Source organism: Chenopodium quinoa, unplaced genomic scaffold (assembly GCF_001683475.1).
Source record: "Chenopodium quinoa cultivar QQ74 unplaced genomic scaffold, ASM168347v1, whole genome shotgun sequence".
In the NCBI taxonomy this organism is placed as follows: Eukaryota; Viridiplantae; Streptophyta; class Magnoliopsida; order Caryophyllales; family Amaranthaceae; genus Chenopodium; species Chenopodium quinoa.
This window is the reverse complement of record NW_018742879.1, coordinates 437,386-507,702: the sequence shown is the minus strand read 5'-3', so window position 1 is coordinate 507,702 and position 70,317 is coordinate 437,386. Positions and strand designations below refer to the sequence as shown.

General features: G+C 38.3%; 5 protein-coding genes, 1 long non-coding RNA gene and 1 pseudogene across 11 annotated transcripts; 2 read left to right on the top strand and 5 right to left on the bottom strand.

Annotated features, from left to right (window-relative positions):
- The first annotated feature begins 1,165 nt into the window (after positions 1 to 1,165).
- Positions 1,166 to 8,954, top strand: LOC110726346 (annotated as a pseudogene).
- A 219-nt stretch (positions 8,955 to 9,173) lies between these two features.
- Positions 9,174 to 16,635, bottom strand: LOC110726347 (DNAJ protein JJJ1 homolog). Its single transcript, XM_021905814.1, has 3 exons — positions 13,634 to 16,635; positions 9,842 to 9,900; positions 9,174 to 9,732 (listed from the first exon to the last, which is right to left on the bottom strand). Exons 1-3 carry the CDS (start codon positions 15,365 to 15,367, stop codon positions 9,675 to 9,677), a joined length of 1,851 nt encoding a protein of 616 aa, XP_021761506.1. The 5' UTR covers positions 15,368 to 16,635; the 3' UTR covers positions 9,174 to 9,674.
- A 2,056-nt stretch (positions 16,636 to 18,691) lies between these two features.
- On the bottom strand, positions 18,692 to 25,484 carry LOC110726344 (mitochondrial substrate carrier family protein E-like). 5 transcript variants are annotated; one of them, XM_021905813.1, is made up of 10 exons: positions 24,906 to 25,054; positions 23,867 to 23,928; positions 23,633 to 23,748; positions 23,290 to 23,347; positions 22,990 to 23,139; positions 20,683 to 20,893; positions 20,320 to 20,365; positions 19,941 to 20,061; positions 19,758 to 19,830; positions 18,692 to 19,121 (listed from the first exon to the last, which is right to left on the bottom strand). In XM_021905813.1, exons 3-10 carry the CDS (start codon positions 23,696 to 23,698, stop codon positions 18,893 to 18,895), a joined length of 954 nt encoding a protein of 317 aa, XP_021761505.1. In that variant the 5' UTR covers positions 23,699 to 23,748; positions 23,867 to 23,928; positions 24,906 to 25,054; the 3' UTR covers positions 18,692 to 18,892. The 5 variants fall into 5 exon arrangements, 4 of the variants coding, with proteins under 4 accessions (XP_021761505.1, XP_021761502.1, XP_021761503.1 ...); XM_021905810.1 differs by lacking the exon at positions 23,867 to 23,928 and having other exon boundaries at positions 24,906 to 25,473; XM_021905811.1 differs by lacking the exons at positions 18,692 to 19,121; positions 19,758 to 19,830; positions 23,867 to 23,928 and adding an exon at positions 20,463 to 20,564 and having other exon boundaries at positions 20,654 to 20,893; positions 24,906 to 25,484.
- Positions 25,485 to 27,659: 2,175 nt separating this feature from the next.
- Positions 27,660 to 36,084, bottom strand: LOC110726259 (putative lipoyltransferase-like protein, chloroplastic). The gene is made up of 6 exons (XM_021905714.1): positions 35,936 to 36,084; positions 35,564 to 35,822; positions 35,028 to 35,178; positions 34,274 to 34,562; positions 27,858 to 27,990; positions 27,660 to 27,758 (listed from the first exon to the last, which is right to left on the bottom strand). Exons 1-6 carry the CDS (start codon positions 36,082 to 36,084, stop codon positions 27,660 to 27,662), a joined length of 1,080 nt encoding a protein of 359 aa, XP_021761406.1.
- On the top strand, positions 28,130 to 33,141 carry LOC110726343 (ATP synthase subunit gamma, mitochondrial-like). The gene is made up of 9 exons (XM_021905809.1): positions 28,130 to 28,359; positions 29,514 to 29,557; positions 29,674 to 29,826; positions 30,721 to 30,834; positions 30,949 to 31,076; positions 31,826 to 31,948; positions 32,026 to 32,145; positions 32,377 to 32,498; positions 32,699 to 33,141. Exons 1-9 carry the CDS (start codon positions 28,262 to 28,264, stop codon positions 32,766 to 32,768), a joined length of 972 nt encoding a protein of 323 aa, XP_021761501.1. The 5' UTR covers positions 28,130 to 28,261; the 3' UTR covers positions 32,769 to 33,141.
- An 8,775-nt stretch (positions 36,085 to 44,859) lies between the features above and the next one.
- LOC110726342 (respiratory burst oxidase homolog protein A-like) lies at positions 44,860 to 54,570 on the bottom strand. Of its 2 annotated transcripts, XM_021905808.1 has the most exons (15): positions 54,469 to 54,570; positions 54,065 to 54,205; positions 53,424 to 53,580; positions 53,261 to 53,309; positions 53,011 to 53,124; positions 50,277 to 50,720; positions 49,321 to 49,707; positions 48,783 to 48,878; positions 48,196 to 48,311; positions 47,934 to 48,036; positions 47,628 to 47,810; positions 47,320 to 47,451; positions 47,090 to 47,218; positions 45,858 to 45,936; positions 44,860 to 45,144 (listed from the first exon to the last, which is right to left on the bottom strand). In XM_021905808.1, exons 2-15 carry the CDS (start codon positions 54,180 to 54,182, stop codon positions 45,035 to 45,037), a joined length of 2,217 nt encoding a protein of 738 aa, XP_021761500.1. In that variant the 5' UTR covers positions 54,183 to 54,205; positions 54,469 to 54,570; the 3' UTR covers positions 44,860 to 45,034. The 2 variants fall into 2 exon arrangements, with proteins under 2 accessions (XP_021761500.1, XP_021761499.1); XM_021905807.1 differs by lacking the exon at positions 54,469 to 54,570 and having other exon boundaries at positions 54,065 to 54,302.
- A 10,590-nt stretch (positions 54,571 to 65,160) lies between these two features.
- LOC110726220 lies at positions 65,161 to 65,684 on the bottom strand. The gene is made up of 2 exons (XR_002512347.1): positions 65,626 to 65,684; positions 65,161 to 65,543 (listed from the first exon to the last, which is right to left on the bottom strand). It is a non-coding gene; the product is annotated as an uncharacterized LOC110726220 (long non-coding RNA).
- Between the last annotated feature and the right edge of the window lie 4,633 nt (positions 65,685 to 70,317).

The following is a 70,317-nucleotide window of genomic DNA, read 5'->3' as shown; positions in this document are numbered from 1 at the left end:
ATTTTTATGCCTATTTAGTTGATTTTTTAGGCCCAGCTCGAAAAAGGCCTGACCTTTTTGGGCGAGGTTAGACACAAAAAAATCCGGCCCGACCATTTTGGGCGGGTTTAGGCACAAAAATTTCAACCCAAAACTTGGCCCGGCCCGAGAAGTTGGCATATTTTTTTAGCTTCGGCCCGGCCCGACGTTTGATCAGGTCTAGTGGGAACCTCCTGCTGTTGGATGTTTTAAGGTGAATGTGGACGCTGGTCAGGTGGGTGTGCTGGGAGCTGTTGTCAAAGACAACTCGGGGAATGTGCGTGGTTGTGCTGCTATGCAAATGCCATGGGAGCCTAAGATATCTAAAGCTAAGGCTATCTGTTGGGGTCTGAAGTTTGCACATGAGATGGGATTGAGCATGCGAGATAAGAGTAATGGTTCTAGTTCTTTTCATCTTGTTATTGATGATATTGCTAATTTGTGTTCTAGTTTTGCTTTTGTTTCTTGGTCTTTTGTTAAGCGTGATGAGAATAGGGTGGCACACGACTTGGCTCATCTTCAACTTTGGGAGGTTGGTCAGTGTATGTGGATTAATGTAATCCCGTCTCGTGTTGTTAATCTTGTTGCGACTGATTTAATATAATCTCTAGTTTTGGGTTTTTTTTTTAAAAAAAAAAAGAAATCACTCTATATAAAAGCCCCTATTAAATTAATAAAAACTAAATTGTTACCATTGCTTCCTACTAAAAAAAAAGTAATAATTAAAAAAATTCCCTGAAGAAATAAAGCCTTCATTAAATGGCTTGAATGGTGCCTTGAAGCTACAGGTGCAAATTAATAGTCAAGCTTTAGTGAAGGCTATGAATGGTGTGAGCAACTATAGGGTGAGAGTGTTCACATTGTCAACAGATGCAAGGAAATGTTAGGAGATGCTAAGTAGGAAGTGGAAGTACATTATATGTATAGAGAAGCAAATAATGCCGCGGATTAACTAGCAAATCAAGGTGTAAGTCAGAACAACAAGATCGAGTTGATTCAAGTCCCCCACTACTGTTGAGTCGTAATTTGTATGATGATATTGTTGGCGTGACTATGCCACGTTTGGTTCCGCCTTATTATTTTATTTCTTGTTTTCACCCCTCTTTTGCCTTTTTTTTTTAAAACAAAAAATCCCTCAAAAGGGAAAAAAATAAAAATAATAAAATTGAGGTGTGATTTAAATTTGAAATAAATCCTTTAAAAAAAAAAAGTAAAGTACATAGATTCAGATTCTTTCTCCCTTTAGTTCGAACTGGAGTGGACTAGTCTTTTAACATTTGACTTCTGGAGCAACTAAAATTCGAGAGAAAAAATGGCGGAAGGAGCAGGACATTCCCAGAGAAATGACAGAGTGCGACGACGCGTAGGGTTAGTTTACGATGAACGAATGTGCAAGCATAATACTCCTGATGGTGATGATCATCCTGAATGTCCTGATCGAATTAGGGTTATCTGGAACAAACTTCGTAATTCCGGTCTCATTCATAGGTTTCTCTTTTTTCCCCTTTATTTCTATTTTAATTTGAATTATTTGCTTGCTATTTTGGCTGAATTTTGTTTTTTTATGTGGTTATTATGTCAAGTTTTTGTTTTGTGTGAAAGTTGTGCAATTGAAGTAGTTTTATTATTTTTATTGGGTTTGAATGTTTGATGATGGGTTTGTTTATGAAATTTTTGTGATGAACATAGTGTTATGAATTGTGTAATGTGCGTGGTGGTCAGAATTTTACTAGTAGATGAACAAGCGAATTAATGTATTGTTAAATGACAGAAGTTTTGATTGTAGAGTTTGAATTTGGTGGATTAGGGACTATGGTATTCTTAGTAAATGTATAATCTTTTGTGAGGAACTTCATGATTAGGTCTTTTTATTTAGAATTGCTAGTAAAATGAGCGCGAATTTGTGTAATAACAAAGAAGTTTTGATTGTAGAGTTCAAATTGGCGCTGCGGTGGAGGGACTAATGGACTATGTTATTCTTTGTAAATTTAGTATCTTTTGTGAGGGTTTTCGTGATTTGGTCATACAATTTTGTTCTGTAAGTGGTAGCATTTGTTTTGATTTAGTAACGAGAGCTCCCACGAATTGGCCTCGTTGATGTATTGTAGGACGAGGTCTGTCTGCTGTCTAGCATGTGTCACCATTGAAGTTTAGGTTGTTATTCTCTTTTATAATTCATTGGTAAGGTGTTGTGTACTTTATATGGAGTTTGCTGGACTGAAGGAGAATGGACTATCCAGTAGGCTGTCGACGTGTGCAGTTTTAGAGAATGGTTTACCAAATTCTTTGAAGACGTGCAAAAGAATAAAAGGATTGCTTGATGTTGTGCACCTCTTGCATCTAACTTTTATGAACAACTGTTGTGTTGGAACTTGGATTTAAGTAAATGATCAAATCCACAACTTTCTATGGACAAAAACAGTGGGAAAGTGCTATGTTGTACACTGTTAGATTTTTCTGCAACCATAACAATGTATATCTCCTTTGAAAATCTCAGTTAACGGTAACTTCAAGAATAATATAAGAAAGTTCAAATGTTAACTCACCCTAAACTTTATGTTACCTTTAATCTAGGGATAGTACAGAGAAAGTGTTTGCTGATATAGTCTTGTGCAAATCCGCAGCCTCTTTGTGGTCCTGTTGTGGTTGCTTGAAAAATGAAAGCAGTGTTTATGTAAAGCTTTACAAGTTCAGTATTATTTTTTCATGAGTACCTTATATAGTTTTGAGTACCATTTTACTGCAACTCTATTATTGAATGTGTACTCTAAAATTTTATATTTTGCTTTCTCTTTTTTCAGGTGTGTTGTTTTGGATGCTAAGGAAGCAGAAGATAAATACATACAATCTGTTCACTCCAAAACCCATGTTGACCTGATTCGCAATATAAGCTCCAAGCAGTTTGATTCTCGCAGAGATAGGATCGCTTCGAAATATAATTCTATTTATCTTAACAAAGGCTCATCAGAAGCAGCTTATTTAGCTGCAGGGTCTGTTATAGAGGTAATAAGTTCATCACAATGCTGAGCTGCTCCAATTAATGGCTGTCCTTGATTGTTATGGTACACTGTCCACTGTTAAAATTTGGTAACTAATGCTTATAATTGAATTATGCAGGATCTGGATACTGTGGCCAGATTGGCATAATTTAAATCTATAAATGTTGAAAGGGTGTTAAAAATTAGTCAGCCAACTATTTAGGCTAGTAAATAGAAATAATAATGATACTACATTAAATCTCGTAAGTTATTTATGGTTACTATTTGCTCACAAATTAAGGTTAATGGAGAGAGAGTGTTGATGCAGTGAGTAGGTGTAAGAAAAAAGTTGAAAAAGTAAGAGACCGAGAGTCAGTGGAAAGGAGTAAATATTGTAGGGGTAAGGGGGGAAGGTAAATCTGCAAGCAGCCTTGCTCATACCATTGTAGGGAGTCTGTTATGCTGAAATCTTTAATGAAAAGTCATTGACTATTTTTACTCCATTACAAATAACAATTAAATTTAATTCAGTCTGTGATCTGTCTAGTGTTGGTGTTTTGTTGAATGCCTTGTTACAACTCTTACAAGAGTCCTATTTGGCTCCCTATTAGCATACTTCCTCTGTTTTTTTTACAAGTGCGACAGGTAGGAGAAGTTTTTTTTTTTTTTTTTTTTTTGAGTAGGAAAGATAAAGGGAGATAAAGAAGTGGACCTAGGTGATGAGGAGAGAGATAAAGAGGGATCATTTCCATAAGTAGTGATGTTGCACTTATTAAAAAACGGAGGAAGTATATATTTCTAATATCATGAGTCAAAGTCATTTCATTGAAGAGGAACTTCTTGTCATTACTTTTCTCTCTAAAAATCTTTAGAATAATTATAAACTTTGGATGTCAAATATTTGTATCGGACAAAAATGCTAGTTCATGGTTTCTCTTGCAATTGCGAAGGCTTTTTTTTTTTCTTTTTTTTTCTTTTTGCTGGGGACCAGGTGTTGTTCCTTCTTGTTGTTTGTTTTAATGTTGTTATGAACTAAAACCAAGTATTTGATGCTATTCCAAATAGGCGGCAGAGAAAGTAGCCAAAGGGGAGCTCGATTCTGCTTTTGCGATTGTGAGGCCTCCTGGTCATCACGCCGAGGAAAATGAGCCCATGGGTTTTTGTATGTTCAATAATGTGGCTGTTGCAGCTAGTTATCTGCTGAATGAAAGAGTGAGATTTCTCTGCTCACGCCCCCTTCCCTCAGTTTATTGAAGGACCTGAATTTTTTTTTTAAAAAAAAAAGAAAGAAAAAGAATTGTTTGTGTTGATTATTGATTGACTTTAATATTTTTTTGACTATTTTGTTTCCAGGCAGAATTGGGAATTCACAGAATCTTGATTGTTGATTGTTGATTGGGATGTTCATCATGGCAATGCCACTCAGAAAATGTTTTGGAAGGATTCTCGTGTTCTTTTCTTCTCAGTACACAGGTAAAAATTAGAAAAATTTACTATATCTATTCTTCGAATGGTTATGTAATATTGTCCCAGCGTTGCATTTTCTCCGTATGAATTCAAACAATTAGGATACATATATCCTTAATCTTTTTATTTTTATTTATTGGCTCGTTATATTTCTAGGCATGACTTTGGATGTTTTTATCCTGGAACCGATGATGGCGATCTTAGTATGATTGGAGAAGGACCAGGGGAGGGATACAACATTAATGTGCCCTGGGAACAAGGTCGATGTGGTGATCCAGACTATTTTGCTGCTTGGGACCACATTTTGATCCCTGTTGCTAAAGAATTCAATCCAGACATGATTATAGTTTCTGCCGGGTTTGATGCAGGTTGATTAAGATGAAATTGGTAGATGGCTTTCATTAATTTCTGTGTGCACTGTGTAGTACCAAAACAGTCCCTAGTTATTAGACCATTGCTGAACAATCAAGCTGCTCAGCTGTTGTCTAGGCCATTTCTGATGCTAACTTTGTAGAGATTTTGACAAATTCATCTATTTTATCTAATAAGGACATCCAGTAATTCTTTTCATTAAAAACTTGTACTCTTTTGTTGTCATAATATGATCTTGGTATGCTTAGACTATAAGCAAATCCATGGAACAGCTTGAGTAGTTGAGTTCCTTTCCATATTTGATGGTTTTGAAATTCGAAAAAATGCAAAAAAGTTGTTTGGTACTTTCCGATCTTTTCTTCTATTCTTAAAATGTTGCATTGTCTTTAGCTGGTAGATGTGATATTGTGATCATTTTTCTAGATTTATATAATTAAGTTTCTCTAGGTATTAAAACACTTTTTTTGCAACAGCTGTTCGTGATCCTCTTGGCGGTTGCTGTATTTCTCCTTATGGCTACTCTGTTTTGCTGAGAAAGGTTGGTATCTAAATAATTTTAGGCATATATGCTTGTAAACATGAATTACATTGTGGACCTTATGGTACGAATCATTGCCCTTTATGGCATAGTGCCGGTAAGCTTTGTTGTTTACATGTTAATGGTTTGGTATTTGTTAAGTTGAATGTTTTATACAATCTTGGTAAAAAAAAATTCTGCTAAGTTAAGTCCCCAAAATGCTTGTTGGTTAACTGTTACGATCAACCATGATAACAAGGATGACAAAGCACATAGCTGTAGTCTACAATCTATCTTTGAATTAGGTCCTGTTGCTTACCAAAACTTGGTCTTTTCTTATACTCTGTTTTGTAGTTAATGGATTTTGCCCAAGGTAAAATTTTACTTTCTTTGGAAGGCGGGTATCATCTTGAATCTTTGGCAAATTCCGCTCTTGCATGTGTGCAAGTATTGTTAGAAGAAAAGCCAATTGATGGATCTTCTGAGGCTTATCCATTTGAATCAACATGGCGCGTCATAGAAAATGTGAGTATATGTGGTTTTTATTATTTTTTTATACTGCACCTTGACTTCGAGGGCATATTTTCGAGCCTGTATTACTATGAAAAGTGCATGTATTATCATAGGTTCGGCAAAAATTGAGTGTGTATTGGCCAAGCCTCGCCAATGAATTACCAAAAAAGCTAACAAGCCAGAAAGCGCCTGCATCTCAGGTAATACTTTAACTTCATGAATCTTGGCCTTAATGAATTTGCTTGTCATATGCCATTGATCTGTGACCAAAGCATATAAAATTCTCCCTCGTTTTCTTTTGTTTGTCCTATTTGGAATCTTGAGAGATTACAATCGAATGAAATATAATACTTTACTCGATTTTTCTATACTTCTAGTCATATGAGATCTTGTTAGATACATCTTGATTTTTAGTTTCCAAATATGTAATGTTCAGACTTTTTTTATATGTTGCTTGAGATATTATAATCACAATATTGCATTGAAAATTGTGCAAAAAGCAAATCGGATGAGGCATTGTAATAGAAGGGATGATGTTGTGATGATAAAACGAGGGAAATGGATGAGCCATTTATTATTAACCTCAATTATGAGTGTGTGTGTTGTGGGCCGGGGGGGGGGGTGATTTTTGGGGTGATAATTCCCCTTTCTTCCCTCGCACAATCACTACCTTAACCAATCTACCACTGTTATCTACCTTTAACCGCAATCTAAGCATTCTCTTAGAGGTTAACCTGACTTCTCATCTGCCTATTTTTTCAAATGATACATAATTGAGATATATGCTACCTCCATTTTATTTTTTTTATCACAATCAATATTCCATTAATGTGTCACTGAATTCTTCTGCAAACAGCTGGTGGTTGAAGTGAGCTCTGAGTCTGAATCTGAAGATATTGAGGAAGCTATCAAGGATATTATACAACCGCTTTCAGCACTGAAAGTTGATGAAGGTCCGGATAGAAGGAATTTTATATCTCCCAAGCAAATATTAGAAGTCTCCAGCCACTACCCTTTTCTGCCCCTCCCCATCTAATTTCATTTGCTGTCTTATTGGAGTGCAGATCAGAAGGATGCTTCAGTCTCTTGGAGAGCTGAGCAGAAGCTAATTGATATTTGGTATGCATCTTTTGGTTCAAATATGTGGAAACCAAGACTTCTCTGTTATATCCAAGGTGGACAGGTAAACTATGTTGTCTATATGCAAGTAATTGCTAAAAATAATATTTCAGAATTGGTTTGATGGACTAATTTAGTGGCTGCTGCTGACTTATGTTTGCATGAACCTCATGCTCTATATATCCTTTCCTGTTAAAAAAAAAGTAATTATGCTGTTTATTTCTGTATGCCAGAGTATAACCTCTAGATGTCCCATATAAAATAGAACATATACGTAGCCTACTGCATGTAATTTCATGCTCAAACGGCAACTTTCAGTGTCTGGAGAGTGGTGGTTTGTGTTGTCCTCAAGGAGGTTTTGGGTAAAGTTATCTTATAGTTGTACTCTGAAGGTTCTGTGATATGTTCCTAGAGTCGATAGCGAGTTATGTGAAATATGTCAGCCCTCATTTGGCTTTTCAATTCGCTGATGTAATCAGGTGGAAGGTATGCAAAAGTTATGTTCAGGTTCCATGGACAGTAGCCCACCAAAAGATGTCATGTGGAAGTGTGTTCCTCATAGATTATTCTTTGGCCATGATTACACTAAAACATGGGGTCCTGCTGGAGTTGCTTTCCTTCATCCTGAAAGTAGTGCAGTGGAAAAATCTTATATCTGCATGTATAAACTGACGTAAGTGATCTTTTCCCCTCTTTTTTTTTTTTTTTTTTTTTTTTTTTTGTGTCATCTCTGCTTTGCTAATTAATAATTTATGCTCTGCTTATGTCCCCCCCCCCCCCCCACCAAGTTGGGTGTGCAACTTGGTATATCATTAGCAGCTACAGTGAACATCTAACATTTAAAATGCCAACTCTGATTTGTGTACAGGCTAGAGCAGTTTAATGATGTTTTGTTTCAAGAAAATTGCATAAGTTGTAATGTTGATGCTCCTTGGATTACATCGGAAGCTCTGAATGCTGTTAAAAATACTGGATCCTTCTCCATTGCTGAGGTGAGTTGTACAGCCCTTTATTATGTGTGCACGTCTAAATTCCAGACTTTCGATATAATTTTGCAATATGAGTGATTAGTTAGCAGTGAATGAACTTTTCCATAATATGATTTTAATAGTCTGCTTCAAGTTAATTTCATGATTTTGCCATGAAATTTACTAGGATTTAAGTGGGGTGATAATGGACCTAATTTAGCTTTGACGTCCACTAGTTTTACTTATCCCCCCCCCCCCAAAAAAAACACCCTCTTTTTCACTCCATTTCTCCTGTTTTTAATGGAAGGAGCAAGGAAAATACTCATCTGCTATGCTAACCAAAGCAATTTATTTAAAATGCAGGGAGGTTGGTATCGAAATGTAGTCTTTTTGGGCGAGGAACAGGGTGTTCCCATCCTTACCATGACGTACGTTATACAAGTTATGTTATCCGTGGATTGTAAATGATGAGTTCCACAAACCAGTATCAAATGATGTGACTTTTTCTTTTCCAGGTGTGATCTGCATGATGTACAGGACTTCAAATCTGCAAAATTACCACGATGTGCTCCTGGCAATGTTTATGCTAATACCTTGATCAGGGGACTGTCAGAAGGAGGGCAGCTTTCTGAAAAAGAAGCATTAGCTTACATAAAAGAAGCTGCTGCAAGACCTCTCTGATGACGGGGCAGATTCTTAATTTATTGTAAAAATCATTATTTTGGATAATTTCATTGACTAGTGATGAGTTTGCAAAGTGCTAGCACTAGATTTTGTAAATATGTTGTGCCCTAGCAAGTGAAACAGGCTCTAATTTGTAAATTGGCTTGGTTACTCTATTCTTCCTAAGCTACAGTACTGCCTCAGTGACTGTTATTGGGGGGCATATCAATTTCTTAGTCCTATGAACATGTCTTCTTTGTAAGGATGGATCAACATTTCTGTTAATTTATTATTTAGATGAAGGATTGGAATGAAAAATACTGTGATTTTTTTGTACCAGCTTTAAATGCCAATTTCTGTATTGTACGAGTATGGATATACAATTATACAAAGAGTTCATTTAAAGAAGAAAGAAATTACAACCTATAAGAGCTAAACAAAACTAAAACATCAACCAAATACAACAAACCACACATAAAAATTGGGCATGTCTGCAATTGTTCTGGCAAAGAAAAAGTGCAGTTAAAGCTAAAATATCTAATTATGGGATACACAAGCTGACCAAAGAACGTAGTCATTGCCTCATTGGAGTAGATATCTTTACAGCTTAATTTATACTGTATGAATTATGATGTTCCATGCAAACATTTAGTATTAAAAAATTTTGCTTTTTGAGTTACCTTTCTTCTTTCTTGTCTACTATCATCCTAACCCCAACCTTTATTCAGCACAGAACAAAGATTTTTTGCTAATATAGGTAACCTCCCTTGCCCCATCAAAAAATACAGATAAAGAACATCCATCCAAAGATGGCACAAACAATAACATATCTCGGTCATCCTGACATGAAAATTAGCTACATCTAAAATTTTCTCTTTTGTTGAAGCGACTCAAGCAAGCTATCCCCGTGAAAAACAGATATGTGTATATTAGCTCCCAAGAATTGACAGGCCAAGACAACATCTATTCTTGAACGTAAAATAATCACCCTCATGCAGCTAATCAGCACCACCAACATGAGGGAGAAGAATGTGTTTGTGCGACGCAATTTCCAATTCATCATCTAATTTTCACCGTTGCATGACCAGTTTCACTTAAATGTTTGTGAAGTTTAGATCTGTCAAATGATGATTGCACCACATTAAAATTGAAACAACCAGGACTACGACAAACATCAAAGCCAACAGCTTAGTTAAACAAGGGTTAGCATCAAATTTTATTATTACCTTGACTCAAACTCTTCCCCACATTTTTCACAGACAGGTTCGAGATTTTTAGATTTTTCCTGCAGCAAGTCAGAATGTAAGTTTAGTATAAGCATGCAGACAAACTGGTTAAATAAATAAAGTAAGAGGTAAGAGCTTTGTTCCTAAAAAATCAATCAGCAACCCAGCATCAAGTAATAAAGTAAGACATATGTTCATTAAAGCATGGAAGTTTAAGGTTTGAGATTCATGTACAAAACTTTGCCACAACTTTACTCTTCTACTCTTAGGGCAGAGAGTAATGTGAAATAGGCAACCGTAGAATGTAAGATAGAACTTCCAAGAGGACTAATCTAGCATGGTCTAACATTTAACTTAATTTTTTTAATACTCCCCCCATTTCATAATGTTAGTCTCATATGGAATCAATCACATAAAATAAGAAAAGAAGAATATTTGAAATCTAACATTAAAGTACAAAATAATTCATAATTAGTTTACCTTATTTAAGTTTTTTGATTTTTTTTTTTTTGGGAAAGCACAAGTCATAATTTTCTTGCTTAGAGTCATGACATCAATCCACAACCAATTAATTCCAAAAAAATTAAGTTAAAAATGGAACATATTCAATATGGGTAAATCTTTTTGAAACGCCCAAAACATAATATATGGGACTAACATTATGAAACGGAGGGAGTATAAAATTGTAGCAAAAAGCAAACCATGAATAAGGATTATCCAATAATCATACCTACTCTTACAAGAAAAAGCAATAAATTAACTGATTCATTTCAATCAATTGATTGAGTACAATATATAGGTAAATATTAGGATATATCCTATATATAAAGTGAAAGGGGGTTTTGGGTAATAAATTTCACTTTCCCAAAATACCCCCCTCACATTTTTTCTTTTTCTTTTTTCTTTTTTTTTTTTTTTTTTTTGTGAATAAAAAAAACTACCATCCTTTACAAAAAACTACTATCTTGGTTAAAAAAAAAATAAAAATAAAAAGTTAAAAAAAATGAATAAAAAAAACTACCATCCTTGACAAAAAACTACTATCTTGGTTAAAAAAAAATAAAAATAAAAAGTTAAAAAAAAATAACTTTCATCTTTTCTTTTTTAAAATTTTTTAGGGAAGTCAAATTTTATTATTTAGCCTACATGACATTATCAACATATTTTTTTAATAACATATTTCTTTATAATATTCTATCAACAATTTTTAAACCCACTAATATTTTTAATTAGAATTAAGGAGATAATATTGTAGAAAGGGAATCGAGCTTGATAGATTACTTATATTGCACACGCACGCATGTATCTAAACTTGTATATATAAAATTAAAGGATAGGAACTAGAACTATGCATATGTACATCAATATGTTTTTGAAAATTTATCCTTTCACAAGGATATTCTTTTTACTAATTAAATCATATGAGGAAATATATTTTTAAAATATCATCTATTTATGTTCATTATACTATACATTATAGCATTGGTGGATTGGTCGTAGTAATTTAAGGAATTGTGTCCTCGACTCATGGGCAATTACTAAATATGATAAGGATTGGATTATGGAGATAATAAGTTTGTTTATTTGGGTCGTCATTATATCTTACTAAAGACCAATATTGACCATTGAGCTAAAACAAAATAGACACAATGCCCACCTAAACGAATCTTATGAGGTCACACATAAAATGTTAGATTAAAAAATAAATAAATAAACCGAGCCAATGTTTGGCTTAGTGTGCCAAATGGAAGTTGCCCTAATGATATGAGTATATGATTAGGGAATAAAACGTACTTGTAATACACATCATATTTCACCCAAAAGAAACTACATATAATTTCGCTCTCCTATCTCACAAATAGCCGATTGTTTACTCCAACAAAGAGAAGGTAGAGGTTTAATCTACACCGGTGGACTATTTGTAAAGGAGCTTTGGTTGCAGCTCTAGATTTCCTGAAAAGTCAAGTCTGCATAGAAGAATATCACGCTACAAAGGTTGCACTCTAATCTATTATATGATCCTTCAATTGTATATGCATGTTGATCTTGGTTAAGGTGCAATGTACATGACACATGAAATTTCGCTAAAAGTACCTAAAACCCTATATGGTATGTGAGTTACACCGAGCAAACTTTCATGTATCATATCCATAGCACTCAAACCAAGATCAAAATGCATATACAATTAAAGGATCACAAAATAGATTAGAGTACAACCTTAGTAGCGTGATTTTCCTCTAGAGATTTAGAACCGCAACCGACGCTCCTCTACAAATAGCCCATCGATGTAGATCAAACCTCCACCGACCAAAGAAAACCACCTCCTCCTTGGAGTATAGAGTTGGCTATGTGAGCGGGAGGGAGAGAAATTATACGTAATTTCTTTTGGGTGAAATATACTGTGTATACATTTTATTCCCAAATCCCCAAATATATAATCATATTACTATAATTAGGGTAACTTAATACTCCCCTTTTCCACTCCACTTGGTTGGCCACATCAAGCCCAACTTCGGCTCGGTTTTTCTTTTGTTTGATCTAACACATTATGTGTGACCTTATACGATCCGTTTAGGTGAGCGTTGAATTTATTTCGTGTTAGTCCAATGATCAATAAGACATAAAGGAACTTAATACCTCCAGAATGCAATCCTTATTATATTTAGTAATTGCACTTGAATCAAGAACACAATTCCTTTCGTTTTAACTATTGGGATATAAAGCAAGAAATAAATAGATATATGGGCATATTACACGCACACAAGTCATATGCTCATAATTATAGGGTGCCTTTGAGGGTGGGTAAATCATACTTCCCCCATCCCACTATACTTTTTTTAAATATGAAAATTTCACAAGAATTAAGAAATTTTGAACATCTATGATTTGCAATTATTATTGTACATTTGTAATTGTATTTTTATTGGAAATTACACTATCCAATGTTGGGAGAAGATAAAAGTACAGATGTTATTGTTGCATTCTACACATTCTTGCAAAAAAGACCAAGATTCATTTTCCCATGCATAAAATGGGTACAATTTTCTGGAAAAATGAGGATAAAAATACGAGTGCAAATGTTTTTTCTCCCGAAAACATTGAATCATGTAATTTCCAAAAAGATTACAATTGCAAATGTTTATCCTTCCCCAAACAATGAATCATGTAATTTCCAATAAAAACACAATTACAAATGTAAGGTAATAATTGCAAATCATACATGTTCCAAAATTTCTTAATTCCAATGAAATTTTCACAATGGGAAAAGAATGGTGGGAAGGAGGGACTATTTTGGAACACCACAATAGGAAATGGAAAAATTATATTAAGACACCCGAAAAGGAAAGTATAGTGGAGGGAATAGTATTTAGAGAAGCAACTCTTCCAGCAGGTATGTGCAAGAAAGTGAGAAGCAGCTTTCAGTGGATCTTATGGTCATAAAGGTATTTGATGGTACTGAAATTCTTTTTCAATGAAGAATATCTTTTATTTATATTTACTCCCTATCAAACAATAACCCAATCTTCCTCAAGAAATGAATATTATTCTCCATTCAGCAACAAATGTTTGCATCTCTCAAGTTACTTTTAACCAAATACTATTTCAGGATACAAACTAGATATCACATAAGAAGAAAAAAATAAAAATTAAAAGTTACCAAGATGGATATTATTATTGCATATGATAATTGCACATGATAGAAGTAATGTCGAAAACAAAGATCATCGCAAACAATGAGCAGGAAATTGCTACAAAGTACTGGAAAAAATTAACACTAGTTATACTACTCACCTTTTGTTTCCTTCCTTTACACGAGTTCTTTGGTTTTGTCTCAGTATCTCGCTTGATGGTACCTTTTTCTTTCCTTCCAAAAGATTTTTTCCCGGCCTTGGTGCTAGTTTGTGGGTCATGATCAACTTGATCATCATCCGCGTTGTTTGCTGTATCTGAAGCACTGAGTCCATTGTTTTCCATAACTGGTACATTGGTAACATTATCACCTACTCTTGACGGTTCTGCCTGAAAAGGTTTGTCCTTCTCTTTCTTGGCTCTTCTGCTCTTCTTTTTTACTTTTTTGTTATTATACTCCATAGGCTCTATATCATCCTCACTCTGAACATTATTCCTTTCGAAAGATTCATTCTTTGAAGTCACATGCTTCTTATTCCAGCGACCAGAGATCATGGCTTCAAGATCAATTGACTCATCATCGGATCCACCAGGAGACTGTCCAATATCATTCAATTCATCATTACCAATGCCATCTTCTTTATCAGAAGGGAGTTCATATCTACTTTTTCCCTCCTCAAACCCAACACTTTCCTGAAACCTCTCTTCTAACTCATCAACATCATCCTCTGCAGACACAAAACCATCATCGATGACAACGTTCTCACTGTCCACATTCCCTGCCACATCATTCTTATCATCCACAATTTTTGCCACAGGCTCAGTTTCATCTTCATGCTGAATTCCACCATCAACATCCACCTGTTCAACATCCTCGAAATCATCTTCCTCGATGAAAGACTTCCTTAAATGAGCCACCTTCTCCTTATGTTTCTTTGACTGCTCATGATTCTTCCACTGCTTGTCCGACTTAAACTTTTTCCCACAAGCAGCACAATACAACTCCTTCCTCTCTTCCTCTCCCTCCCCATCCTCCTCCAAATCCTCCAACTCCACTTCCTCAACCTTAGCCCAATCTGGCTCCTGATACATTCTCGCCCTCTCCAACTTCTCCCTCTCCTTCTCCTTCTTCTTCGCCATCTCCTCCGCCCTTTTCTTCTCCCTCTCCTTCTCCTTCTTCACCATCATATCAATGACCCTCTTATCCCTCTTCTTCACAAACTCCGCCAAACCCCTAACCGTCTCATTAAACTCCCTCTTTGCCTTCTTCCTCACCTTCTTATTCTCCTCCTCCATCACCCGCCTCGACTTCCTATTCTCCCCGGCAGCAGCATCATACTTATCCACCCACCCAAAATCCATAACAGTACTAAACCCCAACCAATACCCATAAAACGCATTCACCTGACTATAATCACATTTCAAATCCCCCAACAATGGGGCCTCCTTAACTAACCCTAAATTCAACCCCATCAACCTACAATACTTAATTTCATGCGCATAAATTTTATCAAATACATCACCATAAACCTTGTAAAACCCAGTTTTAGGATTCGTATAATCAGTGTAACAAGAAGGAGAAAAGTAGGAAAACAAATCAGGGAATGGGGAATCAGAATTGGAATTAGAATCACTTCCAGAATTCGAAGAAAATAGGATTTGGGATCGATGTGAATCATACCAAGAACGCTCTTTCGGGTCGGATAGAATTTCATAGGCTCGAACAAGCTCTTGGAATGCGGCGGTTGCGTCGGCTGAGGCGATGCCGGATTGTATGAGCTTGTCGGGGTGGCGTTGGAGGGCGAGCTTTTTGTAGGCGCTGCGAATTTCGTCTTGGGTGCAGCTTTGTTGGAGGCCTAATACCTCGTAATAGCACCTCTTCTCGGTTGCCGCCATTGTTGTGTTTGTTTTGAGCTCGGAGAAGAGATGGGATGGGTAGGTTGTAGGTAGGTGTTGTCAATGTGAAGAGAGGTATAACTAATTCAGGGTTTGTGTCTTTGTGAGGTTCGGTAGAGGTTTGGGTGAAACAACGGTATTCGCTCGTCAACTCCTCCGTAGCTAATCAAAAGGAGAAAATACATGTATCTCATCTCAAAGGGGCATGTTAGACTTTTCCTTGATAAAAGATGGGTTATTGAGAAAATACAAGTTTATCTGAGGGTATAATTGTCTATTTGCGTATTTAAGTATGGATAAGTTTGTAATTTCAATAATTAACACCGTTAAGCTTGAGGAAAGCCATTAATGACGGAAATTCACTTCAACAGCTTCATTGGGAATTTCAAAAACTTCAATTACTGAAATTCAAGCTCAGGGAGAAGTTTCAATGGAGGCTAATGTAACTCCTACCCTTTGGGGTTGACCTTGCCCTTTAGTTTCTCCCTTTTTACTTAGGGTTTTCGTTTAGTTCGGCGGCATATGGTGGTTGGCATGGTGGTGGAGGATGGGTGATCGAGGATGAAGAAGAAGGTGGCAGGTGAAGGAAAGCTCCGGGTCCTTCAATGGCAGACCGGTGTGATTGGGGGAGGAAGAAGAGTATGGGTGAAGGAGTTAACGTCGTCCATATAATTTTAAAGCTATTAAAAAAAAGACAAAACAAAAACCAAAAAAAAAATTTAATACTTTGGCACGATTTCCAATGCGATATATTATTGTAATGCCATTATATAAACGCCCCCATGTCTATCATCAAGATAAAGTGGGGCTTTGGGTTATTTATGTCATGCCATTAGTTTAGTATGAGATGGCAGATTAACTCCGTCAGTAGATCCGCTAAAAATTACAAGATTGATGAAGCTATCAATTCTGTTACAATGGAGTTCAAGGAAATCAATGGAAGAGGGAAGCTTGCTAGCAAATGACAAACACTTACCCTTTGGGGTTAACAACACCCTTAATTTCGATATTTTTCGTGAGATTCGACGACTCCTGTGTTGGGATCGAGTTTATTGCAGCGTTAGTGGTGTTGGAGATGATATCTATTGTGATGTTGGGCTGATTCCACCATTGTTGCAGAGAAATGTGGAAGGAAGGTGAAGGAGGATGAAGAAACGTTAGTGACGGAAAATAAAAAGGCAGTTAAATCTTTTGTAGGTCAGCAAAAAAAAGATTTATAAAAAATTAATCACTTCAAAAGCACAGTAGCAAAAAGGCATTTGAGATACAAAAGATGTATTCTATGGGAAATATTGGGGCTTCCTCAATCAAAAGTCACCCCGATTTCAAAAATAAAGGTTAACTCGTTATAAAGTACAAGGTACACCGTAACCAAACTACTCGCGTCCCAAGATATAGGGTACGCACTTCATTTCCAGTCCCAAAAGTATTGGCCTCGACAACATGAACTTTTTAACAAAGGTGCACGTATAAACATAAACTTAGATTAACAGTCGTATGAGTACAAACTTCTTCATTAGATGCACGAAATATCATAATTGAAATCCGACACGGGGAAACTCTGTTAGAGATAAAAACATCTTAATATTTTATTATGTTTTGCCAATTTTAGCCTCAAATTTGGTCTGTTCTTAGTCCAAATTGACCCATACCTTACTCGAGTCGTTTTTAACCCCAAACCAATACGTTTTTGGTAAGTTATTACTAAATTTTATCTCAACATTGTTTCTTAAGGGTTAAAATGACCCTCGAAACCTTAAATGATCAATTTTTCCACATGCAAATCGAAGCACATGATCCTAGGCGATTTTTGATAATAATGAACTGTTAAATGTTCCCCGTCTCCGACAGAATCTCTGGTGCCGGGTTTCATTCATGTTATTTTGCACACCTGCTGAAAAAGTTGGTTACTATTCAAAGTTCATACTTTTACGTGCACCTTGTTAATTCATGTTGTTGAAGCCAATTTTGATTATTTAATTTTTTTTTTTTTTTTGAATGGAATAGGGAGGGGTGATTTCATTAAATAATAATAGTCATTCGGCACTTACAATCATCCCTTAAGAGATCTAAATTCTCAATACAAGAATTAAACACCCCTAAACTAATGGCATCGCTTCTGAACTGCTCCTGGATAATTTTAGATGTCTTTGCATCGTTCTTGACTGAGCTCCATTGATGTATAGTCGCAAAAGTGATAAAACTTGATTGGTCATCAAGATCTGCAAATTTGCAAGACGAATCTTCTAAATCTGCACCCCTATACCAACAGACCAGCAATTCCACAAATTTGTAAGACGAATCTTCCAAATTTTTATCCCTGCACACACTAAAAACAAACAAACAAACAATACGAAACCCTACATGGAGGGACTGACTAAACCCTATATGGAGGGATTGACTATAATCACCACACTGTTGGTGATCTTTATTGGCTAAAAACATTAAATTTAAGAAGAATTTGGGGCTTACCATCGATAAAAATCGATGGCAGCCCCTAAGTTTTCCTATGGTGGCTAGGTTAGAAGAGAGAGAACAGAGAGAAATTTAGGGTTTTTTTTTTTTTAACAGAGCAAATTATTATTTAACTTTTTTTATCACATAGTTAATACACCTTTTAAGAAAGATCATGCTGACTTGTAAATATAAAATACAAGTAAATACTTATCGTACCCTGAACCAACAAAGTTTTATTTGAATTTGATTTACTTCTCGTTTTTTAAAAAAAAATCACTATACAAAAGTCACTTTTTTTTTGCTGGGATTGCAAATCGAATGCATGGATATTATTTTCAATTCCCACTAAAGTCATTATGGCGCGTCAAATGCCACTTTTAGTTTATAAAAAAAAATTGTAATACTTTAATATTATGACTACAATGTGAACTTTAGTTGGTTAGTTAGAGGTAAACTATATGTGTACAGAAAGGTGATTATTTCGTGGTTTCCTGCCTTTTGAATCAATTTTCTTACTCGTACACCATTTAAAGTTTATGTCCCTCCAAAATAATTTCGAGTTACTTTAATTATACGAGTAATAAGTTCTCATAAAATGACAATATAACTATATAAGTACTATATGTCTATATATACCATACCAAGAAAGGGTTCGCTCACTTGGTAATATGCATCTATGTTTTATAGATTTGTGAATGGTATATAACTTTCTATTAATGATAATCATTCCTTTCAGGTTGAAATTAGTATGCATGATTTGTATGACACTTTGTGTACACTTAATCTCCTTGTTGAATACAGTATATCATTTGAAGCCACCAGACCATTGGCAAATCCTTTGCTTCAGGAATAATAAGATAAGGCGTATAGGCAACCAAAAACAGAAAAAGATTTCATTTTTGTGATTCCAAAATTGGCCAACTCCCTCAGTCACTATGCTTTTTTCCTTCATCTCAATCAGATTTATAACAGGAACTACACCTAATCTCAACTATCTGTAAATCTATACAACAATATATCATCTGTAAATCAATGGATGGGGAAAAAATGTCGTCTTCTAAAGTGTTTTTAAGCCACCTCGTTCAAAGATCCCTTTTTGTCTACTGCGATGCTTGCAACTTCATCCTCTTCATTTTCTGACCCTGTATTGAACCTCTCTCTGAGGAATTCTACTGCCATGAACGTCAGAGCAGAGGCTGGAATATACCATATGACTCTTGGGATGCTACCTCTGAACACTCCCTTCATGCCTTCAATCATCCATGTCCGGTGGATGGCATGGAACCAACCTTTATACCTACATGAAACATTAGAGGAACCATATATTTAGAACTGTTTTTCCTTAAACAGAAACAAACCAAATACATAGCCTAAGCACCACAAATATGAGTGAATATCACACAGAAGTACATAATTTTCTTACCTTTTCAAAAAAAGAAAAAAAAAAAGGAAAAAAAAAAAGAAAAAAAAAGCAGAGTTCACGATAAAGATTGAAACAGTCCATACAATTTGGGGCCATTACTAACATAAATGAGCTATTTATCTTTTTCATCAGACATAAACACATTAGATGAAATTTCCTAGTAATTTTTATTTATCTTCTCTTCCCTGCCTATTTCGATTATCCTCCAGCAGATTCTCCTCCTTTTATCTCAATGATGGTTATCAATTACAAGCCATTAAGGTGTCATAAAGGAAGGCCATATCAAGAACATGTACATTTGTAGCACTAGTGACAATCTACTCAGTTCATTCCTAAAATAAGTGTCGTTCTAGTTCATTCCTAAAATAAGTGTCGTTCTAGAAACAAAAAGAGATACGAAGTATATAATCATCATAGGATCGAATAGGTTAAGCATGTGTAATCATGCACAGTATATATAAATATATGGCACGGAAGAGAGAAGTCATGTGTAGCTGAACCCCGTTATACCTTAAATCTGGCCCTTGGACTTGCAATCTAGTCTTGATAACGTCTAATGGAGTGGTCACATAAGCACTCAAACCTGCAAAGTTTCGTAGTTATTTCTAATTTGAGCGGAAAGTTCTGAAATTATGACGTAACATGTAAACTTTTAACCACAGAAAACGTAAAGATAATAACCAGAATCCATACCTCCAGCTACGCCTCCCAGCACCAATCCCTCCAAAGTACTATTGATTTGGTATTCTGCATCACATGTCCACTTCTTCATCCCTTTATCTGTCAAATCTTTCAGTACTTCGTAAAACATTACCTGCAAATTAAAATGAGCAAAACTTAGCTTTCTCATAGCTCCATACATGTAAAATTTCACCATTCCTCAATCAAACAATACATGGCAAAATTTTCTGAAAAGTACTTGTATACCACTTAACTTGAATATGGATAACACTAAGAGCATATAGCACACATGCAAGCAACTAGCATTTGTAGATTGTTACCCAATGTGTAATAAGAATTCGGGACATGGTGAAAGTAAGATGTAAACAGGGAATTTCATCAAAGTGCCTACCATCAAGCCAGCAAAAGGCACATCTCTAGCTAGTGTAGACCAATACCTGCCAAAGAATCAAGTAAAAAGGTATTAAAATAGAGTAAAATTACAAATTTGGGAAGAAATTCCGCAGTTGTACATGAACACAAAAGAGTAGATACTGGGACATTGAAGTTTCAGTGTTGTCACATTGATCCCAAGCCTGCCGTTCATCAACATACCAAACAAGCTCCAGCAGAAATTGTGTCTTTTTTTAGTGGGAACTGGGAAGGGGAGAATAAGTGTTCAGTAGATCAGCATATTAATTTTCCACCTATATGTATATTAGATGGCAGAGAAGATCTGGATAAACCTTTTACAGGGAACCAACAGCAAACGTACCCAGCATATAGACCCTTTGGCCCTTGTTCCTTCCAAATTGAGCGTCCAGCATGAAACATGCCATTATAGTAACCATACATATGCACTCCAGGAATCTTACCACTCTCAGCTTTTGAGATCAAAGTATTCCAAGAATCAATGGTTCCCTGAACCTGCATCCGTTGCTTTATCACTTCACATGGAACATACACAAAGGAGCCAAGTGCATCCCCTGCAACAAATTACAGAATAAAAGATGGAAAATCTGTACAACAAAAATCAACGAGACTACATTTCAGCTAATATCACAAAACATTAGTAACACAATCATTGAGCTTATTCATGCAGATAATATATGCATTCATAAACATACTCAGATCTACACCTTTATCAGCAATTATAAACACCAGACACAAACCTATCATTTGTACACAATGCTTAAAAGCTTATAAAGACTTGTTTTAAATTCACAAAATAAGAATTAAATTTGCTTGTAAGAGCTATAGTACTTGACAAAAAAATCTTCCACGAGATATTTCAATCATCAGAGCGCTTTTGGTCCTTTTGTCATTTAGAACCACCAGCTACAACACCTCTTGTAGTTCAAATCAAATCTTCATTACGGAGACTACCACCTGTTTAGGGGTAAAAATACCCCTGACAGATGGGCCAATGCTAAGGCGAGACGTGTCCCTAAGCCCATCAAGCTCCTCTCCAAAAAACTCTATAAATACAAACCATTTGCATCAGTTGCAAGGGATCACAAAAAAATATCTTTAGAGAGGGAGATTCATTCACATTGAATTCACATTAGATTCATGATGAATACTCCTCCTACCCTCAAATCAGAGAGTGAAACACTCAGATATTGAGGCTGTCTCAGGCAGCCAGATGATCACTCCTCTCCAAAGAGGAGCCTGATCCCCTTTACATTCCGCACTTAAACTCCTCAAACACGTTCTAACTTGATCGTTGGAGGCGGAACTCCCACCCCTGGGAGTTTCCGTTGTTTTGCAGGTACAGGCAGCTGGAGGTCAGTCTAGGTGTTGTAACTCTCCCGCAGGACACATAAAAAACCCCGAAACACCACCCATTATCTTACCCCAAAACGCATCTACGGCACTATCAACTACTGTAATACTGCATAGTTAACACTTAGTAGGATGTACAGTTGGAAAAGATCACAACAAAAAAGTTACTCTAAATAGAGATTAAGTGTATACTTAGGATTATAACAATTTCCTATGGCTTTATGAGTAGAAAAACATATCATTATTTTGGAGATTTAATGATACAGTTTTAAACTGTAAGGGATAATTATCATTAATAGTTACTGTTTATAGTTTGTGTAATTTCTTGATTCACTCATTTAGGTTGATAGTCAAAGTACTTTCCAAATTCCCAACTAGTGTACCTAGTCAAATGTATCTAGTCGTATTTTATTGCTTACTCACGTATTATATATACTAATAGACTATGTCACATGGACTCGGGAACGGGTGTCGGACACGGACACATGTCCAAGTGTCCGATCCGGCAAGTTCCAAAATTTTAAGACACGGGGACTCTGTTCGATATTTGGACACGGGTACGAGACACGTCAATACATCACTTAAATTTATATAAATAAATTACATATTACAAAAGCTTTAAATTTTTCATATGTCCACCCCTAATTTTTTTTATTTTAATTCTTTTCTCAGTAAATTCTTTTAATTAATGACAATCTTCTCTCTCCATCTTCTCTATATTAATGGTGGTCTTCGAACAAGATATGTTTTTCTTTCATGTTTCTCCTCTTTTTTCCTCTCCACTCTTTATGGAAGTGTTCGAGCGCAGTGAAGTGACGGACACGTGTCCAGTCTCCGTCAACACGACACGAACACTTGGTGATTTTAGCCGTGTTCGATTAAAATAGCTCATAGAATCACATCAATATAATTAAGCTTTCTCTTGAACTCTCTAAACTTTCTCTCATTCTCTTTAAGCTTTTCAATATTCTCTTTTCTCATAACTCTATTATAAACCTCGTCGGTGCATTTTAAATTGACTTTAAAAAATTCTTCTTTTATTATTATTTACATTAAATTAGAATATGATGTTATTGCAGTAGCTCAAAAGTATTGCCAATTGCTAATGGGAAACTAACACACACATATTGGTCGGATAACCTCATTTTTAAAATAATAGCCTTCTACCAGTAAGTAAGATGTATGATTAATAATTCAGGCAAAGCTGATTGAACCCAGTAAAAAACTTTTCTTAAGGCCAATGACAACGCATAGAAATAATTAAGCAACAATAACATTCAAACTGTCGACGACATACCCATGCCCCCTGCAAGGAAGTGGGCCCAGTGACCCCCAAGGTTAGGATGTGATTCTTCAATCCACTTTTTGGTAGACTCAATGAAACCAAAATAAGTTGCTCCGGTTATAAGAGAGCCGGTAAATCCAGGAGCAACTCCTCTATAAAATCCTGTAACAAAAAAAAAAAGGAAAAGGGTAAAGAAGGAACAAAAAACAAGACATATTCTCTAGCACCATCTACAGCGGTTATCAGTAGGTTGAGAGCATAAAATGCTAAATCAAAGAAATTACATATAATTTAAATCAATACATAGCAGACCTCTTAATCCATCAGCAGCCCATACAGTTCTAATCATTTGCAACACAGTTTTTTGGTGCTGCAAGTAAATAGATAATTAATAATCAATCAAAGCCTTAATCCCATAAGTGGGGTCGGCTATATGAACCAAATTTGAAAATTATGCATCGGCACTCATCAAACAGACATTATGTAAATAGATAATTAATAATAACTTAAAAATTATGCATCGGCACTCATCAAACAGACATTATGTAATTTATCAACATGTGAAACCAGGCTTATGATCTTTTTTGCAAAGCTTTATTATGTGATACACGATATGAAATGAAAAATGATCTCAAATGACAGTGTGTTTGCATACCTGAGATCCACTCAGAATAGCTTGACTTTGAATTCTTGTCTTTACAGTATCAATTGGATGCATCATTCCTTCACCAAACCCTCCAGCAAGAGCTCCCCATAAGAATTCTCTCCATACTACAGCCAAGTAAAGCAGAACTCAAAATTACCTATCACTGAATTTATCAACAGCTTCCGATCATATTTGGAGCAACACTTTAAAAACAATAAAAAAATACTGCAAGCAAAAATATACCATGTTTTATCCCCAAAGATTCAGGTAGTTCAAGCCAATCATGTGCCAAGCTAGTGAAGAAACTATCATTGTTTCCAGAACAGGATCGAACATCAAATTATAAAAAGAAACCATGTGGCATAGTTACTGATACACCAATCATCTGAGATTGGCACAGTGTCATCTCAAAATTATGAGATCAAACAAAATCAACAAATGACATTCACAACAACACTTAACAAACACAAGAAGATAAGTTCATTAACAAGCTCCTATTGGGAGCAAGCAACCCACTATTAACCGCATGACAAATCAACAGAAACCAAATTATAATTACAAACTTACGATTTACTCTGTACTTTTCATAATACAAGACAGTTTCTGCTCAGAGTCCTCACTCTCATTAGATAAAGGCATTAAAGCAACAATACCGGTATTATCTTTATGTAAATTACATGTACTCCATATGTCTTCGTTTTTAAAGTTTCAATTGAGATTACAAGCTATGTTCGCATTCCAAATCCACATAAACCAAATTATACGTAATTACGTATGGCTTTCTTTTCACACTGCAAAATCCACACATCTCCACATTTGAGAGCTGACAAGTGACCACCATATCCCATCTCACCCCGGCTTTACGACAATTCATAATACTTGAGGTAATGATTGTTCTCAAGAATTCAAGATGATTTCCATTAACTTCAACTCTCACAATTTCAATTCAGGCCTCAATGCCTTCACATTTCACTGCAGACCTTCGAAGTGCGAAAACAGCTCAGCGATTAAAATTATACCCTAACGCAATTCAATTGCCGCTTTACTCAATCAACTAACAAAACACAATGCAGAAAAATCAGCACAATCTTTACAAAATCAGTACGAAATAATTACAAAATCAACTCAAAATGCTCAATATCATCCAATTCAACTAATTTCTTGGCACAATTAATCAAAAAATAAGCTAAAATCAGGTAAAAACATCAATTAAAAAACACAAACGACAACAAAATATCACCAGAAAAAGGATAACTTAAAAGAGAGAAGGTAATAAACTAACCGAAGAATGACTGAGTAGAATGAGACAATAGAGCTTGAGTTTGTAAAGACGAAGTCGAGGATGACGCCATTGAAGTAGCCGGAGAGAGGCGGGGACCTCCTCGATTGTCCGCCATTGAAGGAGGAGTAAGGTCTGGAAAATTGAGAGTTTTCTCTCTCCTAAAAGAAGAGTAGTTGACGTAGGTAGTTAGGGTTGGGGTGTAAGAAAATGTAAGAGAGAGAAAATGGAAAGTGGGCGCGCTAATACTTTACTCGTCGCCGATGATGTGCCTTAAGGCCTTTCTCTAAACGACGGGTCGTATGAGGTTTTGTTAAAGATTTTGAGATTAGTTTAATCATGATGTACTAATGTAGATTAAGATTTTTTTTTGAGGTGTCAAGGACCACTAATTTCGGTTAAAATCGAGTTGGGTCACTTTGGGTTTTGGATTGAGTTTTAGTTTTAGATCGTATCGGATCTTAGGCTAGGTATTTTGGGTCGGTTCATTTTGAGTGTACGCATTTGGTTCAAGTATTATGAAGTATGTTCAGTCAAATCAAGTGAAGTCGAGTTTAGACTTCACGTCAAGTTTGGGTTACATTGGGTCATTTTAGATCTACTCATTTCAAATCAAGTTAAGTTTTAGGTGCCCTAAAAAAATGTTAAGTTTTGGGTCAAAACTTCAGTAATCAAGTTTGGATCACAGGTCGTGTTTATAGTCAGTTCATTTTTCATGTCAAATTGAGTTTCTAGTTGAGACTTCAAGTGAAGTTGAAGAGTGTCGCCTTTAGAGCATTCGAGTAATTTAAAGTTAGAATTAATACATTGGATCTTTTGAGATTAGATTTGGTTAATAAATTAATAAATTCAAGATCAATGAAAATAATACTCAAAATTTGAAATTTATACTTACATATTACAAAATAAAAACATAATAAATCAAGCTGGTTCAATTTTGTTATTTAACCAATTTGCTTGGTTTAGTGGGAAATATTGCACTTTTATTTCAACCTTTAGGTTGCACTAGTACAAAAATTGTATGTTGCTTCACCTTAAATGCATCAAACCTGAAGACGCTCAAAGCATTATATTACATTTGCATTTGACGATCATCTTAATTCCACCGACCTTAGTGCATCAGACATATTAAACTCGAAGCAATAGAATGTAATGTAAAACCCGCTAGTTTATATTCTTCTACCACTGAGGTAACAATTGCTTTGGACTTGCTAAAAAAGGATGCAATAAATACTAAACAGTGTTTGACTAAAAGTGAAGTCCAAGCCTCAATGCACACTACTTCCAAAAGCATTGAACATAATTAGATTTGTACAATAATTCCTTTCACCGCTTTTTATTTTTCTCCCCCCAAAATAATAAAATTAAAAATAAAAATTGTTTGCTTCCCTGCTCCACTAATCCAATCGATTAGCAGCTTTTCCGGCCATGTCAAAGGAAAAATGCATGAACCAAATACTCCCACAATCAACAAAACACAAAATTCATTACTGACGCCACCACTCGACAACTACAAATTATTGAAGTAAAGGTTAGTGAGTTTTCTTTCCAATTCTTGATTTTTTTTACGAGCATTTGTATTGATATACAATTTAGCCTTACGTTAATGATTTGTGATAGTTTTATACGAATTAGATTGATATAGATTTTAATTTTTTAGTTGTAAAAGGAATCAATCATTCACCTCAAAATTTCAGTTTAATTGATACTTGTATAATTCTAGTTTATAAGATATAATTAGGGAAAATGCCCTTTTTAATTTTTCATTTTTTTTTTGGATGTAGTAGGGGATTGATTAATGTTGAAAAAAGAAAATTTTTAGTCCAATTTACACAATAAAAGACGAAATTGACAATTATTAGTCGATTCTTGCTACAAACTATGAATTGATTTATGTTTATTAGTTTTTGCATATTGTAGGTCTATAATATAGTTATCGAAATTTTGCCTTTTTTTCTCTTCTTGATTTTGTAATCAACCCCTTTTTTTATGGTTTACACGGGTTTTGTATATGGTGGATATTGATAGTTTATAATAAGTTAAACTACAATGTAATAAATTTTTTAGATATAACCTGCAAGTAATACAAAGTTCTTGACCAAAGTAAATTGTATAATGGTTAACATAAAATTTCGTGTGCTTGATAGGGTTTTTTTTTTTTTTTTTTTTATAAATTTTAAAGAATTACAAAAACAAGGAAATGATATACGAAGGATACATATGTGGAGCTAAAAATGGAAAAACAATATAATATCTCTGTTTCATATTATTTGCAACAATTACACACTTCTACTCACACTTTATGTTAAATTGTTGAAAATAATATATAACAAAGGTAGTATATATATATATATATATATATATATATATATATATATATATATAAAGGTAGTATATAAAAAACGATAAATTATGGTCTAACTAGTTATTATTTGACATGGAAATGAAAATTTGCAATATATTGTGATAAACATGGAGTAGATCATTAACTATAAAAAGAAAGTGCAAGTAATTGATGAAATAAAATTTGTTTTAATTTTAATAAAAGGGGGGAGAAGTGACAAAATTACAACTAGCATCAGTCAAGTCATTATTGGTCGTTTAGAACAACTAACCTTTGCGTATCAAAGCATTTATATAATTATATTGTAGTGGTGAGATACTCTATTATAACTTATGCAAATAATTACAAAAATTTGATTATGAAGAAAAAAAACCCCACTAACTACTTAATCATTAATCTAAACGATCTATACACTAACCACTAATGCCAGAGCTTATAATTAGAACATCCAATAGCAAGTTTTGCAACTGGATATATGAAATTCTACCCAGATTATCGTGTATAACATGCCTCTAAAGAACAAATAAGATGTCCACCACAATAAGTGTATCATTATCATGGAGCTAAATCACATTCGTATACACTATTTACCACATGAATTTATGCCAAACCAAGATATTATTAATATTGTTTAATATAAGCAAAAACTTTTTAGAAGAAACTAGAGTAGGAATCTGTTTTTGGTAATAATTCCCTTTCCATGTCAAATTCACAAATTTTTGTATGTTGCTGCCGACTGGGTTACTTATTTAGGGGTTACTTTTGGTCATGGGTTACTTATAGGGATTATTATTTTAAAATGTAAAATTAAAATCGAAAAGTCAAAATTGATACGTTGAGCAAGTAAACGACGGCGTTTCGATACAGAGAGAGTGTGTATGCGTGAATGAAAACCAGGAGGAGAGAGAAAAGCACCCAAATCCCTAATTTTTGTTCCTTCTCCATTTTCTTCCTTCACTCTTCTCTTATACAACAACAATTCAGCTAGGGTTTCAATCCTCCATTTTTCTCAGCAATGGCGATGTCAGCTTTGAGGCGCGAGAGTAAACGTTTTACCTCCATCGTTTCACCCAATCCCATCAATGTTCTTCGCTCCTCTCTCCTCTCTTCTGAGTACGATCTCTTTTCTCTTTCTATCTCTTACTTCTGATCTTTATTTGATTTTTGTAATTGCTTTTTTGTTGATTTGGTGAAATCGATCGATGTCATCGGGAAATTAGGGTTTTGGTTTTATGGGAAACGGGGTTCTGTTGATTTCATTGGTAGATTCTTGATGTTAAATTTTACATTTTGTGATTCATGATTTTATATTGAAATGTAATTGAGGAATGGGGGTGAAGATGTTAAATGTTGCTGTTGATTTTAAATCAATGTTTTATGGATTTATAATGTAGTGATTTATGTAATGGGTATTGGTGTTTAGGTCAAATCAATGATGGGTTATTGAAATTGTACCCTAAAGTGGCTTCATCTTTTATAGTTTTATGAGTAAGGTCAAAATGCTAGTGATCTTATGAATGCTGCAGTAATCGATAGTGTTTTCGATGGAGGTTAGAATTTATTTTGATGTTGGCAGGGTTATAATTGTTGCTGGGTTTCACAATTTACTTGAATATTTAGTGATAACTTTTGCTGAGAATTACTTAGCTCTCATGCTAATTTATTTTGAAAAGTTGGACATTTGGAGAGGAAGTATTGTATTTGGTTGTATAAATTATTTTAGTGTTTGGGCCTTGAGGGGACTATGTTATTGCTGTGTTAGGAACAACCATATGGTTAAGTTAGAAAATGGTATTTTTGAGGTTTGATGACCATCATAAGGAGTTTTTTTTATGAGGGGGAACATTTGGTCATTTTGAGTCTGTCCATATTTTATATTGACATTGGGTGACTCTAGGCTATTGAGTTAATCTTTGAATTATACTATTTAGTTTTAGTAGCAGATCTTGGACCAAAATTAGAGGGGTTAAACTTTTAACCTTTGACCTCGATATAAAAATATAGTAACTTAATCATTGCGCCACAACAGATTATATATTGAACAATGTATTCTTTTTGTGTAGACAGTAGTTTTTAAAAAAAATTATCATGGCCTGGTGGCCCAGGCCCCTATGAACCATAACCAAGATCCTCCTCTGGCTATAGCTAGCGGGTCCTAATTTTCAAAGCAGATAGTTTTTTTGGGGTTAATAAGTGACGGCGTCTTGTGTATGGAACTCAGCTATATTAATGTATATTTTTTTGTTTCTCTGGTATATATTTTCCAGGGAGCAGACATCTTTGGGAGTTCGATGCATTTCAACTCAAATTGGTGAGCGTTACAGGGCATATGATTAATATGGTTTTGTAATTGTCACCTTTTTGCCATTTGCTGTAATGGACTTTTACCTATGGCTTTATTATTTATATTGTGGATGATAAATGCAGTTAGAAACCGTATGAAGAGTATCAAGAACATTCAGAAAATTACTAAGGCTATGAAGATGGTTGCTGCCTCAAAGCTAAGACAAGTCCAAACAAAAACTGAAAACTCCCGTGGCTTATGGCAGCCTTTCACAGCACTTCTTGGTGACACTCCAAGTATGGAATTTCATTTGCGTTTATCTATGGATTGTCTAAATTTCTCAAGTACTGCTGCTTAGCCTCCAGTCTGCAGGACAGACCGGAGAATATTTCTAGTGATTTTGAATTGAATTTTAAGGCAACTGCCCATTCATGGCTATTGTTGTTTCTGAATGGAACTGTTGTACAATTTACACCATTTTTTTTCGACATTATCATTGTTCACATCTTGTATATTCAATTGAGTCTTGGATTAGTTTTCCACATGTTTTTATATGTTCTTCAGTAGTGTGATCAAAATTGGCAAGCCTTTTAGGTGTTTCTCTAAAGATTACTGATGTGTGTCTGATTATGAACCTTTTTTTGGTTTTTGTTTTTTATGATGGCTTGATTGTAGCTTTTTTCTGCCTATGTGTTGCCTTTAAGTAGGGGGTGGATCAGTGGGTGCCAACTTATTTCTGTCTTTGGCCTTTTTATTTATTCGTTGAGGATGATCTACATAATTCATTAACATCATCGGCTTGAAGTTTATATAGGTTTCCTCGGTTTTATTTTCAGCCATCTTTGAATTTAGTTTGGAAGACCTCTATTGCACAATATTTTTTATACACTTCTATTATAGAGAGATACTCCCTCCTCTGATAATCATTTGGTAAATAACATGGAAATTAGATAGTGAGAAAATGTATTGAGAAAATGTTTGGGTATTGCCTGTTGGGCCCTAATTTGGAAAACTAGTAGAGAGAAGAATTTACGTAAATTTGATTTTTTTTTTTTTTTATAAAGTTTGGAAATCTCAACCTTAAAGACAGGACAGATAGGTAAATAATTAACACTTCTTAGTGCCTGGTGATAAGTTACCCTCTTCAATTTGTGAACTGTTTGTAACTGATTTCTTTACTGCTCTTTAAGGTGTTAATGTGAAGAAAAATGTTGTCGTTACAATCTCTTCTGACAAAGGTCTCTGTGGTGGTATCAATACCACTTCAGTCAAAGTGAGCAGAGCTATTCGCAAGCTGAATGATGGTAATTATCTTGACATTGGTATACCTATATTGTTGTATTTTGTTTCTGCTGTCTTGTTAGCATTGATCTGCTGTACTGGTCACTAGTAAATAAGTTGACCTTTTGTGGCTGCAGATCCTGAAGCAGAAACAAAATTTGTTATTTTGGGAGAGAAGGCCAAAGTGCAGCTTATTCGTGATTCAAAGAAGGACATCAGTCTTTGCTTGACTGATCTGCAAAAGAATCCTCTGAATTATACGCAGGTTTTCAAATACATATTTTTCTTCTAAACTTGCCACTAAATTGTCCTGTTCACATAATCAGTATCTGTTAATCATCCTTGGATGAGATGGGCCTGACCTCCCCTCCTTGGTGTTTTGATAGATCATGCATGATAGTAATGCAAGCATTTAGGTTATTCTTCTGAAGGTTGATTGTTTTCCGGAAACCTGTGGCCTGTGGGTTCTAAAATGGATATTTTATTTCAAGGCTTTCGAGGAAAATATTTATTAGGATGTTTAGGTGGGAGATATTAGATATTCATTATGGCTAGGAGCCTAGGAGTCTAGATGTTCAAACAATTTCATCTTGAAGTATATTTTCTTAAATCTTGTCCTTTACTCTCTTTGAATTTCTACTTTGATGATGGAGAATTTTCCGAATCTTGATTAATAAGTGTCGAATTGTTCTCAGTTCTTCAGTTTCCTTTAGAGTTTTTCAGTTTGTGGACCTAGTGTAGCCAATTCTCATAACTCATAACTCATGCTAATGTCTTGAAAAACATCACATGTCAGTTAGCTAGGCTTTGGTGGTACTAAGAGTAAATGTCGTGGGTTTTGATTAATGATGGCTTTCTGTTTATTCTCCTGTATCCGGTCTGCGGAGACTTGGAGAGCTGTTATGGTCCCATACGTATGATTTGTGTATATTGTGGTAAAAGTTGTGAAAGGTTTTGGCTACTAGTATTATATATTTTATTATCAATGAATGATCACTAAATTTCCCTCTGTAGGTGGCTGCAGTTGCAGATGATATCTTGAAGAATGTGCAGTTTGATGCCTTGAAAATTGTTTTTAACAAGTTTAGCTCTGTCGTGTCATTTTTGCCAACAGTGGCAACTATCCTGTCTCCCGAGGTACTATTTTCAGCTGGAGGAAAATTGCATTTTATGATTTTTGTTGGTTACTGATTTGAAGCTGTTTTCCTGTAAAGATTGTTGAGAGAGAGTCTGAGGCTGGTGGGGTTCTTGGTGAACTTGATTCTTATGAAATTGAAGGCGGAGAGACAAAGTCAGAGATACTTCAGAATCTTGCAGAATTCCAGTTTTCTTGTGTGAGTATACTCTCATAGATAGAATTGATTTCCTTACCTTCATAATTGGGATCCTTATTATAAGGCAGGGCATGTAGTACTCAGTAGTAATTTGTTAAAGTTCTATTATTCTTTCTAATTTCTATAAGCCTAGCCTTGTTATTTGAGATTTAGAATTATTCCCCAATTTTGCTTGGACCCTGCTTAATAATCTTTATTGAACATCGCTCTTAATCAATTAATTTGTTTCAGGTGTTGTACAATGCTGTCTTGGAGAATGCCTGCAGTGAGCAAGGTGCTAGGATGTCTGCCATGGACAGCTCTAGCAGAAATGCTGGAGAAGTGCTTGATCGTCTCACCCTTACTTATAACAGGTTCAATTTCCTTTATTGCATTCAATTTTGTAGTGATGTTATGGACTCAAGTAATCAAAAAGCAATCTGTATTTAGTTATGTTGCTGATTTTTGCCACCAGTAAACAGACCTCACAGAAGAAAAGTAACTAAATTAAATGTTATTTTTCATCATTTTCCCATTTCATGTGGTTGATCATCTGGTTGTGGTGGTGTAACAGGACCCGTCAAGCATCTATCACCACTGAACTTATTGAAATTATTTCTGGAGCGTCTGCTTTGGAGGGTTAGACGAGAAGAAATTGTCTGTGCTTTACCTTGACATTGACGAAATAAGTTCTGTAGTGTAGACTTTGTTTCAGCCTTTTGCTGTCCCTTGGGAGAGTCCTGCATATCTATATAATAATATCCCTGACAAATTTTTTTGGGAACATCAGAAAGCCTTTTCTTCATTCCGAGGGGTTTTTATTTTTAATTTTTTTTTGGATTTGAAAAATTCATACATGGTAGTTGAGGTTCTGTGCAAAACAATCGGTGTTCTTGTGTCGGCAATACTGCTGAAGTGCCGGCGTTGTAATTTCCCTTTCATCCTTGGACAAATGTACTGTATCAAACATGTTTCTATTGGTATTTAAGGGCACATTTTTGCTGGTTTTGCATTCAAGTGAATTTTCTAGTTCCAAACTTCCAATTAAACTTAGCTGTGTAGATTTGCGGACTGTGAGCCTTACACACCTTTTGACAAACTCAAACCCGATTTGTGGACACCGTTGAGGAACTTACCATTTCGACTTTGGTGTTGGATACTGGAGTTTGAAGGGCGGGCTTTTCCCCTCTGTTGAATTTGCTAATTTTGCTGGTTTTGAGATGGAAAACGTAGGCCAAAGTTTGGGTGACTCCTTTCCCAAGCATTTCAATAAAATTGCACTTATTGCAGTATGGAGGTCAAGTCCCTTGCTAATTATTTCTTGTAAATTCAATTCAGCAGGAATTAGTTAAATACTGTATAAAGACAAAATAAAAAACATCTAGTTAGTGAAATCTCTCTCAAGAGGGATTTGGTTTATTAAAGGGGGAAGGAAAATGGATCCTTTCAATTTCCTCCCCTATTAACCTTGCATTAGATATCCAAATAAAGGAGGTGTATCCCTTCGTTTCTCTTCTCTTCCTTTCTCTATATTTTTCGCTATCCAAACATAGTGTTAATTACAGAGATATTTGGTACCATATAATGGTTCAAATGATTTTACAATCCGCTACCCAATAAAATATACTACTACTACTACTAGGTAATAAAAAACCTAGTGAGCAAATGTGAGGAAACTTGCTTGTATAAATATCAGCCTGACTGTTTACCCTACAAAAGCCTATCCCTGTTGCAAGGTTTTGCTTTGCTCATGCTGAATGCCAAAATCACATTGATTACAGAAGCTTATGGCCAAACTCTTTTGTGCATTCTTGGTACTGAAATTGTGATATTTGAGGACATAATGGAGCAGTACTTCCGATAGACCAATTTTCATTCACTAGGAATCATGGAAATTATTAAATACACCCGAGTGCACCTAAAGTTAGGTAAATCCAATGGTATTTTTCTGCTCATTTGATATATTTTGCTCATTTTAAAAAATTTAAATGTACAAAAAAATATAAAATGAGCAAAAATTACCCTAAGGTGCACTTACCTCTAGTGCACCCGGGTGTATAAAAGAATACATTGGGAACCATGCGGCATTGTTCCCTCATGTATAAATCAAAGGATCTTCCTTTTTGTGAAGATATGATGCTGGCTGGGCACTTGCTCGAGTTTAAGTTGGAAGACTTCAGAAAATTCCTGAACCAGTGATTTCTGGGCCATGTCAATTAGTAAAAGATCATCAGCACTGAGTTGATCCATGCTTGAATCATGGTGGGATGCTTGGAATTCTCTAAGTAGTTGCTTGATGCTTCCAACTATTCGATGCCGTATCCCACAAGGTACAATCTGTTGGAAGGGTGTCAGGTCCACAGAAACATTCAGAGCCAGTCCATGGTATGCTATCCATTGAGATACCCGTATCCCAATCGCTGACAGCTTCTGGTTTCCTGCATTAGAAGTGAACAACGGCAGACTTAGAGAGAAGATTTCTATAGGTAGTAACATGGAAACTCTTAATAATATTGCTCCTTCCATTTACAAATGTACTTGAAGGGGTTTTTCAGTCACAAGAACATAAATTATGGGATAACTAGACTGGTATCTATATTCCAAATAATTATACATAAATCCTGATATTTCGCCATATAAAGGTGAAGCTATGCTCATAGTAGACAATTGCAAGGTTTTTGAAAAGACTAGACTAATATGATGAAGAATAATTATGCATTGTAAAAGTCAAATGACCATTACATTTTATCTTATCAAGATCCAAAGTTCCTCTACAAACACTATTAACCAACATCATCAAGCACACCGTGCAGGCATAGATACATATAATGCTCAAATATACTGGATGCACCCTATTGATAAATGACCTGGACAATAAGGTGAATCAAGAATATGACACATACCAACCCAAACACCAGTAAAGCCCTGGATTCGAGAAGCCTCAATAGAAAAAGCTGAGAAAAGAACACGAGTCACCACCTCCTCAAGAGCCCTCAGGTACCAATGAAGATCCATGTCGTGATTTCGAAGGTTGATGATAGGGTACATAACCAACTACAGTCAAAGATAAAATAGTTAGAATAATAGGAGACAGGGATGATCTGAAAAATATACGTTGCAGAACTCAGCACAATTAAGTCTGATTTCAAGTACTTTTCAGACTTTCAGCAGAATGAAAATACTGCAGTCACATTTTCTTTTTTCTCTACAGGTATCACATTATAAGCCCTCATGTGATCTTCTTAACAAATATTTTCTATTTTTAGCCCAAAAATGAAATCTTGATAATGAAAACAAGCAAAAAATAGATGCATAACCATTTTCAGAAATAAATACAATTAAACATATAGCACAAGATAAGTTTCAGCAATAAAAGAAATGATACAAGAAAAGGATCAAGAAAAGAGACATTCAAGTAACATTAAAGAAGAAAATGTACCTGTCCAGGTCCATGATAGGTAACTTCACCACCGCGTTCAGTTCTAATAACATCATAAGGAGGATCTTTCACATTAAAATTCAAGAACTCCTCGGAGCTACCGGTGCCCAAAGTATACACAGGAGGGTGTTGCAGCATAATCAAAGTATCAGCGCACTCTTTATTCCTCTCAATCAAAGATTTCTTCTCTTTAACAATGGCCTTCTGCCACGCCTCACCATAAGGTACAAGCACATTATGAAGGTCAATATATTCACATCTGTTGCACAATTGTCACACTACCAATTAAGAAACAATGTTAAACTCCAACTAAGTTTATCCAATCAATATGTTAAGCTTGTCAGAATCAGTCTTGAAGGTATTTAAACTCACCTTTTCCATGTAGAACACTTTGACTGATTTGTTTTGCTAAGTGAAACCCGATTAAGTGAGTTTAAACGACGAGCATAAGAATCCCGGTTACACTGCCATATATTGTGAATTGGGTACTTTATTATCAAGTCATGTGTTGCAAAAGCCATAGCATGTCCCTGTTACAATAATACGAGGACCCGAAACCCCATCAATTGATCATCATCATTAACAAATTGGAACCACTCAAAATCAAATTCAATAACAAATGTCAAATATGATGCAATTTTACAAATAATGAAGCTCAAATCAATAGAATCTATACACTTTGATCTCCACATAACAGCCACTATCTTAGTGGTGCTGAACACAGCAATTACAAATCCCATTTCAAAATAATTCTGCAATTTCAATGAAAATTTTACAACGCTGTTTCCCCAAAGTAAGCCAATTTTGCTAAATATTAACCAAAATGGTTGCGTGGCAAAAGTATTTACCAAACTAAGCTTCTAGGGTAAAACGCTGTCTGGGACAGCGTTTTATCCCCTGGATTTTTTAAAAAAGAAATTCAATTTGTAAAACGCTGTCCCAGACAGCGTTTTAACGTTTGACTTTTTTTTTTTTTTAAAAAATTCTTATTTTCTGTTTATGTTGTGTGAAATATCAAATGCACATAAGACGCTGTCTGAGACAGCGTCTTATGTGCAAATTTTGTTGTTGTACATAAACCGCTGTCTGAGACAGCGTTTTATGTACAATTTTTTTTTGTACATAAATCAGACAGCGGTTTTCTGCTGGACTGCAACACCAGCAGCCAGCAGCCTTTCTTCTCTTTAATCTGCCCCATTTCTGCCTCCAACACACCACCCCAGCCTTCAATTAGCCACCACCCTCTCAACCACCACCCCCACCACCAACCCCTACCGTCGACCACCACCTCCCACCACTTTCGACCACCCTTATGCACTTCAAAACACTCCAACCACCCCCAACAACATTACAACCAGCTCCACCACCAGCCTCAACCTTACCACCACCACCAACCACCACCAACAGCCACCAACAACACTACAACCACCATAAACCACCACATTAACCACCACGAGTCATCGCTTCTACCCCGTTTCTCATTATGGAGCCCAAATGTCTTGTGTTTGATATATATCAGCCTAGAAGGATCTATTCTGACGGACATAAGTCCGATTTGGACAAATAAGGAAAATAAACTTCAAACGACACACAGATTCATTCAAATTTTTTTTTTATATTAATAATATAAGTGTTATATACATCATTCTAGAAAAGCCGAGTACAACAAATAAATCAGCTAATACTATCCCGACTCATTTATTGAGGTTAACGGTTCGCTATCCCGTCTATCGGCCCTCCGTCTACGCCGCGTGTAATGAGTAATGGTGGTGAATGGGTCTCGGCGCGGTGGGGGAGTCTGCTGGCTGGACGATGGGCCCTCCTGGGTGGGGGTGGGCGCAGAACTATAGATGATGTAATCCTTTGCGTCTGTGAGTGTCGTAGGATCACCTCCACCGCTACTCTGGCCGGGGTCGAACTGTGCCTGGAAGGAGGATCCACTGTCTTGACCGTCCCGCTGGTGGATGAGATAACCGTGACCATGTCTCTGTAAGGAAGTCACGGACATATCTCGCATCCGCTCGACCTGGGCTCGGGTGGGTCTGTCTGCAAGGGCGAGTGACAGTGCATCAAACATCGACATCATATCCGCCGCCTGCAGTAATCATCGATCAGTCAGTTACATGATATATAAAAAAATAAAAAATGAGGACGACAAGTACAATAAAAGCAACTCACATATCCGTGAATGACGTCATGTGCTGGCTGGTAATGTGTGGACGGTGGTGTGTAGCTAGGTTGATGAAACGGAGTGTAATACGCCTGTACCACACCATGTACGGAGCGTGAGGATCCATATCGCCCTGCATCGGGTCACCGCCAACGACGAACTCTAGCCGTTGCTGCCATAGCTCAAGGAAACGCCAATTCTCCAATGCCCAGTTCGTCTCCCCCTTTCCCCGATGGTCAATGCCGTGAAGGCATACACTAGTGTCACATTGCTGGGGAACAGGCTGGCGTAGTTGGAACTTTTGCATGACGCGGTCGGGTAGGTGACTCTCCACGACCTCAAAACAAATCAGGGGGACTCTGGCACGCCACTCTGCCTGATGATCCAGTAGATGTGCAGGCATGACATCTACCAACGCCGGTTCATACGGATCCCAGGTGATCTGCAATAACACATCAAAATAAATATTATAATTAAGTTAGTCCACATACGGTATACACAGCACGTAATTGTTTACAAATATCTAAAAAGTTTCCACTTGCTGCTCAGTGAGTCGATCAAGGGCGTCTCGATAGTACGGAAGACCCGTCGCCGCATGCGCTTGTGTGAGTCTGGGGACCACCCACCTATGGCAACAAAGTTGTTTTGTTTGTTAGCAAAATGAAACTGTATGGGGGGTAAAAAAGACTGGCAAATGTTACGAACCTGCAACCGTATGCCTCATCAGCTGCTCGGAGCGGTGGAGAGATGTACGACTCATACTGGTCATCCCTGTCCTGCTGCCCTCGACGATGTACAACATGCCTACCTGGTCTTCCTACGTGAATGTGCTCCCAAGCCCATAACTGCAATAGCAAAATACAAAACTATGTTAAGTATGATCTGTGGTCATTGCCTAAATAGCTTGTGAAAACTAGGTTGGTTACCTGAAGCACGATCAGAGGTCCACAGATCTCGATTGCACCACTATGGGAGGCCCTACAGAGGATGCGATACAACATCGCCAAGCAGGCACTACCCCAGCTGTATCCACAGATATGATCCCAGTCGTGGTCTAACAGCTGTAGGTAAATAAGCTGCATATGGCTCCCGCTCTTGTTCCCGAACAACACGCCGGATATGAGCAAGAATAGGTATGCTCGAGCGTATCTCTGAACTGTGATGTCATCAGCGACCGCAGGCATGTGACCAAAAGTATCTTGTAACCAGTCGGTCCTCAACCCGGAGCCCCTAATATCTTCGGGACCCGGCTGCATCCCGAGAACCCGGAATACCAAACCAGCTGGATCGACTATCGCAGATCCTGTCACCACAGTCCCATGCATAGGAAGGCGTGTTAGTATCGCGACGTCCCACAATGTAACGGTGGCCTCCCCAACTGGTAGATGGAAGGAGTGCGTCTCCTGCCTCCATCTCTCCACTAGCGCAGTGACAAGCTGTCGGCCGATCTCCCTGAACGCCACCCGATGAATACCACCAAAGCCAGCGTACTCGACGTACGCAAGATATCGTACATCGACAACCCAGCCGCCTAGAGCTCGGGTAGTGTAGTGCCTGCAAATCAGCGCCTGCAGAGTCATATTAGATAGTACATCAATGAATCCAGAAAAGTAACAGATGAAATATTACCGTCTGGTTCCATATGTCGACGCTCCGATGTGTGTCCTGCAGAGTCAGGATAGAAGGGTCAAGGGGTCTGGGTGTCTTATCCTGTCCGTGCATGGTGTCTGTTCATTGAAAACGTTACATAATATACACCAACAGAATAACTGGACTAGCAATTTAACATAAGATGGACGGTTTAACGATTTAAAGGCAAAGACAGAAAATTTCTTACAACAGCCAAAGTAGTACATATAAATCATCCAAGTGACCGCAATTTTACAGACTTTAGATAATCTGGTACAAAACATTCAAAATAACACTACTAGATACTACTACAACAAATAACAAATATAAACTAAGGTCCTACGTCGGTCTAGATGGACAAGTAGTTCGGTTGTGACCCTGCTGGTGACAACGACTGCACTTGGCCGGGGGCCGGTTGGTGTCATCCATTTCAATGCGTATGCGCTTCGTTCTTGGACGACCTTTTCCTCGAACCATGGTCCCGTCCGGAATGAGTTTAAGGCCAACGTACTGTGCCCACTGTGGCCAGGTTGTCTCGCATGGGATAGGCCAGAATTGCAGTGCATAGGTGTTCGTGTAGGCGGCCGATTGCAACAAAGGGTCCACCCACGGCCGCTCCGACAGTGAATACGCCGCACATACTACTAGAACATGAGAACATGGGAGGTGGAATATCTTCGGTTTGTTGCATGTACACGTTCTCAACTGCCAATTAACAGTATGCTTGTGGCCTCCTTTACTACCAATTCGCTCTCCCCTCTCTGTTGTCACTTGGTAAATATGCAAACGGCGATTATACGCATCCACTCTATGATATCTGCCTTTTGCGGTGTTCTTCTCCAGGATCGCAGTGACTTTTGGGGGGTATGGAAGTCCCTAATCAGACCTAGCCTCAGAAGACTCCCTTCTCAGAGCGAAATACCTGTTAAACCTGTGGAAGGTTAACTCGACAAGGGACATGATCGGTAGAAACCGAGCTCCCTTCAACACATTGTTAAATGTTTCCGAGAAGTTTGTAGTACATATCCCATATCTGCGACCATTGTCGTGAAAGAGAGACCACATAGTGAACGAGACTTCAGCAATGTACTCCATGGCCTTGGTACATGCCTCACCAATGAAACGCAAATCAGCTTGAAGTTTTCTCTCCTTCCTTTGGTACGCCGCAACCTTGAACATATCTCTCATGTCGTTACTTCGCACGTGAGTCTTCAAGTTAGATGCTATGTGGCGGACACAAAACCTGTGATAGGCTCGCGACTGGGTGAATCCTACATTTGGATCATTCATTGTTGCAATGATCCCAGGATGTCGATCAGATATAACACAGAGGCCATCTTGTTGCGTGACACGATCCCGAATACAACCTAGGAACCAAGACCAGCTGGATGTGTTTTCCCCTTCAACCACCGCAAATGCTAGAGGAAATACTTGGAAGCTTGCATCAATACTTGTAGCAACCAACAGTGTTCCTTTATACTTCCCGTACAAGTGCGTCCCATCGATACAGATAACAGGCATACAATGTTTAAAGCCGTCGATACAAGGACCAAAGGCCCAAAACACTCGTTCAAACACTTCCACGTTGCTGTAGTATACACCGTCCACCAAAGCTTTGTGTTTCCATACGACACATGTACCCGGGTTTGACCGTAGGAGTGCTTGCATGAAGTGCGGAAGTCTGCCGTAAGAACTCTCCCAATCCCCAAATATTTTAGCTATAGCTTTCTCCTTGGCATACCACGCTCGTCGATACGAGACATCAAAATGAAATTTCTTGGAGATGAGTACCTGTATGAATTCAACTTTCAAGGACGGATCTTTCCGCACAAAGGACTTCACATACTCTGCTATTATGGACGAATCCAAGTGTGGGTGATCATTAGATAGTACTTCAGTGACCCATGTCTCCCGGTGCGGCCCTTTGTACGTGACTATGGTAAAGCCACGCGAGTGCTCACTGGATTTGGTACCCCGTAGCATCCAACCACATTTCTGCTTGCATCGCAGATGTAGGACACCATCATTCGAGGTCACTGTGGTGTAGAATTGATTCCTCTGTATAGAATACATCTTCACCATTTCTTGAAGCATTTTCTTGATTTCAAAATACATTCCCTTATGAAATTCTCCCCCGGGAACAAACAATGTGTGGCTACCCGATTCGGCCCAATACTGATCAACTTCATAGTTCTCGAGTACCTCATTGAACCAAGGTATGGGAGTTCTAACCAAGAGCTCACCAACTTCCATGTGTGCAGGTTCATCATACCCATCTCCGTTCTCGTCCTCATCATCCATTTCCGCATACACATCATACACCGACAATTCATTATTCACAATCTCATCAAAATGATCTGGCTCTTCTCGAGACGATGATGCTTGAACATCACCTTACATAGGCGAATAACTATGCAGTTGCATAGGTGAAGGTGCCATGGTGTTCGATGAAGAAGGACCGGGTTGGCAGAACATTGTCCCACATCCCCCCGCATGTACTGGTGAAGCTATATGAGAACTTAACAGCATGTGAAATTGATTGTCCCGCAACATTCGACTAAAGGGTCCCATCCCATATTCATTCGATGGAATGTGGTTTGAGGGCACTTGGGCGGACGCGGTGTTGTAATCAAAGATATATGTAGTTTGTTGTTCTGCCCGAGTACTTTGTTGGGTACATATAGGCACCGTTTCTACATATATCTCATTGGGAACACCCTTCATTGCAACAATGCTCCTCAAAGCTTTCAAATGTCTGTTCGTAGAGACAGGTAACACTTGAACCCCGTGACCAGTATCAAACCTCATTTTAATGTTCAGTTCAACATTCATTGGGTTTGAACCAATACTACTATGAACCTCGTTCATCAAATCATTAACTGTCATGTTCGGTTCAAGTGTTACTGGTTCCATATTTCCTCCACTATACTCAACATTTGATCCATCATACAAAATTTCACCTCCCTACCGGCATAACAACACTACATTTTGTCCAGTCATATTCTACATAACCAAAACACATATTAGGATAATTAAAATCTAGAGCGAGGTAAAAAAGTTGCCCACAAACTACGCAATGACTCCATTTAGAAACTCTTAGTTTAGTTTGCAATGCAAAACGATTACTAAAAAACTAATATTTTAAACAATAAACTAATATGAAATGGTAGATAAATTATCAATAATGAAATAACCGTCTTCTTACCAATAATCTATAATTATCAACAATTATATTTCACATATTACCATCAATAATTTCAACTATTTCACATATATGTACCACATTACCATCAACAATTTCAACAATTTCATGAACAATTTCATCAACAATGTACCACATTACCATAAAAAAATTATCAACAGTTTAAAACATTTTCATTAATTATTAGCAACAATTTGATACAATTTGAACAATTAAGAGGGGCAGCAAACATTACACTAGTTTGAACAAAGCAGCAATTTGAACAATTTGATACAATTTGAACAATTATCAACATTACACTATTTTGAATTTAGGGTTTACCACGAAATTGAGTGGAGAGGGGCAGCAACAACTCAGTGGCGGCGGCAGCAGTGGTGGCAGCCTGGTGGTTGACTGTGGTGGCGGCAGCGAGATAGAGTGAGAGTGAGAGTGATGAGAATGAACTGCAGCCTGTGACGCACGAAGTTCATTTAAACCAAAAAATCACTAGAAACGCTGTCTCAGGCAGCGTTTTTAGTAAAGACTAAAACGCTGACTCAGACAGCGTTTTAGGTATTTTTTTCCCCAATTTATTAAAAACTCAGAATTTAAGAAAATTTCAACAAAAAAGTCAACAACTAAAAACGCTGTCTCAGACAGCGTTTTTAAGTTTAATTTTTTTTTTTTTACAAAAAACCAGGCATAAAACGCTGTCCGAGACAACGTTTTAGCCTAGAAGCTTAGTTTCGTAAATACTTTTGCCACGCAACCATTTTGGTTAATATTTAGCAAAATTGGCTTAGTTTGGGAAAACGTCCTGTAAGAGCGAGGGAAATTGAAGACTCCACCTTGATGAGCTTTATAATTTTATCTAACTTTGTATTTTATGATGGAAGTCAAACCTAACAGGTTAATTTTATTATGGGCTGCTATAATGTGTTTGATTTTATTAAGCCCAATATATGTAGGATTGATATTCCTAAAGTCCACGGTTTATCTTAACTTTGGACTGCTGGAATATTTTATCTAACGTTCTATTTTCTGATTTTTATATTTATCTTTTAAGTGGTTAGATATTTTGTTAATATTAGTAGTTATCTTTTAGATATTCTGTTTTATCATAATACTCTAAACAAGGGATAAGATTTGATTTGAATTTGAATCCATACTTATCTAGTGCTAACCAATTTCCTTGAGTTTAAATGTTTGTTTTGCAGAGATTCCTTGGAAGTAGGCTGGAAATACTTGCTGTTTTGACCGTCAGTTTTGAAGCCTATCAAATAGCGTTTATTACAATGTTGAAGAGTTACAACGGCTAGCTTCAAAATTCAAATTCAAGTTCCAGTTCTACAACTCCTATAAATAGCGTTCGAGTGTGCTGAAGAAAACAACAACAAGAACACACAAGATGCTATAGCAAGAGTTGTTAAATATTTTCTCTCTAGTATTTTAATACCTTATTGTGTTATTATTTTGAGAGAAAAGAAAAGTGTATCTAAGAGTGGAAAATGAATATATCAAAAGTGAGATATACTTAGAGTAATATTATAATACTCAAAGTATTTTAGGTAATCTTTTATTTCTTGGAATTGAGTTGCTAAAGTGTAGCCGGGCGGCTACGGAGAGATGAGAGGTCATCTTCTAGCTGCTTTAGAACTCTAAGGGAAGAAATAAAGGAAGTTTAAAATCCTATGGGTTGGATAACCCTAGGCGGAGACGTAGGCACATTTGCCGAACTTCGTAAAAATATCACTGTCTCTTTACTCATTTTATTTACTTTATTTTACTTGTTTTTATTTCTGTTTTAATTCGCAATTTATAATCTGCCTTATTTACAAAGTCTGCTTTTAAGTTTTCGAATTGAATCTCAAAGCCTTGACGATGAAAAGTGAATCAGTTTATTCCGCCTTGAGATTTATATTCACGAAAATTTGTCATACTCTATTCAACCCCCCCTTCTAGCGTATATTTATTGTTTATTCCATCACCCTATTGATCCTTCAGAAATAATATGAAGTAATAAAAAAGTTATGGTGAGTTTGTGTGATGATCATGAGAGAAGAGAAAAATAATATTAAAAAATGTAGTTCAAGTAGTTGTTTGTCAAAAAATGTGGTTAAATAGTTAATTGGCTTTGTTCCTACGAGAATTATTCAATTAATGTCATCAATATTTCTCGAAAAAAACGTTTTTATTCCCTTCTCAAATAGCGCTATTTAAACCCATAATACATACCAATATTTATAATAATAATAATAATAATAATAATAATAATAATAATAATAATACATGAATATTTATATGAATTTTCTATACGTAATATACATGTCCACAATCTCTTAGATAATTAATTGAACAAATTATTTGATGCATCTAACATAGATGAGTAATTCTCTTATCATACACTTATGAATTTGGTAGGATCAGCCTAGACTATACATACAATTCACAAGAAATCTTGTACTGTTCTAGCTTTGTAAAAAGAGAAAACCTAGTAATTTTCCTTGTGGAAGACAAATCTAGTTGTGGTTCTGGTAGAAAATTTGGTGCACAAACCCTCCAGTTCCCTTGCCAACTTCAATGAGCCACAATAGAATACCCCTGCAACAAGCAATCCTTTGGTAGTTAGTTTCAATTCATATAGAAGTATGCCATTATTATGGTGTGACTATTCTTCCATGTTTATTAGTGTGCCACACGTACTTATTCCTGGCATCAAGTCATACGAAAACTCCGATGGTTTTCTTGAAAAAATCTCTTTTAGTAGTTTGACTAGTTTAGATCTCGTATATTGCACGGATAATACAAAGATTTATTTTTACAACTAATTCAAAATATACTATAATTAATTTTCTATAAATAATTGACATATGATAATGTCACATTTTTTGCATGAAAAAAATAAGAATAAGTGAATAAGTAATTTTCCGTTAATGATATTATAAGATTCAACCATGAAAGTAGTAATTTAAGGTATGATTAGATTTGATAACAATTAAAATAAAATGATAAAATTGGAAAAAAAGAATTGGTGGGAACACTTTCTATCAAAGAATGACATGTGTTATTTAAGGTTTCGCCTTTAGTATATGTTTATAGATAGATTGAGCTGTAGAATTTATATCAAAATTTGAACAAAGAATGGTGAAATGAAATGCTGGTATAAAATATATCAATCAATAAAACCGAATACATATATATGTATGGTACACAAAAAGTGGGACAAATGATAAATTGTTACTTTTAAAGACATAAATTGTACATTGATTGAAGTGTAGAGTAGTATACATGACAACATTTAACTTTAATCTTACCAATGCGGGATTCTGTATGTCTACGGGCCAAATTTGAGAATATTCTGAACCAATTTGGTCGAGAAAAATGAGTTCGCACCTATTGAACACAAAGTAAAGGAGAGAAAAAGAAGCCTTAACAACCCATTGACAATCAAATCCTCATATTATTTTAGGTGTGAAATACTTGCACATAGTAAGAATGAATGGTAGCTAGACAGAGTTGAGGTTGGATCTTGTTTATATCACTACTGTATGTAGCTACTCTTTCCTCATGCAAGTGAAAACACATAAACTCCGACACCCACACACATGCACGCACACACAAATCATCTTGCAATTTCATTGTTAATTAAGGATGAATGTTATAGAAATGGCAATATATTTTCTTTAGGGTGTTCGGGGGTGGGGTTACGATGCAATGTATATTGACTTGTAAATATAAAATAATTATTTAACATAGCTTGAATCAGCACAAAGATTTACTAGTATTTCATTTTTTATCTTTTTGCTAAATTACCTTACATAGCTCATTTTTTTCGGGACTGTAAATCGAATTCATATTGAGACTCTTTTTCTGTGTAGGCTATAATCATTATTGTGTATAGTATCAACTACCACTTTAATTGAAAAACTTGTACTCCGCAATAGTTAATTGTTACAACGTGAATTGGTTAAATCAAAGGTGAACTGCATCTATACCAAAAGGTGATAATCTCATGATATTATGTCTGTTACAGAGGATGTAGGAGATGGAGGGATGGTTCTCCCCAAGTGGTTGGGAGTTCGACTCCTCATCCCCCCATTCCTGTGATAGGGTGGGGGCCCTTTCCTGTGTACCTTACCGAATAAAAAAAAAAAAATGTATGTTACACCTTTCACAAGTTCTATTCATAAATTACAAAAATAAAGTAAGGATTGTACACCCCTCTTGATTTAATATTCTTACTTGTATACCATCCAAAGTCCATGTCCCTCTAATTAATCTACAAGTAATCTTATTTACAATAAGTTATCATCATATATAACTATGTGAGTAATACAAGTATATATATATATATATATATATATATATATATATATATATATATATATATATATATATATATATATATATATATATATATATATACCAAATTGGCTCAGGTCACTCAGCAAAAGTCTTACCTCCAATTCAAATTCTAATTATATATGGAAAACAAATATGATCTACTGTATGAGTATTATTTAAAAATGAAAGTACTGACATTTACCCGGGTTTCAGAGAAAACGTCAAGTCCACTTTTTGCAAAATACAAGGCTTGAATAATGCTAAGCAAGATTGATCTTGCATCACCACTTTGATATACACTTGTAAGAAAGTTGTGCATCTCTATCACTTGCTGAAAATATGCAAATAACACACAGTTCACCTTACTGTTTAGATTCAATTAAAAGCAATTGAAAAGAAAAGTAAAAATTTGGAAGTATATATTTGCGTCACCTGTTTTGGGTTTTCTTGTGAAATTTCGTTCATGGCATCTTTGAACCACCCTAAAGAACCTTGTTCCCTAGTAATCCAATACAGATAAGCCTTCAAAGGACCTTTCCTGAAACCGGTTTCCACGTCATTTACCTGTTCATTAAATTCATATCAAATTAGAGCGCACATATACTGTGATACGGTAATTTAATGATATTTTCCTTTGTCTAGAATTAATTATCACATTGTTTGAGAATATGATATGGTGTATGTGATAACCATATCTGTATAAAGGGAGTGTTATTTATGTGAAATCACCGGATTATTACTTGATTGAAAGACGGTTTGTGAAGCCTATCTCCTATGTCTTTAAGGACACTAATGAAAGGTGTTGCTCCTATGCCAAGGCCAATGAGTACAACCACTTCGTACTTAACATGGTCTTGAGAAGCTGCTCCATATGGACCGTCGATGTATACTTTAGGATAATCGAATGGTTTCGACATCATTGCCTGTTAAAAATTGACATACTAATTATAATCACTTTGAAAGTGTAGATAATTAAATTTTTTTGAAATATACTCGCTTATATATTGCATTTGATGTTGATCAATGTTAGTTAAATTGATGCTTACTTGATGGAAAAGGTTGTGAATTTGGTAACTCCAATCTCCAAGGGTTCTAACATGAATGCTTAGATGGTTATCATTTGGTCCAGATGTTAATGAAAATGGGTGCCTGAAAAGAACATACAAAATAATAAGTATAAACGTGAATTGTATTTATCCGACCCCACTTATGGGATTAAGGTTTTGCAATATTGAAACTTGAATTGTATAAAACTTGCACAACATTTTTAATGTATATATTTCGAAGTTGTGTATGTTGCATACGTACCATTCCAAAGGTGAAACTTGGGGACACTTGATGAGAATATACATGCCACTACTGTATGTAAATGTTGCTGGTTTGGAAAACTTCAAGTGTAGAACTTTCCCTGGATACATATTCGCCTGCAAACATGATAGATATATTGCAGGTTAAAGATCGATTTTGATGCTGTGATCTGTACTCCGTATATACATGTACTTCCTCCGTTCTCAAATAATTGACATAGTCAAATTTGACACACATGCCAATGTATTAGTTTGACCACTGACCTTAGATTTATATGATTAAATGTTGGTAAAAATATAAAGAAGTTGATATTATGAAACTTTATATTAATACCTATTTAATAATACATTTCATGATAATATTTGTTTTTTATACATTATTTTTAAAAATGATGGTCAAAGTTAGTATAAGAATAGTTAAAAAAAAAAAAAAAAGTCAAACGTATCAATTATTTAGAAACGAAGAGAATATATAAGATCTTGTTTGAAGTGTCATGAAAAGTAGCTTTCAAATGTCAAATTTATAAATTTTTTATAAAGAATTCATGAACAACAAAATGAAACTGAGAGAACTATTAAGATTATTACCTGAAGAACATCAACTTCATGAATCTCTGACCTAATGCTTCGATAGATTCGCTCACCAGAATATAGTAAAACTGGAATTGCCAGGTACATCCATGTCTGATCATCAACAGTACAAGTTCAATTGTAGATTTTAGAAAGTAATACATAAAAGATGTTATTATTAAACTCTTCATGATTATAAAAGGCTACAAAATGCAATTTTGTCCGCCTATAATAGGCTAATTATATGCATATAACTAGCCATCACTAAACATGTATCACATAAGATTTGCAACAGAAGTTAATGTATCTAGGGTGGTAACCATAATACATGGGTGTGCATGCGCATGTGTACGTGTTCATTATAGTCTAGCGTTACCAATGACAAAATTCTTTAGGTACATTGACATATATAACTAATTTGAATTTCCATTTATATATTTCTTAGTATATATAATTCGAACACATCACTGTATTAATATTATGCGTATATTCTCTTTCACATTAGTTTTGTACATTTTTATGCATGCATGAATTAAGAAGAAATAAGCAAGCATACCGTTTTCTCGGCAAAACTGGTGACAAGGAAGAGGAACATAGAGTGGATGATGAGCAAAACGTAGACAACAATAAGAAGGTGATGCGAGTACCAAAATGTGTTGTACCCGGTCACCCGGCGAATTGGCTGAGGCAATGAAGGTGATTGGCGGCGAGGCATCCTCGTAGCAAGAGAAAAGGCAATGGCCATTATAATGACCATGGCAATCCCAGTTGCAACCTCAGTTGTGCACAAAACTTGGAAATATGAGGGTTGTTGGTTCCCAAATTTGGTCCCAAATGTTCTTTGGAAAACTATTGGGTTACTGCCTGTTATTCTTGGGAAGTCACAGGCAAGGTGAGTACCTCCATGTAAGATCACCCCTATTACTATGCCTCCTGCAATTAGCTACACTTAAACATATTATTCAAGTGTAAGTACTAGCAAATCAAATTCTCTTTACTAACTTAATTAAGTTCATAATCTCCATGCTTTCATTATATTGATGAATTTGAGTGAAAAAGTAAATTCGAAATTGTAGTTAACACTTGAAATAAAGTTGTTACATGAATACTTCACCTCATGCTAGTTGCCGAACTGTTAGATAATTAGCCACACTCAGCTTAAAAAAAAAAATTACAAAATTCATCATAAAAATGTAAAGTAAATAGGGTCACTTTAAACTTTTGTTGAAAGCAAAAAGGTTACTTTTTAATACTTCGTATAAAACTTGCAGACTTAAACATATGCATCTATTTAAGATCATAAATACAGTACACAATTGTCTTAGATCGACATGGAAAAACTACTTTCTTATCTCTAGTCCATGATGATACAAGTAGACTTTCCCTAAGAGACTAGAGTATTATTCATTATAGGGCCAAAAAACATGATCCTAATGTTCTGAAATAGAAATATAGGCTATTATCTAGAGAAAGAACTTGAAACTAAAATCGATATTGCAATAGTACGTGTACCTTATGAACGTTGATAGTATCATTAAAGGGAATAACAGAGCTAATACGAGGGCTCCTCCTAAGCCAAGTAACCAAAATGCGGCAAACTGGGAGAAGTATAAGAGCCATATTGAACTTGAGAGTTTCAGCAGCACCTTTAGCTGTACTTAGGCAATATCCCATTACTTGGAAGGCAGCTCTATGCTTATACTGAATAAATTTCCATGTAAATAGAGTAATGCAAACAATCAGCCATAGTGTTACGATCCAAGCTCGCCGCCAGTACGTTCGAAACAAGATCTCAGGCAAAGATTTGGTTATTATGTGCTGTTCTTGATGAAAATTATCTTGGTATATGCTAAGATGATCATAGCTTGAAGCTTTGAAATACTCTGTCAAATTCTGTTCTTTTGAGAGGTACCCTTTTGTTAGGGTTGTTTTGAAGAGCTGCTTTAGTTGATAGAACTGCAAAACAATTTAACAAATGTGTAAGTATGGTACTAGTTTAGTGTCATTCATCAAGTTTATTATGATGTCATTTGGTAGGATTCGCTTTAACATGAACTTAGAAAAAAATAATAAGTACTTATAAATAACTAAAATTCTATTAGTTCGTGAAGAATAAAGATATGTTGTTGTCGCTTTATTCTCAATGGTTTAAGTTAATGGCTATTTAATTTTTAATAATAGATGACTACTATTGATAATCAAAATGAAAATTGGCTACAATAAGCAAAAATAGAAGATTATCATGAGAATTTTCCATAATTAATTGGTTGCTTGACGGACATCAAAAGTCATGAGAAATAAAAGTTCCTTCGAACCGGGAAAGTTTGGTGTTTTTTAATCGGTAAAATCATAAAAAGTTATACAAACATTTCATACAAAGTTATACTTCCCACAAAATGGAGGATAATCATAATTTCCCTTGAATAAGTAGAGCTTCCTATGCTATGCTCAACTAAGCAACAATTATAATTTCCTAGAAGTTGAAACTATGTAAGAAAACATGTCTTACTCCTTTCTTTTTTGGAAAAATTGCCAATTTGACCTCAGACTCATCCGCCGAAAATAATTCCATATTTCAATTACTTTTTAATAATCCGACCTTTAATATCAATCTGCTTCAAATGATCCAGGTGACCTGTAACCGGTTAAGTAGGTATTTTTTTTTTTAAATAAGGTTAATTTAATTTACACGTGTCACAACGTGATTAGTCAAAAAATAAGTTTTACTTTTTTTTAATTAAGGTTAATTTAATTTACTCGTGTCACAACGTGATTGGTCAAAAAATAAGTTTTACTTTTTTTTTTTAATTAAGGTTAATTTAATTTACTCGTGTCACAACGTGATTGGTCAAAAAATAAGTTTTTTTTTTTTTTAATTAAGGTTAATTTAATTTACTCGTGTCACAACATGATTGGCCAAAATCGGGGAGTGGGGAAGGGGAGGAGGCCGAAAAAGGGACAGAGGGTGGGGTTTTTCGAGGGTAGGGAGGTTGGCATTGGGACGGGGAAGGAGTTTTTCGAGGTTCGGGCTGGTGGAGGTGAGTCGGCAGTTCAAGGAGAGGATGGAGGGTGGTCGGCGCGATGCTCCGGTGTTGGGGGCAGGCAAGGGGGTCGGGCTGGTGGAGATGGCGGTTGTGAAGGGTGGTTGGACCGGTGGTAGGAGTTGTTTTTTAATAAATCAAATAATTTTTTTTTTAATTTTTTCTTTTATTTTTTTTTTATTTTTTTTATCAATCAAATGCCGACACGTGTCATGTAATTTGTTATACAACAAGTTAAATAACCGGTTGGGAACATTTAAAGCGAATTGACATTAAAAATCGGATTAATAATCAAAAGATGAGATTATTTTGGACGGATGAAGTAAAGATCTAATTATTACTGATAATTTTTCCTTCTTTCTGTAAGTGCTCTACTTTGACTAATATGTACTCCGTAATTTTAAGAGCTTGACAAATAAAGTAGTAAAAAGAGTAGGGGTGATGCAACTAAGCACCATAAGAGGACAAAGAACACTATTGAGTATTGACAAAAGACTGATTCATGTACTTCGTATTGACTTCATTTTTAAAAAAATAATTGTGTAAGGCGACCATTATTTAGGTGTGGGTCCATGTCGTGTAATCAAAATGTACTAGGGGGAAACTTCTAATACTTGGGCCAATCTTTTTTTACTACGGCAATCGGGCCCAGGCCAACCCATGACAAGCTTTACTCCACAAAGATCAACGCAAAATCAATACATCATCCTCTAATTCAAAGCAAATCATAAGAATACATTGACTTCAGTACTAATAGACAGTACAAAGCCAAAGAAAAAAACCTAATGGAATCTCAAATTTTGAATTTGGAACATTAAGTGCTTAAATGTCCTTTTCCAGTTATCAATAATTCTCATTCAATACCTAAGAAGCTACTTAATTATAAGTACGGACTATATAATTTTATAGAAATCATACATCGCTAAAATGAAAACATATATTTCTCCTACCTTATTATTTACGTTATTAATATGAATGTGCAAGGGTTGCAAAAGGTAAATTAATGAATTTCTGATAGTATTCATGCAACTATCTTCGTCATCTGGTTTGGTTGCTATATTTTAAGTTAAAGTACATTATCAATTTGACCATAGAAATTAGACGAAATAGTCAAATATGAATTTATTATGCTACAATGTACAAGTAGTACATACTTCATAAATCATAATGAAACAAACGTTCAAGATACTTGACTAATTTCTTACCTCAATGTAGCCCTTTTGTTGAGTATCAACTTCTAGCATGATCATAGAAGCAAAATGTTCAGCTTCCTCTTGCTTCATGTCCAATTTATTAGTAGTAACACTTAATATTATCATCTGTTCAACAATCATAATAGAGAACAAAAAATGAATACATCATCATATCAAGTTAAACTCAAATAAAAAAATAATAAATAAAATTATGAACGTATATATTCTAATAATCACATAATTTTTGAAAAATTCAAATAACCTGCTTGAAATCTTCTTTGGTTGTTTTTCCATCCATGTCTTTATCACACCTGAAAAATATGAATCAAATATACTATGACAATCTTTTTTTACAATTTTTTTTAGCATTAGTATGTTCATTCTTTCAGTTATTATGAAATTTGATGGGTTTAATTGATAATTACATGTCAAAAAAGATTTGCAATGAAGAACTATAAGAAGGATTAGCGATGCGATGCCAATAGCCATAAATTTCCTTTTTGGTGAGTTTGTTGTTGTTGTTCTTTCGTCCCTTTAGTACTTGTAGAAGCTCACCAGCAAATTGTACGGATCGTTGCATGCCTAGAAACAAAATCGATCAATTAAGGTCGTCTTTGATCTTATTAATCAAAAGCTTAATTACATTTTAGTAAAAACAATTAAGTTCTTTTTTCGAGGAATTGAATGGCATGTCTTGCTTCCCATCCAGACTCTTTCTAAAATTTTAGAGGCAAAAGAACGAAGTTAACAAGAAGAAACCCTTTAAACCTTTAGTCCTTTAGAGTTTAAGTGTATGGCATACAAATATACAATTCTTCTAAAAGTTCTAATAAAATATGTTCACGAAACACATTTATCTATCAATAATCTATATATATATATATATATATATATATATATGGAATACACCTAAAAATATAAACCAAGATCTTTCAGCTAGAAGGCCATATTTTCATGTGTACACCTTTGAGATTGCATGTTTAAAGTTTGAAAAAAAAAAAAACCATACATACCAAATACATACCAGCCTCAACCAAAATAATGCAATACTTACACCAAGTCTCACCTATGCAATACCCAAATTGTGAGGCATCAATTGTTGGGAACGACTCATGATCATCATGTCCATAGGAACCACGAAAGGCAACCTGGTCGAATCGTTGCTCAACTTCTTTCCAACTCATGCCACCCTTGTCATCAACCTCCCCTGCATTAATGAAGTTGATTTCAATTTTGTTCCTCAAAATCATCACACAATAATCATAATTGAGTACGTATGTAAATGTTATACTACCTCCGTTAAATATTAGTTGCAATTTTGGAATATTTTATATCTCACAAATAATACCCTAAAGTTGCTACTAATGCTTAACGGATGTAGTATTATTTTCTAATCGTGTAACAATTTATTAATATATATATATATATATGCTCGGTCTAAGGCTCCCTAACGGGTAGAGTCGTACGTACCCAAAGGGTCAACCTCCCCTGCATCAACAAATCTTAGCCATCGATCAATACCCTCTGGATGCTCTCTAACACCCTCATCATCATCATCCGAACATGGTGATTGTTTCGGTTGAAAACAATGGGACCTTGCCGAAGGTCCGTTGAAATGGAGAAGACTGGATTCGATCCAAGTTGTGTTGGGCCGAAGGTTTCCTGCACAGTGAACATACGTAAACTAGCCTCGGGGGTGTTTCCGAGGAAGGCCCCTCCGATGCTAAAGTCAGTATAATGTGTAAAAGGAAGACACTATGCAAGAGAGTTTGTAGCTTGAGGCTTTTGTGGAATATTTCTGAATGCAAGAATGAGCATACGAATTGGAATATCACTCTCTCCTTGAATGTGTCAATATGATGGCTTTTATACCTCATCATACATGGAGAGGTTGGGCTTTAGCCCAATTGGCTTACTTTGTGGGCTGACTTTTGACTTTTGAGCAATTGGAGAGTTGAACCTTGACCTTGGGCTTTTAATTGGATCATTTAGTGCTCAGGCCCAATTTTGACTAAATTGGACCCAAACAACTTGCCCCCCAGACCCGATTTGGAAGAATGACGGGTCGGGTTTGATTTAACTCAGAAAAGGAGGGAAGTAAATGATTTAATTGATCCAAAAATTTGAATTTAAACCGTAATTAATGAGATAACAACGGTTAATGATTTGCGGAAGTTGGACGGATAATGGGCGGTTTAATCACAAGACATGTGTTTAATGGTTACTTAGTGGGTACTTAAGAGAAATTAAAGCACAGACTCTTCGTATCCCGTACCTGGAGATATAAACAGAGGCGCGTCATTCTCCTCACTTATTCACCAACACAAACCCAGAATTCTTCGAGAGAGAAACCAAGAACCCGCATCAAAACTTCGCAAATTCCCCCGAGCATTGAGCTTAGAAACTGAGACTTGCCACTACGAACTCGTAAATCGGCAACTTTCGCTTCAGATTAAGGTAAATTCCTTTGATTTCAGTTTATTTTTCTTCGAATTCGAACTCCTTCCCCTTTTCTTTCGACTTTTCTCTTCGAAATAATCCATGGCAAGAGGAGTTAGAGGTAGAGCCCGTGCTCCAAGAAGAGCAAGGCCGATTCCCGATCCTAGGAATAGGATTGGGACCTGGAATGGTCAAAGGCCGGAGTCTGACCCTGCTGAAGGGATTAGGGCGACTCCCCTTTCCTCGGCTCCTCCTCAAAGAACGGATGAGCCGAGTGCTTCTGGACGGGACGATGAAATTCCCGCTGTCCTTTGGGATATCCTCCCTGGGTTTTCAGAGTGGGAGAATGCCGAAGTCGCTTCGGCCATGATAAAGAACCGCCCCTACTCATGGTGGGTAGAGAACGCCGATCAATATCGATTTGCTGAGCAAATTGAGTTGCACTACGGCATTTTTGAAGCTGATGGATATTGGTGCCGAATGCCCTCAGCATCCGATAGAATCCATCGTCCACCCCCGGGGTATGTGGGGGTGTACACGAGACAGCTTCAGTATGGGCTGAGGTTCCCTTTGGACGTTTTCGTCCGGGACTTGCTGATCCATTACAACATTTCCCTATGTCAGCTAACCCCCACCAGCATCCGAAGGGTGATGACATACTTATGGGTCTGCAAGTTCTTCAAGTACGTGCCGAACCTGCACTGCTTCAGAAAGCTCCATCGGCTAGTGCCAAATATTCAAAGTGGGCACGGAAGCCATGGTTCTGGGTGGTATCGGATTGAGTCCCGGCCCCAATACTTGACCATGTGGCCAAATGACTCTTCAGACAAGGACTGGAGAGGTCAATGGATTTGGGTTAGGGCACCCACAGATCCGGGCCACCCTTGCGTCTTCAGCGCTCCCCGGTACTTAGCTGAGCCTGATCCCGAAATGGGAAGTCTAGGTCCCCCCGCAGATAACGGGGCGGATCCGAACCTGGATCAGCAACATATCTTCGGCAAGCTGCCGAACCCGGGGGGGAGTGGTCGAATGCAGCATATCCCGGAGACTTGGCTCCCCGATACGCATTACGTTTTCCAAGAGAATATGCTAGCAGCTGTTGGCCTCAGCCGAAAGTTTAAGGATGGTAAGCTTCTTCGGCTGGGGCCGAGGCTTTTAACTACCTCTTTTTCTTCTCTCGCTTTGCTTTTTTATGCTGTGCCAACATATCTGAGCTAAACTTTTTCCCTTTCCCTTTTTTCAGAGCGGGACGAGACCAACGTTGGTATTAACTACGCTCGTCTTGGTGTTAACCGAGAGCGAGTTGTAACTGAACGGGCCCCGTCTATCACTGAGCCGAGGCATAGGGAAGTTCATCTGGATTCTTCCCACTTCCAAATTGAGGCTGTTGCTCTGTATCAGAGGCAGAAGCCTTGGTGGAAGAAGAGAGACCCTTGGTTTCAGCTGCTGAACGAAGAAGCTGAAGCTGCCCGCACAGCCGAAGAGGTTGCACGGGTACTTGAGGCTTGCGAAGGAGGAGAAGGGTCCTCCAGAGCTGCTGAGGCCGAAGCTGCAGCTAGAGCAGCTGAAGAAGACGAGGCTTTGCTGAAAACCTCGGTGAGCTTCAGACAACTTTTTTCTTTTCATTTTCATTTTCATTTTTTTTTTTTTTTTTTTTTTTATTCACTTTTCTTCCCCCCTGTCTGTTACAGTCTGAAGAGAGTAACAGACACAGAGAAGGCAAAGCTCCTGTTCGTCCCGAAGATCAAATACAAGAGTCTTCAGACTCAGATATGGACGAGCAGCCTCTTCTGAAAAGGCGCCGAAGGATGGCCATCATCGGCCCTCATGACTTTCAGCAGAGGCCGATGACCATCGGCGTCGCAATAAGGGAACCTGAGGAAGGCAATGGATCGCCGAGGGTTCCCCAGCCAACACCCCAATCTCCTCAAAAGACCCCTCCGCCACCTCCTGAGATGGAGGTGGATCAGAGAACTCCCGAACCTAAGGGAGGGGTCCAAGAAGAAATCAAGGAGAGTGCTGCTGAGCACGAAAATAAAGATGCCGTGATGTCAAGTGCTGAAGGCTTCACGGCAGATATCGCAAGAGAGGTTGAGGCTTTCGTCCTCACCCCTGAAGAAGAGGAGGTCATAGTACTTGACTCCTCTGAGAAGGACGATGCTGAGACAACCAAGGCTAATCAAGCTCCATCGTCGTCCTTCCCTTCTTTCCAGACTCTGCATTCTGGAGAAATGGGTTTCTCGGCCCCCCGAATTCCAATCCCAGATCACATCTGGGACCTCATATGGGGTCAAAACCGAGAAGGAGCTGCAGCCTACTTCGGCAATTTTGCTGGCATGTCCGAAGTAGACAGGGCAAGGATCTGGTCGCTGAAGGCCACTGCTGGGATGGGCGAATCCAGTAGATCAGTTCCTGACCCAGCCAGGTCTAACCAACTGCTGATGATGCAGGTAATTTTCCTTCATTTCCTCCGAAATTCAGCTCTATTTTTTTCTTATTACTTATTTTTTTTTGTCTTCCTGTTTTCAGTTCGTGCACAATCAGACTCTCACTGTAGAGCTGATTGATACCCTACAAGATAGGGTAGACGCTGCTGTGCACGAAAGGAAGGTGGCTGAAGAGGAAGTTAAGCTTGCTAAGCTGAAGCAAGCAGCAGCTGAAGAGAAGCAGCAGGAGGTTGAGGAGTACGGTAAAAAAGCTGCCGAAGCTCTGAAAACCTTCTGCGATGCTATGGAGATGGAGGTTTTTCCCCCACTGATGGAAGGGGAAAAATTCCTCCAGGAGCATATGGGAGTGGACGTCTCCAAATTCAAGGCTGCTATTGAGAGCCGAATTCAAGAAGGAACTGCTGCACAAGCTGAAGTACAGCAGCGTCTAGAGGCTCTTGAAGCCAGCCGAATGGCTGCTGAAGAGTTGCTCCTGGCCAAAGACGTCCAACTCTCAGAGGCTGCTGCTGCTGCTGGAGCTCAAAGAGCTAAGTTCCAAAAGGCTGAGGATCAACTGCTGATCCAGAAAGTTGAAGTGGCCCAGGCTCAGACAAAGGCTTCCCAAATTCAGCAGGAGCTGAATGAGCTGAAAGGCTCCTCCTCCCAAGTCGCTGATGAGCTGAAGAAATCCAAGGAAGACTTGGAGGAGACCCAGAAGAAGCTGGCTGATGCTGAGGCTTTACTCAAAGTCCGTGTCTATACCCAAGAGGAATATGAGATGGGTTTCAGAAACGGATTCCGAGTATGCCGAAGAGTCTGCCTTCATGCTGAGCCGAAGCTGGACTGGTCTAAATGTGCTGAGTGGGTCCAGAATCCCGAAGACCCTCACATGAAGTTTGCAACTCCAGCTGAAGCTGAAATTCTTAAGGCTGAGGAAGCCGAAGAGGAAGCTGAAAGACTGGAGTTGGAAGCTGAGCAGAGGGAAAGGGAGGCTCGGCAAAGTGCAAAGCCCGCCTCTTCTGCTGCTGGGGCTGAGGCCACCATGGGACTCAACGCTGATCAGTCTGATCCGCCGGCTGAAGCATAGGAACTCGGGCAGTCGTCTTCAGAATCTTGCGGTTCATCATGTGCTTAACTTTAGACTTGCCGCTTTCTGAGTTTTTTGCCTTGTTTTTTGCTTCAGCTTGCCTTGTCGTACAGCAGTTTTATTTTTTTGCTTATGTACGTATTTCGGCAGCTGTTATTTTCCGCTTGTGGGCGGCTGCCGATACTGAATTATTGAACTTGTAGCTCAATTTTTTTCTTCAGTTGCTTTATTTTTGAATGCTTTACTGTTTCTTTTCTTCAACTCTGCCGAACATAGCTGCACTGCGTGCTTCTTGCCCCCACAGAAATTGAAGTATGACTTTAGTTGAATAAGCAATTTCTGAACTTCTTCAAAATGGGTATCCGAAACACAGGGCCAACTGAAGGCAATGCTTCTGGGATACAAGTCTTATTGAAGATTGACTGTCTGAAAGTTGGATATCCGAAACACAGGGCCAACTGAAGGCAATGCTTGGGATATTAGCTTTCTGGGACTAACCTCTTTAGAACAAGTCTTACTGAAATTTGACTTCAGCTGAAAGACCAGCGTTCTTAAAGAAGACGCATATCCGAAACACAGGGCCAACTTAAGGCAATGTTTCGGATAATGGCTCTCTGGGATACAAGGCTCAGTTAAGGCAATATCCCAGAATTGTCCATGGACTCATGTCTTTGGAGAACAGGTCTTACTGATGTTTGATTTCAGCTGAAAGACCAGTGTTCTTTAAAAAGACTGAGTTTTGTAAGCCATCTGAAACCCAGTTACCCGAAGGCGAAGGTTTCAGACGAGGCTGATTTAAAAAGGCTGTTATCCTTGATTTTCTGTCTATCTTTGAAAAATGGATACCCGAAACACAGGGCCAACTTAAGGCAATGTTTCGGATAATGGCTCTCTGGGATACAAGGCTCAGTTAAGGCAATATCCCAGAATTGTCCATGGACTCATGTCTTTGGAGAACAAGTCTTACTGAAGTTTGACTTCAGCTGAAAGACCAGTGTTCTTTAAAAAGACTGAGTTTTGTAAGCCATCTGAAACCCAGTTACCCGAAGGCGAAGGTTTCAGACGAGGCTGATTTAAAAATTTTCAACTGTTGCTGTTATCCTTGATTTTCTGTCTATCTTTGAAAAATGGATACCCGAAACACAGGGCCAACTTAAGGCAATGTTTCGGATAATGGCTCTCTGGGATACAAGGCTCAGTTAAGGCAATATCCCAGAATTGTCCATGGACTCATGTCTTTGGAGAACAAGTCTTACTGAAGTTTGACTTCAGCTGAAAGACCGGTGTTCTTTAAAAAGACAGGTTTTGTCAGCAATCTGAAACCCAGTTACCCGAAGGCGAAGGCTTCAGACGAGGCTGAATAAAAAACCCTCAAAGAGTAGATAGAACAAAGAAAATTTTGAAAGGATAAAAAGTTGTAAATTTTATATAAATGGCGGCTCCAAGGCCTGTCATTAGTTCAAAATGTACTTACAAAGATTGTTCTGCCCCGAAGGGTTTACACATGGTATTTTTTCAGTACATCAGCATTCCAGTGATTCTTCAACTCAGTTCCATCCAACTGCCGAAGTCGGTATGTCCCTGGCTGAAGCTCATCATAAATTTCATAAGGTCCCTCCCATGTAGCTGAGAGCTTCCCATGGATTCGGCCTTTCTGAACTGCAGCAGCATTCCGAAGGACAAGATCCCCAATTTTGAGAGGCCTTGCATGGACCCTTCGGTTATGGGAGATGAGGTCTGAACTTATCCCGGGCATATCAGCTGCCGAGAAAGCAAACACATCTCTGTTATCCCGCAGGAGCTGAATAAGTTCACAACGGGTGTTAGGATCAAGGTCCATCCCGATTGTTACACATTTCTCAGCATCTCCTTCGGCCAACTCTGCTGTTTCAGTCTATTGGTCCATGTCCATTGCCGATGGACTGGACTCTTCAGAATCTGGTCTGCTGCCAATGTCAGCAGGTGTCCCAGTCTTTGTGTTCTTCGGCTGGCTCTCTGAGTCTTTCGGCTCAGATGAAGAGTCAACCTTTTCCCTTTCGGGACCTTTTTCTCTGGGCACTGATCCTTGGGCCGAAGCACTTAGGCCTTTCGGCTTTTTTGTGCTTGGCTCTCTTTCTTTTTCTTTCTCCTCCTCATCCTTGTCGTTATCTGGGCGACTACTGGATGGCTTGAGGTAGTTGCACCTTCGGGCGTCCTTCTGGTTGCCCTGTATCCTTTCGGGGAAGCCGGCGTCTGAGACATAAATCATCAGCTGATGATAAGTTGAGACGACCCCTTGGATCTCGTGAATTATGGGTCTCCCCAAAATCACGTTGTACACTGAAGGAGCGTCGATGACCAAAAACTCAATCATGACGTTCCGGGCTGCCTCATCGCAACCGATGGTGACAGGAAGTGTCACCTTCCCATCTGGATAAGTTGAAGCCCCATTGAACCCGGATACCGGATAGGGTACCGGCGTAAGGTGCTTGGGCTTCAGCTTAATTTGGTTGTAGGCCTTTCGGAACAGAATGTTTGCTCCGCTGCCACCGTCAACAAGGACCTTACTGACGTCGTGGTTGGCCACCGTGGCGATGATCACCAACGGATCCTCGTGAGGAAACGTAATCCCCCGGCAGTCGGCGGCTGTGAACGTCATGTTCGGCACCGGCGACTGGGGAGCTTGAATGTCAGCGTTGTTCACCTGGTGAGTTAAAGCTCTAAGGTGACGCTTGTGCTCCCTCCGAGAGTATATTCCTCCCGAGATAACATTGATCGGAGGGAATTTCCCCTCCGGTTTTTTACTGTTTTTCCGGGGGAAATCAAGGTCCTGCCGAGGGTCCTTTGCTAGCCTCTCGGATTCTTTTTTCTCGCGGTGATCCGCGATGTATTTTTTCAAGTATCCCTTCCGGACCATGTCCTCTATCTGGTCCTTCAGCTGGATACACTCCTCAGTGTTGTGGCCCGAAGACTCGTGGAACTCACACCACTGATTTTTATTTTTTCGCTGATACCACTCTGGGAGTGGTCTCGGCTTTCGGTAACTCTGCTCCTCCTTCGTCACACTGTAAATTTTGGCGCGTGGAAGAGAGAGCGGAGTGTAGGACTCGTATCTGCCTGTGTATGAGGCAAACCTGTCCTTCTTTAGGTCGTTGGCCGGAGATGGCTCCGGAACCTTTGATTTTCCCTTTGCCTTATGGCCTTGGCCTTCAGACAAGGGTATTTGCCTCTGTTTCCCTCCCCCGGATTGAGGTTGGGTTTTTGCTTTATGCCATTCTTCGGCTCGGATGAACTTATCCGAAGCACTAAGAGCTTCCTCCAAGGTCTGCGGGGTATGCATGACCATGAAGTCTAGGAATTTTCCTGGCTGAAGGCCATTCTGCATTGCAAAAACAGCTAGCCCCTGGTCCAGCTGGGAGACGCTTGATGACTCGTTACTGAAACGGGTCAGGTAGTCTCGGAGGCTTTCGGTTTCCCCCTGTTGCAGACTCATGAGCTCTGCGGTAGTCTTCTCTCGGCGGTTTGCCGTGGAAAACTTGCTCCTGAACTTGGAGGACAGATCATCCCAACCTGTTATGGAGCCTTGCCTTACTCCCTTGGAGATCCACGCTTGCGCGACCCCCTTGAGAGTGGTTGGGAAATATTTGCACCAAGTCGCCTCGGATCTGGGGCAAAGATGCATATGAGTCTCATACGAGGCCACGTGGTCCTTCGGATCCGTGGTCCCGTCATATGTGATATGCGACGGTATTTTAACCGTGGGTACGCGCTCTTCCAGTATCCATTGCTCGAATGGTGAACTAGCGGGTAGCATAATGGCCTTGCCCTTGTTCCTGGCCGAAGGGACCGCGCTCCGCCCTCTTAGAGAGGTAGGAGTGGTTTTCGCCCCTGGCTGGGAAGTCTGGGCCTCGGCTACAGGGAACGAGAGGCGACTACGCACGCTCGGTTCCTGGCCGCCGAGTCGGTCAAGGACGCTTCTGCGAGCAGTCTCCGGTTCCCGGCGAGTAGATTCTGGCCGAGAAGCTGAGCTGCTGCTCTTATGCGCTGCTGGTCTTGAGGATGAGGATCCTTTAAATAATTGAGAGTTCTTTTTCCTCTGTTTTTCATTTTTCCAAGAATCCTCCTCCCACTCTTCCAGTTCCCGGAAGGAAGGAAGCTTCCCACCGTCATGGTCTAACTTCCTCCGCTGATGCCGGGTATGCGGAGGAGTTCGATCACGAGGCGGTGGCATATTCTGTGCCCTCATTGCCTCCATGAGTACTGCCAGCGCTCTTGCCACCTCTTCCGAACTGGGCCCCGTCAAAGGGGTCCCCGGCCGAGTGTGGTAATGAGGCCGCGCAGCCGATGGTTGGCTTTGGGACACTGAATATGTCCTATGATCAGACTGACCCCTGCTAGACCGAGAGTGGTCCGGCCTATATTGAGAGTCATGCATTATAGGAGATAGGGAATCCTCCTTGTGTGATCCTCCCCCCGAGCCGGCACCCTTGGGAGAGTTCCGGTCCGGCGAGGGCGATGGTGTAGGGGTTTTAGGCTTTTCGCCCGCTCCTTGACGGAGGCTTTTGCTCTTGCGGTTCTTAGCCATGGCTGCTAAGATAATTGCAAGATGATCTTGGTTAGGAATTTGGCTTAAAGATTTTTGAAAGTCTTCCCCACAGACGGCGCCAAATTGTTTCGGTTGAAAACAATGGGACCTTGCCGAAGGTCCGTTGAAATGGAGAAGACTGGATTCGATCCAAGTTGTGTTGGGCCGAAGGTTTCCTGCACAGTGAACACACGTAAACTAGCCTCGGGGGTGTTTCCGAGGAAGGCCCCTCCGATGCTAAAGTCAGTATAATGTGTAAAAGGAAGACACTATGCAAGAGAGTTTGTAGCTTGAGGCTTTTGTGGAATATTTCTGAATGCAAGAATGAGCATACGAATTGGAATATCACTCTCTCCTTGAATGTGTCAATATGATGGCTTTTATACCTCATCATACATGGAGAGGTTGGGCTTTAGCCCAATTGGCTTACTTTGTGGGCTGACTTTTGACTTTTGAGCAATTGGAGAGTTGAACCTTGACCTTGGGCTTTTAATTGGATCATTTAGTGCTCAGGCCCAATTTTGACTAAATTGGACCCAAACAGTGATGATATCGACGAAAATGATGGGTCACCCTGCTCACATCCGAGAGAGGAATTCGATGTTGATGAATGTGAAAATGATGATAAATCAAAATCCTTTTTGCAATCTTTCATCACCTCTTTAATTTTTTTTTTTTTTTTTTTTTTGGGTTGAAGTAACTTGTTGAAATAAATGAAATTCTAGCTATATTGTGCTGCTAGTATATACGTACAAGAGTATAATAGAAAAATTAGGTGAAGTAAAAAGGGAAAGAAAGTAGATATTATATATTGGAGTTGGACAAAACACTTAATTATTGCATGTATGTAGAAGAAGATATCTAATTATGGAAATCAAATATTTGGACTTAAGATAATATATTGGAGAGAAAAATGAGGGGTTGTTGGCTTGTAACACTAAACCAAAGTGTTTAGTATGTATAATTAAGTGTCTATTCTTGCCCATAAGAAAAGTTGGTACAACTTATATTTACTTGTAGAAGCATATACTTGTATCATTGTATGTGGTAGTCTCAAGTCAATGCAATTGATCAACTCATCAAGCAAAGTCTTTTGGATTGTCTTTTATTTGGGGTAGGTTTTTAGTAAGAAACTTCTATAGTTTAGAATTTGATAATAAGCTTTCAAAAAATTATAATAATTTAGAATTATAGGAAGTATGTGTAACTGAGAGTTCTACTAAACCTCAACTATGCGTCTACATAGGCTCATAATTTTATAAAATAAATTGCATCATCTCTATAATAAGGAAAAATAGCATAGAGGATGTTGGGGGATTTTTATGGAATGACCCGACCCAAAGCAACTAGACCCAAAGTGTTGACCTGATACCCGACCCGATTATATGTTTATCCGAACTTGACCCAAAACCCAAATTAACCTAAACCCGACCTGACCCGAACAATCTGATTGTCAGGTCTAAATTCATAATCTACATCCGTTTCGTACGTCCTAAAAGGGATCACGTGGAACCGAAAGGGGAACTTTAACTACTTGAGTTATTTCTCACTCTTAAAACATACTTCTTCTGTTTTGTTATTATTGCAACAAGGGATTTGGGCACAGATTTTAAGAAAGAAGTAAAGTGAAGAGAGAGAAAATAAGCTATGCAAGTTGCACATGTGATTAACAAATAATAAGCAAAATTAAAAAGAAGACCCATGTGAGGTCTGCCACTTTTTACCGTGGCTTAGGATTTGGAGGAAAGTTTTCAACTTTTCACCCCACCAAATTTTCACATCTGAAAATTTTAAACTCCCACCAAATATTAGAAATTTTAAACTTATCTTTACAACTTTTAATTTAAAGCTACTATAAAAGAGACCAAAAATTTTACAGAGAACATTCTCTCATAACTCCACTTGAATAAATTCTTATTCAACCTACAATAGTCAAAAGTACATTTCTTCTTCTTCATTTTTCCTCTTCACGGCACACATAGGCACTTATCACCATCTACTTGTCTTCACTTCACTGCACACATTTCACCTGCAATCCAGATAATACAACCACATCACACACTGCACCTAAGAAGATTATGGATGATTTTTATGAGCTTGAGGAGTTGTACCAGATGGATTAGTCTGAAGCCTTTGAAGAACGGATGCTAGATTGTGAGGTAACATTTTCTTCAGAATCTGATAGTGATGATATTGATATTGATATTGTTTGGGTCCAATTTAGTCAAAATTGGGCCTGAGCACTAAATGATCCAATTAAAAGCCCAAGGTCAAGGTTCAACTCTCCAATTGCTCAAAAGTCAAAAGTCAGCCCACAAAGTAAGCCAATTGGGCTAAAGCCCAACCTCTCCATGTATGATGAGGTATAAAAGCCATCATATTGACACATTCAAGGAGAGAGTGATATTCCAATTCGTATGCTCATTCTTGCATTCAGAAATATTCCACAAAAGCCTCAAGCTACAAACTCTCTTGCATAGTGTCTTCCTTTTACACATTATACTGACTTTAGCATCGGAGGGGCCTTCCTCGGAAACACCCCCGAGGCTATTTTACGTGTGTTCACTGTGCAGGAAACCTTCGGCCCAACACAACTTGGATCGAATCCAGTCTTCTCCATTTCAACGGACCTTCGGCAAGGTCCCATTGTTTTCAACCGAAACAATTTGGCGCCGTCTGTGGGGAAGACTTTCAAAAATCTTTAAGCCAAATTCCTAACCAAGATCATCTTGCAATTATCTTAGCAGCCATGGCTAAGAACCGCAAGAGCAAAAGCCTCCGTCAAGGAGCGGGCGAAAAGCCTAAAACCCCTACACCATCGCCCTCGCCGGACCGGAACTCTCCCAAGGGTGCCGGCTCGGGGGGAGGATCACACAAGGAGGATTCCCTATCTCCTATAATGCATGACTCTCAATATAGGCCGGACCACTCTCGGTCTAGCAGGGGTCAGTCTGATCATAGGACATATTCAGTGTCCCGAAGCCAACCATCGGCTGCACGGCCTCATGCCCACACTCGGCCGGGGACCCCTTTGACGGGGCCCAGTTCGGAAGAGGTGGCAAGAGCGCTGGCAGTACTCATGGAGGCAATGAGGGCACAGAATATGCCACCGCCTCGTGATCGAACTCCTCCGCATACCCGGCATCAGCGGAGGAAGTTAGACCATGACGGTGGGAAGCTTCCTTCCTTCCGGGAACTGGAAGAGTGGGAGGAGGATTCTTGGAAAAATGAAAAACAGAGGAAGAAGAACTCTCAATTATTTAAAGGATCCTCATCCTCAAGACCAGCAGCGCATAAGAGCAGCAGCTCAGCTTCTCGGCCAGAATCTACTCGCCGGGAACCCGAGACTGCTCGCAGAAGCGTCCTTGACCGACTCGGCGGCCAGGAACCGAGCGTGCGTAGTCGCCTCTCGTTCCCTGCAGCCGAGGCCCAGACTTCCCAGCCAGGGACGAAAACCACTCCTACCTCTCTAAGAGGGCGGAGCGCGGTCCCTTCGGCCAGGAACAAGGGCAAGGCCATTATGCTTCCCGCTAGTTCACCATTCGAGCAATGGATACTGGAAGAGCGCGTACCCACGGTTAAAATACCGTCGCATATCACATATGACGGGACCACGGATCCGAAGGACCACGTGGCCTCGTATGAGACTCATATGCATCTTTACCCCAGATCCGAGGCGACTTGGTGCAAATATTTCCCAACCACTCTCAAGGGGGTCGCGCAAGCGTGGATCTCCAAGGGAGTAAGGCAAGGCTCCATAACAGGTTGGGATGATCTGTCCTCCAAGTTCAGGAGCAAGTTTTCCACGGCAAACCGCCGAGAAAAGACTACCGCAGAGCTCATGGGTCTGCAACAGGGGGAAACCGAAAGCCTCCGAGACTACCTGACCCGTTTCAGTAACGAGTCATCAAGCGTCTCTCAGCTGGACCAGGGGCTAGCTGTTTTTGCAATGCAGAATGGCCTTCAACCAGGAAAATTCCTAGACTTCATGGTCATGCATACCCCGCAGACCTTGGAGGAAGCTCTTAGTGCTTCGGATAAGTTCATCCGAGCCGAAGAATGGCATAAAGCAAAAACCCAGCCTCAATCCGGGGGAGGGAAACAGAGGCAAATACCCTTGTCTGAAGGCCAAGGCCATAAGGCAAAGGGAAAATCAAAGGTTCCGGAGCCATCTCCGGCCAACGACCTAAAGAAGGACAGGTTTGCCTCATACACAGGCAGATACGAGTCCTACACTCCGCTCTCTCTTCCACGCGCCAAAATTTACAGTGTGACGAAGGAGGAGCAGAGTTACCGAAAGCCGAGACCACTCCCAGAGTGGTATCAGCGAAAAAATAAAAATCAGTGGTGTGAGTTCCACGAGTCTTCGGGCCACAACACTGAGGAGTGTATCCAGCTGAAGGACCAGATAGAGGACATGGTCCGGAAGGGATACTTGAAAAAATACATCGCGGATCACCGCGAGAAAAAAGAATCCGAGAGGCTAGCAAAGGACCCTCGGCAGGACCTTGATTTCCCCCGGAAAAACAGTAAAAAACCGGAGGGGAAATTCCCTCCGATCAATGTTATCTCGGGAGGAATATACTCTCGGAGGGAGCACAAGCGTCACCTTAGAGCTTTAACTCACCAGGTGAACAACGCTGACATTCAAGCTCCCCAGTCGCCGGTGCCGAACATGACGTTCACAGCCGCCGACTGCCGGGGGATTACGTTCCCTCACGAGGATCCGTTGGTGATCATCGCCACGGTGGCCAACCACGACGTCAGTAAGGTCCTTGTTGACGGTGGCAGCGGAGCAAACATTCTGTTCCGAAAGGCCTACAACCAAATTAAGCTGAAGCCCAAGCACCTTACGCCGGTACCCTATCCGGTATCCGGGTTCAATGGGGCTTCAACTTATCCAGATGGGAAGGTGACACTTCCTGTCACCATCGGTTGCGATGAGGCAGCCCGGAACGTCATGATTGAGTTTTTGGTCATCGACGCTCCTTCAGTGTACAACGTGATTTTGGGGAGACCCATAATTCACGAGATCCAAGGGGTCGTCTCAACTTATCATCAGCTGATGATTTATGTCTCAGACGCCGGCTTCCCCGAAAGGATACAGGGCAACCAAAAGGACGCCCGAAGGTGCAATTACCTCAAGCCATCCAGTAGTCGCCCAAATGACGACAATGATGAGAAAGAAAAAGAAAGAGAGCCAAGCACAAAAAAGCCGAAAGGCCTAAGTGCTTCGGCCCAAGGATCCGTGCCCAGAGAAAAAGGTCCCGAAAGGGAAAAGGTTGACTCTTCATCTGAGCCGAAAGACTCAGAGAGCCAGCCGAAGAACACAAAGACTGGGACACCTGCTGACATTGGCAGCAGACCAGATTCTGAAGAGTCCAGTCCATCGGCAATGGACATGGACCAACAGACTGAAACAGCAGAGTTGGCCGAAGGAGATGCTGAGAAATGTGTAACAATCGGGATGGACCTTGATCCTAACACCCGTTGTGAACTTATTCAGCTCCTGCGGGATAACAGAGATGTGTTTGCTTTCTCGGCAGCTGATATGCCCGGGATAAGTTCAGACCTCATCTCCCATAACCGAAGGGTCCATGCAAGGCCTCTCAAAATTGGGGATCTTGTCCTTCGGAATGCTGCTGCAGTTCAGAAAGGCCGAATCCATGGGAAGCTCTCAGCTACATGGGAGGGACCTTATGAAATTTATGATGAGCTTCAGCCAGGGACATACCGACTTCGGCAGTTGGATGGAACTGAGTTGAAGAATCACTGGAATGCTGATGTACTGAAAAAATACCATGTGTAAACCCTTCGGGGCAGAACAATCTTTGTAAGTACATTTTGAACTAATGACAGGCCTTGGAGCCGCCATTTATATAAAATTTACAACTTTTTATCCTTTCAAAATTTTCTTTGTTCTATCTACTCTTTGAGGGTTTTTTATTCAGCCTCGTCTGAAGCCTTCGCCTTCGGGTAACTGGGTTTCAGATTGCTGACAAAACCTGTCTTTTTAAAGAACACCGGTCTTTCAGCTGAAGTCAAACTTCAGTAAGACTTGTTCTCCAAAGACATGAGTCCATGGACAATTCTGGGATATTGCCTTAACTGAGCCTTGTATCCCAGAGAGCCATTATCCGAAACATTGCCTTAAGTTGGCCCTGTGTTTCGGGTATCCATTTTTCAAAGATAGACAGAAAATCAAGGATAACAGCAACAGTTGAAAATTTTTAAATCAGCCTCGTCTGAAACCTTTGCCTTCGGGTAACTGGGTTTCAGATGGCTTACAAAACTCAGTCTTTTTAAAGAACACTGGTCTTTCAGCTGAAGTCAAACTTCAGTAAGACTTGTTCTCCAAAGACATGAGTCCATGGACAATTCTGGGATATTGCCTTAACTGAGCCTTGTATCCCAGAGAGCCATTATCCGAAACATTGCCTTAAGTTGGCCCTGTGTTTCGGGTATCCATTTTTCAAAGATAGACAGAAAATCAAGGATAACAGCCTTTTTAAATCAGCCTCGTCTGAAACCTTCGCCTTCGGGTAACTGGGTTTCAGATGGCTTACAAAACTCAGTCTTTTTAAAGAACACTGGTCTTTCAGCTGAAATCAAACATCAGTAAGACCTGTTCTCCAAAGACATGAGTCCATGGACAATCCTGGGATATTGCCTTAACTGAGCCTTGTATCCCAGAGAGCCATTATCCGAAACATTGCCTTAAGTTGGCCCTGTGTTTCGGATATGCGTCTTCTTTAAGAACGCTGGTCTTTCAGCTGAAGTCAAATTTCAGTAAGACTTGTTCT

What these genes read in the sequence shown, in the direction of transcription:
- LOC110726259 (XM_021905714.1), bottom strand. Translation starts at nt 36,084, where the DNA reads ATGGCTTTTGCAACACATGACTTGATAATAAAGTACCCAATTCACAAT. An exon ending in AAGTGTTCTACATGGAAAAG is followed by an intron (nt 35,823 to 35,935) that starts GTGAGTTTAAAT and finishes ATTGTGCAACAG; the next exon opens with ATGTGAATATATTGACCTTC. An exon ending in ACAATATTAATAATATCTTG is followed by an intron (nt 27,759 to 27,857) that starts GTTTGGCATAAA and finishes TTTGTTCTTTAG; the next exon opens with AGGCATGTTATACACGATAA.
- LOC110726342 (XM_021905807.1), bottom strand. Translation starts at nt 54,248, where the DNA reads ATGATTTTGAGGAACAAAATTGAAATCAACTTCATTAATGCAGGGGAG. An exon ending in TTGCAAATCTTTTTTGACAT is followed by an intron (nt 53,310 to 53,423) that starts GTAATTATCAAT and finishes CATATTTTTCAG; the next exon opens with GTGTGATAAAGACATGGATG. An exon ending in ACAAACCGTCTTTCAATCAA is followed by an intron (nt 47,452 to 47,627) that starts GTAATAATCCGG and finishes TTTAATGAACAG; the next exon opens with GTAAATGACGTGGAAACCGG.
- LOC110726347 (XM_021905814.1), bottom strand. Translation starts at nt 15,367, where the DNA reads ATGGCGGCAACCGAGAAGAGGTGCTATTACGAGGTATTAGGCCTCCAA. An exon ending in GTAAAGGAAGGAAACAAAAG is followed by an intron (nt 9,901 to 13,633) that starts GTGAGTAGTATA and finishes GACTTGCTGCAG; the next exon opens with GAAAAATCTAAAAATCTCGA. An exon ending in GGGGAAGAGTTTGAGTCAAG is followed by an intron (nt 9,733 to 9,841) that starts GTAATAATAAAA and finishes ATCATTTGACAG; the next exon opens with ATCTAAACTTCACAAACATT.
- LOC110726343 (XM_021905809.1), top strand. Translation starts at nt 28,262, where the DNA reads ATGGCGATGTCAGCTTTGAGGCGCGAGAGTAAACGTTTTACCTCCATC. An exon ending in ATGCATTTCAACTCAAATTG is followed by an intron (nt 29,558 to 29,673) that starts GTGAGCGTTACA and finishes TGATAAATGCAG; the next exon opens with TTAGAAACCGTATGAAGAGT. An exon ending in CAACTATCCTGTCTCCCGAG is followed by an intron (nt 31,949 to 32,025) that starts GTACTATTTTCA and finishes TTTCCTGTAAAG; the next exon opens with ATTGTTGAGAGAGAGTCTGA.
- LOC110726344 (XM_021905810.1), bottom strand. Translation starts at nt 25,020, where the DNA reads ATGGCGGACAATCGAGGAGGTCCCCGCCTCTCTCCGGCTACTTCAATG. An exon ending in GGCTGCTGATGGATTAAGAG is followed by an intron (nt 23,140 to 23,289) that starts GTCTGCTATGTA and finishes TTTTTGTTACAG; the next exon opens with GATTTTATAGAGGAGTTGCT. An exon ending in TGCCTTTTGCTGGCTTGATG is followed by an intron (nt 20,062 to 20,319) that starts GTAGGCACTTTG and finishes TTTAATTTGCAG; the next exon opens with GTAATGTTTTACGAAGTACT.